Genomic DNA, 72,089 nt, shown 5'->3' with positions numbered 1-72,089 from the left:
CGTCAGATTTTATTCATTTTGGTCGGAACCAAGGGCTGTGGAGTCAGAGTTTCGCTAGTTTTCACCTTAATGGAGTCGGAGTCTGAAAATTTTTTTAGCACTCATCGCAGTCGTGAAAAAATACTGACTTGAGTCGGAGTTTGTGAAAATGCTCCCGCGTCCAACTTCTTTAATATGAAAACGAGTGCTTTAAAAAGTCTCTCAAAATTACTAATAATAAATATAATAGGATATATATGTACCAACAACCGCTGTTATTTGTAACGATGTTGATAAAATTGGACATTCCTTGCAAATCGCTATTGAGTTACATAGAGGAAGAAAATTGCAGGATGCATCATCGAGGCTCAAATTACTGATGCAGTCACAAATTAGTGAAATTTTTGGAATTATACCATGATACTGCGAAACACTAAATGCATTTTCTGGCTTTGTAAGTGACAACATCACTTGTCAAATTTAGGTTGGCCTAAATATCAACTCAACCGCTTGGGCCGCACAAATCTTTAAGAAAGAGTGCAACTACAGTCCAATAGTCCATGAATACTTGACCAAGTTCATTTAGACATATTCTATTTGACTACTCCCTAAATTTCATTTCTAACTACCGTTTATTAGTAGTCCTAGTGTAGACATATTTGATTGGACTACTCCAATAGTGATATGAGTATCGTTTGTGGCAGAGCCTGAGGTTATTTATGTTCATCGCTCACTGCTAGACTATCGCGGTGTGTATTTATGTTTATCGCTCGACGCTAGACTACCGTCGCGTGTATTTAGCACTATTGATAATAACTTGCATCCGAGAAATAAATAACATTCATTATACGTTTCAGTGGTTTTCAACCGCCGGTCCGCGACGACGTTCCTGCCGGTCCGCCAGGTATATTACAATTTTATACCTTGATTTCAAGATGCAATGTTGAAGGCGACAAGTAGCCTACAGAATGGAGAGGCCTACGAGCTGACTCATCGCTAAACAGCGCAGTTTGCGCGATCATTCGTTTTCGATCATTCATTTTGTGCAGGACCGTAACTGGGGCACCCCAAAACGCCCAATTGGAGATGGGGCTGAGCTTGAAAAGGGTCAAAAATTATTTTTTCAAATGAACATGATTCATAGAGTATTTTTTTTGTTTTCCAACAATTTTCAATTTCTTTTCGCGCTTTGCACGATTTAGTGTCAATAAATGCCTCGCTTATAGGTGCTCTTTTCCGAGAAATACGCATGATATATAGAAATAGGAATTTGGGCGTCAGCCATTACCGCGCCAGGACGTACCAACACATAATGAAGTTTAGGCTAACATGGGCTTCCGAAAGTTGTGCAGCGAGAAAACCGATTCAGTCATGAATGATCGAAAATTAACGCTATTGGCGCGATTAAGATACATAAACTCTCTGCTTGCACCAAGTAGAATGAATGTGCTCACAAGTACAGGTGAAAACATTCACCCAACTGTAGGGTCTGGAGGCGAAGCCCCTGCAAGTTTGGCTTATCGCCCTGTGGGGGCTCAAAACCAACGTTTTTTTGGGGTGGGCTGACGTCCGACGAAGTAAGTTTTCGGCCCGGATTTGGGCATGGCCGGTATATAGCTGCTGTAAGGTGTTTTCTTGTGGCACGCATTGTGTTCTTAGTTGCCAGAGTAGCCTGCGTCTGGTGGTAGTGGGCAATGAGCAAGGTAGCACGACAAGGTGCTTGGTTCTACTCAGAAACGCTTCTTCTCTGGATATTATCAAAGACAAAAATATTAATCGTGTTGGCGCGATCGGTTAAACCCACGGCCTTCGGCATGAAAGACTGTAAATGACTTTCGGCCGTAGCACGTTTATCTGGAGAAGGCAATTTTACCTCGACTTAGCAGACTCACCACCTTTAAACTACATTGATGCCACCATGAAGATACTTGATTACGATCAAAACCCTCTAAATGTCACTCTCTATCATCATCTAGTTGCAACAAACGGTTGCATACTTTACATTTTGGCCTCATTTCAATTATAAAAGTTCACCGGTCCGCCAGACATTTTTTGAAATTTTACCGGTCCGCGAGGTGAAAAAGGTTGAGAACCACCGCGTTAGATGATACTTTCCTCAGATATTCTATTATGTATAGGCTATTTAGAACTAATGCGACTTGATAATATTAATGCGTACACTTTCAAGAAATAAGGACGTTGGTAACATTCAGATTATGCGTATGATTTTTTGTATATTTCAGACTAGCCTTAGACCAGCGGTTCTCAACCATTTTGGACATGCGCCCCCCTTGGCGATGGTCAGAAAAATTGTGCCCCCCCCCCTGCACTTATCGTGATGTCAAAAAGAGCACATCATCTAATACAGAGGAAGGCAACCTTTTTGCTAATCACAGCCGTATTTCGATTACTTATGTAGCTGAAGGCCGCATTCCAGGGCATAGCCGTAATGAACTAACTGAACGCAAAATAACTGTGTTAATCTGTCCAGTCCATATCCATTCCCGGTGAACTCTGGACCATTCTACTTTTCACAACGGCCTATTTTACGCACCGAAATCGCGAGTGTCAATGGTGGGAATAGTTTCTGGGACTGCATATTGTCGCGACGAACGCGAAAATTTTTCAGAATCACGTAATTAATAGTAGCAGTATCACATATTACTTTCAAACATTTATCCTTTCTCAGCCCATGTGATCAGATTCACCGGTAGGGTTCATGGAGGGAGTGTTTTCGAAAATTTAGGGCAAGTTATAAAAGATGATGCATCTTCAGGTGGGCCAATTGTTATTAGTCACTTTGTTGCATGCTGTTATTTCTTGACCCCCCATCAGGATTGTCGATTGTAACGGTTGTGGAAATAGCGGAAATATATTAAAATCGCCCAAATGTACCATAAACAAATTTCTTTCGTGAGGAGCACACGATCATATTTAGAAGCGCGCTACTATATTAAAATCGAAAAATGAAGCTATCTTGAATTGCGCGATGCGCGAAGAAAATTTCAAGATTAATTAAAATCTCTCAAAAATTTGCGAGTGAATTCGTAATTTCAATTTGCATGTCGATGGCTTCCAACACATACTAATTGAATTAGGTGTCGACGGCCGCATTAATTACCGTCTACGGCCGCAGGTTGCCCATCCCTGATCTAATAGTATACATATGGTACGTTATACGCCAAGTTTTAATCAGCATTCTAGTTGTTGAGTCTTTAACATTTCTGACAAATTTCCCCAGACTTGTTTGAAAATAGCAAAAAATATTAAACAGGACATCAATTTATTTCAAGGTAGGTTGTACTGAGACTAATCCTAATGCTGGTAGTGACTACAGAGACCACGGCGTCGTTCTGTACTGTCATGCTAAATTTGATCAGTTTTGTAATTGAATTAAATTGTGTTGATTTAGGGTAACCCAACTGAGGGTGAAACCAGGCAACCCATATTGCACCCAAGTCTAACTTAGGCAGTGCAGTTCGCCAGCTATTAACAACAGCTAGCCTACCCAGCGCACCGAGCTTTAGGCTACTGCCAAAGCTTTGAAGCAATGAATGAATTACACATGGGAATTGCTCCAAATCTTCAAATAATATCAAAAATTTGCTTAAATGAAGTTGAAATCAGCCTATACTCCGTTGAGAGCTGCTGCTTCACTTTGAATTTGGCGAGCTTTCTTGGATACGAAATAAATTTCATCTTCAACAATAGTCTTCTCAGAATGGTTGTGAAACACATGTTTAGTCAGAATTCATTCAGACTTTGTCAATTTCTCGCGCCTCCCTGAGAGCCACCCGCGCCCCTCAGGTTGAGAACCACTGCATTAGACTATCAACTATGCACGATTTTATATGTATTTAGTAGGGATGGTGTGAACCTCTGAAAGGTTCAGGTTCGTGTGAACGCGAACCTTTTTGAAAGGTTCTGTGTGAACACGAACGTGAACCTCGTGACGTCACGTGACGTCATATTGCCAATTCCAACCCAATCTTCCAATGAAGTGATAGCCTATATTAATGTACGTGATACCTAGCGAAGACTCGGTCCACACAATGCCACAATGCTGAAGTACATATCGGCGTTTTAAACGTCGCTAAATGTATCAACAGCGGTAATCAAAGGATATAATTATTGCGTAAAATCAATACATTCCGTCGCTTTGCCAACAATTACGACGAAGACTTACCAGGGAATATAAAACCTTACGCCTTAACGGTCTTAGCCAGACCGGACAATGTGTTCGGAGTCTGAGTATTGCTACATTGATATTGAGCAGAGTGTACAACGGGTTTCAATACTCGCTACCGATACCACAAACAACAACAAGTTATGCAGCAGTAGCAAGCACCTTAATCGCAGGGATTTGGTTTTAATGATACAGTAGAGCAGGGGTGGGCAAACTACGGCCCGCGGGCCGCATGCGGCCCTCCACACCGTTCTGTGCGGCCCGCGAGAGTCTAAAGAAACTCATTAAAAATATTGATTAAATGCGTATTAAAAATCGCATTATTGCAGGGACTTGATTAAACTTTTTCTTAGTATATGATAATTCTAAGGCAGTGGATATCAAACTGGGGGCGTACCCCCTTGGGGGCGTGAAAGCATCTGAAGGGTGGCGCGAAACTGAGCTCAACTGAAAATTTTTTTCGCGCTAGGCGCGATTAACATCTCATTCATAATTATTGCTCTATATTTAGTCTAAATTTCATATTAAAAATTCATCCAACTCATCCACAGTCGTAACCTTCCATGCCATCAAACTACCAGTTAGGATTGCTAGCATCCTGGTTTCGTTTTGTGATATGACGATATAAGGGGAGCGCGGAATCTTTTACCATCATAAGAGGGGGGTCTTAAAAAGTTTGAGAACCATTGTTCTATTGTAAATACTTCCTATATTATTTTTATGTTTAATTTCTGGCGGTACAGCCCAATCTCAAGTCCCACGCAGTTTGAAAGGTTGCAGCTTCTAAACGTCACAGAAATCCTAATCGAGATTGACATAATTCAGATTACGAGTGTGATTTCAGATCGACCACTCCAGTTTTAATTATCTCAGTGATGTGCTTATAAAAAACGATTCGCGCGTGTCTTAGGTAGATTCGTTCTCTGTATGCGTAAAATTATGGTATTCATGTTTTATCCACACATATGGTAGAAGCGTGTTTGAAGCTAAAATCGTTATGAATGCTGTCAGCATTGTATGTCCTCGAACTGAACCAAAAGTGGAATTAGTCAATCTATGAACAGATCGCTGCTCACAGATATAAATTTCAATCCTGATCTAAGAATCAGGACAACCGTCTTCCATCTCTATAGTTTTAACAAATTGGTTATTGAGGTCGACCAGCCTATGAAATCTCGTCACTGTTTCTGACGCGTGTACGATATCATCAAAGCAATGTTTTGATTGTTTTAAATAAGCATATATATTATCCCCATGTCCTTACTATATAATCAAATACCAATACTGCATTTTGGTTTATAATCCTAATTTTATATAGTGCGGCCCGCGATTGGATTCAAATGTTGAATGCGGCCCGCGAGCTCAAAAGTTTGCCCACCCCTGCAGTAGAGATATGAAGTCAAGATTGACCCCGTACGCCCGTTCGATTTTTTACATCAGAAGACGATATCAATGTCATTGATTGGTTGAATAAGCATCATTCGCTGACTACGTATATCGCTCGTGATTCTGTGTGATTGCGGGTCAACCTCACAGCAAATAGTCACTAAATATTCACAAACGGAAAGCAGGTTATTCCAAGAAAATTTTTGCAACAAAGCAACTAAAACTTTTAAGGTTGTCAAGGTGCATGGTGCATGCTCGTTAAGCGTTGATTTTTTATGCTGCCAGCACCATGCATGGAGTGGCCCGCAGTTGAAATGCAATAAATTTGAGCCAAAGATTTTATAATGGAGTAAAAATTACAATTTACCAAAAGGTTCACAGTGCAGAACCTACCAAGGTTCTGTTGTGAACACGAACCTCTAAATTTCCGAGGTTCACACACAGAACGCGAACGTGAACCTCACGTTCACACCATCCCTAGTATTTAGCATTATGTATTGATAATAACTTTTATGATGTTTTATGATGTCATCACACAGGGCTCAGGCGACTATCTTGAAGTAGGTTGTGGGTTCTATTCCCATAACATAACGATTCAGTGCTAACCTTTTTCATGTAGGCCTACTTTAGCTGACACTTTACTCAGTCTCATGATACTTTCCTCAGATATTATATTATGTGTATTTAGGACTAATGCGACTTGATAATATTATTGCGTTGATGTTGTTCCATACCGAGTTGGAAGATAGTACACTTAATTTTAGTAAAGCAGCTAGATAATTACTTCTATTAAACTCTTACACTTCTGCTAACTTCTATTTTACACTACAGATTTTGTAGAGTAGATAGAGAACTACCTTTTCCAATGTATAATAAATACTAATTTTATTAAAAATACAGTATATACTAATTTTACTAAACCGCATCGGATTTTATAGAGTAGAAAGAAACTACTTTTTTCAAATGTATTAAATACTTTTTAACTATGGATTTTGTAAAATTAATGCTAAACTTAGTAAATTGTCGAACACTTCTACGCTGAATTTTGTAAAGTAGATAGAAAACTAGTCTTTTCGAATGTACTAAAGACTTTTACATTGTGGATTTTGTACAGTATATACTAATTTTACAACACTCGGATTTTACAGAGTAGAAAAAACTACCGTACTTTTTGCAACGTATTAAAGACTTTTGACACTATGGATTTTGTAAAATGACTGCTAAACTTTTTAAACCGTCGAAGTCTTTACGGCGAATTTGGTAAAGTAGATAGAAAACTACTCTTTTCCGATGTACTCAAGACCCTCTAGATTTTGTACAGTATATACTAATTTTACTACACCGCTTCGGATTTTAAAGAGTAAAACGGTACTGCTCTGTAATGATTTTGATGTTGTTCCATACCGATTTGAAAGATAGTACACCTAATTTTCGTAAAGTAGGTAGATAACTACTTCTACTAAACTTCCACACTGAATCTTTTTAAGTAGATAGAAACGAAAAACTAATCGATAAATTCACGAAGCTTCGATGCGCTATATTTAAGTTTTTAAAAATTATTCACACGTAAGATAAGCGAATAGTGTGCAAATTTCGATGTTGTACAAATACCACAAACTTTGCCTGCTTTCAGTGTTGGCAACTAAATGCATAACAGAATTTACACAAAAGTCGCTACCCTGAAAATTTTGTAAAGTAGATATTTAGCGGTGTACTAAAGACTTCCATACTCTGGACTTTGTACAGTATATACTAATTTTACGAAACCGCATCGGATGTTAGTAGAGTAGAAAGAAACTACTTTTTCCAATGTTATAAAGACTTTTTACACTGTGGATTTTGTAAAATTAATGCTAAACTTATTAAACTGTCGAACACTTTTACGCTGAATTTTGTAAAGTAGATAGAAAACTACTCTTCGAAAAGTTTACCGATTTTGTGAAATGAATGCCAATCTTATCTAACTATCGAACAATTTTACGCTGTATTTTGTAAAGCAGATAGAAAAATACTCTTTTCCGATGTACTAAAGATTTTTACACTATGAATTTTGTGTGGTATACATCAATTTTACTTCACAGCCGAACACCTTACATCGAATTTTGTATAGTAGATAGAAACTACTTTTTCCAAATAAACTACTTTTTCCAAAGTATTAAAGACTTTACACTGCCGATTTTGTAAAATGAATGCTAAACTTATCTAACTATCGAGCAATTTTACGCTGTATTTTGTAAAGCAGATAGAAAAATACTCTTTTCCGATGTACTAAAGACTTTTACACTCTGGATTTTGTACAGTAGATACTAATGTTACGAAACTGCATCGGATTTTATAGAGTAGAAAGAAACCACTTTTTCCGATCTATTACAGACTTTCACAGTATGGATTTTATATAGTATGTACTAATTTTACTGAAGAGCCGAGCACTTTTACATCGAGCGATGTATTAAAGAGTTTTACAGCATGGATTTTGAAAAAATGAATACTAAGCATATCAAACCGTCGAAGTGGACTTCACCTCGGAATCAAAATCGCACAAGTAGGCTACAACACACGCGCATTATCGTTGAACAACTATCGTATGATCAGGACGAGGTACAAGTAAAACGGACCTCAAGGGTGGAAAAGCATCTCTCCGGCTATCCGACAGTCGTAGAGCATATCCAAATTTAAGTCGAAATAAAAGAATTTTTACTGAGTGAATCCTGTGCTTCTCAACCGGTGGGTCGCGAAGCTATTTCAGGTGGGTCGCGAAGAGTGCAGGTGCATTCTCCTCCTCCTCCAAATTAAATTGTTTTGCGCCCATAAGCGCCACAAGCCACCTTGCCGTGCTCACAATATGTCGTGAGCCAGATTTTCGTCACAGTCATATTGATTAGATCAGGGGTGGGCAACCTGCGGCCGTAGAAGGAGATTTGCGCGGCCGTGACACGTAATTTAATTAGTATGTGTTGCCGGCCGTCGACAGGCAAATTTGATTTTTGATTAATTTAATTTTTAAATAATCTTGAAATTTTCCTCGCGCTGCGCGCGATTTAATGCTAGCGACCTTTGCAATCTGAGCAACACAGTACAGACGCGAACAGCAGATAAAAATGATGCGCCCCATATACCAACTTGGAATAGTGTGCTTCTCACGAAAGAAATTTGTTTCTTGTACTTTTAGGCCAGTGATTTCCAACCGCGGCTCTCAGAGTCACACGCGGCTCCAAGGTAGCCTTTTTACGGCTCTGATTGACCTCTAAATATGCCACAAAAGTATAATAGACGACAGTTGGTGTTTGTTTCTATGAATAGCTATAGGCGATTTCTGTATATGAATGCTAAAATGAGGGATATTTGTAATGTCTAAAACCGCCCAGGGCCACTTATGAAAACTGGGAAAGAGAATTCTTGCAGACTGGCGTCAAACGCATGGATGGATAGTTGGATACCCGTCAGACAAGGATGAATCTTGAGTTCTGATGGTCATATACCTTTATATATCGTGTCTGTGAAGAGTAAATTTCGACACAATTTTACTAACATCAAAATAAAGGCTCATAGACAAGTAGAAATTGCAATAAGTCCAACATTGCTCAGCGTATAATTCCACGCAAACGTGTGCATAAAGTGCAGGAATGCAAGAAGAGCTATCACATCACGAGATAATAGTACTCGCCAATTTGCTTGAATCAATGCTATAATAACCGATATAGGATTTATAGAAGTCCATGTGCAATATGTGCATGCTTTTGAATGCGGCTCCATTCAAATCATGCGGCTCCATTCGTACTCAGAAGTTTGAAATGCGGTCCCGACATCCAAAAAGGTTGGAACCACTGGTTCAGGCGATTCTGATATATTTCCGCTGTATATTACCGACAATCTTGATGGGAGGTCAAGAAATAATAGCATGCAGCAAAGTGACTAATAACAATTGGCTCACCCGAAGAAGCATCCGCGTGATTTTACGGCAGTGTGTCTTCTGAGTCGAGGTAAATATGCCTTGCTCAGAGAAACGTGCTACTGCCGAGAGTCTTTTACAGTCTTTCGCGCCGATGGCCGTGAATTTAACCGACCACGCCAACTCGAATAATATTCTTCTCTTCGACAATATCGAGATAAGAACCGTTTCGGAGTAAACCGAAGCCCCTTGTCGTGCTACCCTGCTCATTGCCCACTACCATCAGACGCAGGCTACTCTGGCTACTACGGAAACAATGCGCCGCACGAAAAGATCTGACAACAGCTATACCTGGCCATCCAAAAATCAGAACCCAGCCCATAAAAAGCCTTGGTCTTGAGCCCCCAGACCCCAGAGTTGGCTGATTGTTTTCACCAGTGCTTATGAGCACGTTCGTTCTGCTCAGTGTAGGCAGAGAGCTTGAGTAGCCTAAACGCGCTAGATGCGAAAATTTTCAATAATTCATGACTGAATCGGCAAATAATATTGGTCATTGCATATATATTGCTATAAATTTTGATCCTCTCAGAATTATGAGATTTTCCGGTAAATCTGAGTGAGGTGTTGTCTTGGATAATTTCAGGCACGTAATTAATAATTAAACCAATTCTGGAGGGGCTGTTGCAAGAATTACCTCGTTCCTTGCGTATTTCTACAAATCATGCGTACTTCTTGGAGAAGTGCCCTCAATAATCAAGACATTTCGTGTCACTAAATCGACACGGATAAAATGACACGTTTTGAACTTCAAGTCAAATCGAACATATTTCCGGACCTAATGTTGCCTCATGAATTTCTGAATCAGTTACAAATTTGATGTTTCATTTATTTTATCAAGTGAGAGCCTTCAACCTATTGATTCTTGAAATTAAGTTAAAAAAATCGTTATACACCTGGTGGATCGGCACCAGTCCGCGGAACGGCGGTCGAGAACCACTGCCCTAGCCGACATATCAACCTCGCCTATCTACACTTCATTCATCTTCATCACGTTCGGCATCCCCGTATCTCAGTGGTTCTCAACCCGCGAACCCCCTGACGTTTTAGTTCAAATTTAGCTCAATTATTGTACATTCGTCATCTGTTTTGTGCAAATGATACTGTAGGCTAGTGATAACCAGCATCAAAACGACTTTTCTTAAAAAAAAAAAAACATCATACTATTTATGTAGAAATTGGGTTGACTCTTATTATTTCAAAGCGAATTTCGCAACTGCATTTCTTGAAATATGTGGTCGTTTCTCGAAAATCGACGCTTTCGATTTGATATGAACGTCTACTGAAAATTCATTTCTACAGAGATAGGTGGCAGCAAATGTAGTAATAACGCGTAACGCTTTCGACGACACATTTGGGTATGATCGCAACAATTATGGCACCAAAATTGACAAACTATTTTTAATGGACATGTAACGTCAAGACTGGTCATTTCTATCAAGCAGCTCATCTTGAAGTTGTCATCGAAACTGTTTATGTATATCACAGGAGAAAATGGATTTTTGTAAACATCTCGCAGTCACCGTGATTGACCTTACTAACCCAACTTTTTATTTTATCCACGATCCCCAACAAAATATCTTCAAACAGCAAAATATGTGTATAAGTAGGATATTGGTAATTTAGCACTTAAATTGAGTCCACACAATAGGGTATTTCATCTCAGGCGGCCATTCTGTTGATGTGAGCTCTGGACTTTTACTATAGTAATGAAGCGAAACTGCCACGCGATTTTCCCAATTGAAAAAATTCAAATTAGGTTATCAACTATTTTGTAAATTTAGAGGCTCCGTGAGAACCACTGCCCTATCTATTCAGTACACCGCATTGTGTGTCTTGTGTATGTCGCATTGTACATTGTGTGCAGACATGGGGTGATTACTTCATGCATGTAATCGATTGCGATTACGATCACTTCTCAATCACGCGATTACGATTACAGCAAAATCAGGAAGCAGTCGATTACGATTACATAAGAAAAGTAATCACGATTACATTTATTTGGCTTCTTAGAACTAATCTTAGCAAATATATTGGAAGATAATATAAAGATTGCGACGAAAGGGCCTAATAAGATTACAAATTTTTTATAAATGATACGTCATTTGCTTGTTACGTCACAATGGGCAAATTGCCTATCTCTATACGGACAATTTTTCGCATCCAACGATTTACACTCTTGCCGGGTCCGTAACTGCCGCACCCCAAATATCCCAATAGGGTTAGAAGTGAGCTCAAAGGGGACTCAAAAGTATTTCGTAAATCAGCATAAATTATAGAGTATTTTCGAGAGATTTAATTAACTTGAAAATTTTCTTCGAGCTTCGAGATTAAATGTCTCTAGTTTGCTTGAATGCATACCTCTCCCCCTCAAGAAAAAAAAACATGTACATTTATAGGAATAGGCTTTCGGGTGTAGGTCATTGCCGCGCAACGAGACACCATAAGACATATGCAGTTCCGGCCAACATGCAGCTCCACGAAGTGTGCTACCAAAGAATGATCTTGACCGAAATCTTTGGGTGTGTGTCCATTCCATTGTCAATAGCCGCGCTGGGTGGGCGTGACGAATAGTCCTGTCCTTCCAATCTGAGTCCCACAATACAAATGCCACTCGGAGCACTCACAGAGGAATGAAGACATGACAATTTGTATGTATATGCATCTCACGAAAGTTTTGCTTTTAGTCTGCTACGTTTTGGCGACTACAATATCTTTTGATTATATAACAGACGGGAGGTCACGAATTAACAACATACAATAAAGTAATCATTGCAGCAGTACAGCATATCACATGTTATAATGATGAATTACGCGCCCTTAGCTCTACAGGTGAATCTCACCATCCAGGGCTGAAAGAGAATTAAAAACGAATGGCAATATAGTGAAATTACCAATGTTATTGACGAAATTCAATCATCAACTCGAAAATTGACCACCATGTGGTGGCCCAAGACCAACGTTAAGAGTTAGGGGGGTGGGGGGAATTGTTGTTTCTGTCCGGATTTTCGCTGCAACCGCGCTAACATGGTGTATCAGCGGATGGCTATGGCGGCATGTTCAAATGTCGAGTAAAGAATTGCGATTGGCGCCCGTTTCAAGTAGACTCATATGAGAATAAGATAGAGTAAACATAAAATTCTGCTTTCCACTTAATACAGATATCGCAAACTGCTGTTACGAGAAACGGCTCGGTCATGATATATATCAGCAGCTGTTGATTTTTAATGTTTTGTTTGACGAGTACAAAATGTCAAATCTTTGTCCGGTGTACTTACGTACGTATATAGGCCTACTGCATGATCGTCAAGCAGCAGCGGTCAAAATGCGTTTAACTATAAGCATTACCAAACATCAATAAATAGTTAGTATGTGAAACTAGGCAGAGGGGTGATTATTATCCTGCTGCGAGGTAGTGGCGTCTGGAGTGTATTGCTAACCGGATATACAGCATGGTGGGTGTTCTTACAATCACACTATAATGTACATCAGCGGTGTCAAACATATACGGCCCGCGGGCCGCATCCAGTCCTCGAAGCAATTTTGAAGAAATGAAAAAAAGACTTGTATTTATTCAGCACATATCCAAAAATGCTTAGATTTTTAGGAAGAAATATTTCCATCAATTAATCCCTCACAACACTGCAATTGTCGAGTATGTTCATGGGCCACATTATAACCACCCGACAACGGTGTTATTGTTTCACTCTAGTCACCATTAGGAACCAAGTTGCTGGCACTAACATCCAATTTCACAAAGGCAAAATAAGCACACTGAGGTCAGAGGTTCGGGAAAAAATGGACCAAAAGTAATTCTTTAGAGAAGCGAAAACACCAATTCGAAACCGTTATACGCAGTTTACATGGAGAATAATATAGTCACAAAATATAATTCAAATATTTGATGCCACACTGCTGCATCCGTTTTGCCTCAAAAGGTCCCTGGCCTCCATAGAAACATGAATCGCGATTTAATCCTGATGAACCAAATTTTAACGCCCGCGTTTACAGTTGAATCTCTTGTATTCCTCTCAACGCATACCGTGGGATAATGCCATATTACCAGTATAACAAAGGAAACATAGAAATATGCAAACTTATATCGTCGCTAAAGCCGCTGTTTCAGGGGCGTATAACTGTATTCAACCGGCTAATCATCCTAGTTTTGTTAATTCCATCGTTTGCCAATAAAGGTGTTGCTAGAATGGAACCACTTGATGGCAGTAATATAATATCACGGGTATAGGCTTGGTAATACGGTTTTAAGTGGAAAAGAAGGGCATGGATATTGAGGTAACGTTTTAGAATTATTTGACTAATCCGGCCCGCGGCGCAAGTTTAGTTTGACACCCCTAATGTACATCGAATATGTATTTACTAAGTGTGAATACTTCTTGCGCAATGACGAGCAAAGCGAATATACTTTTGACGTAATAATGAGCAGCGGCGTTTGAAAATAAAACGTTTGTGCTATCACTAACCTGGTATAATATCTCTCCTTGTTCGCGAGTGTTAGGTTTTATGTCATAGTTCAAATTGTTTAAATAAAAACTAATCGTTTTTTCACAAAGAAATCGATCTGACATGTGAAGTAGTCGATGACAATTACTTCGGAATTTTTCCAAATGTAACCGATTGCGATTACGATCACTTGAAAATGCTGTAATCGTCGTAATCGATTACGATTACTTATCGCGATTACCCCATGTCTGATTGTGTGTGTGTGTGTCTTGTGCAGATGAAAAATTAAACTGACGATTGAATGATTTCCATCGCTTAAGCCCAAGTGAGTGTCTGATTTCAAAGACTACTCCAAGTCGTTTCGACATTTCCTATCTTCTCATTGTAGGGGAGATGTGGTATCCATGGATCACTGGGACCGAAAATACTTAAAAAATTCTCCATGATAATTCCATGATTACACTCCGTGAATTTGTCTACAGGTAGATGCTGACAAGATCTTTCCTCACACGCCAAAAAATTCGACCTGCATGAGTTATGGGGTGTGTGACGAATGATTTACGTTTTAGGGGGTCTAAAGTAAATTTGGATCGACATTTGCATTTTTCTATATCACCTTTCAGACTAACAAACCCGCCATAATTTTTGATGTGAAGTATAGGGCTTGTATCAGGGTATATAACGGCACATATCTTTTGAATCAATAGCATACTCGAGTGGACTCATTTCAAGTCAATTACAATATTTATGGGGTGGGGGACCTATGGCACCATAGCCAAATCAAGCAATATATATGGACCAACTAATCACTTAACAACAGAAACTCACCTACATATATATAGGCTGTAAATCATAGTTACCGGTGGTGTTTTATCGCTATAACGAGGTATTTGAAAGTCAAAATGTCGATTTGCGGGTAATATGTATGTGGCATTAATTTTGTAAGTTTAGGCGTAAATCAAAACATGATTTTATCTCGACATTTGAGTTGATATAATCTATTTTATTCTTGAAGCTCGTGACGAAACATTCTTCATTGGCTTGCAGAAGCTTAGCTTATAGTACACAACAAAACAAGTTGATAAATTGGAGTTTTTGAGCGTATGTCCCATAGGTCCCATGGTCGTGTGCCTTTGGACCCACCGGGTAGGGACCGGTGACACGTTCGAGCAACACATTTTAAACGTTTATAAATATTTTTTGAAAAGGCGGATATTCATGTAAATGTCCGCAATAGGTAGAGATTGTATCGAAGTGTTGAGACAGCAAAAGATCTGCTATTCTCGGCTGAAGATTTGACGGCCAGAGATCCTTTTGCAATTTTTGATCCATCGGTACCACATCTCCCCTATATTGCAGTCTTGTGGTGCTTTGAAATAGTGAAATTATTATTAAACTGATAGTGATGCCGATAGACTGTCTTTCTTTTTGAAGGTTTATCCTTGCTGTTCTGATTCGCCCGTCGCTGGGTCTTCCGCTCATGCACTTTTTGTAGTCCCCATAAGAAAAGTGACGCAGCGGAGGAGGAACCCAGATAAAACTTCGACTACTTCAAGTCCTGTTGAACCAGATAATAACGGCTTTGAGCCCGAAACAATGGCGACCAACCAATAGTCAAAGTGAATAAAACCCAAGTACTTTTTACCAATATCAAGCAGCCTATAGGCCTACTGCACGAATACATTGGGGTCAATTTAGTCTACGTTATTAGCAACGGGGTATCATTTAATGCAAAAAGGTTAAAAACCGCTGCTTCACACGTATGTAACGACCTATGTATCGCTATAATAAAACAGTGTTTGCCCAAGTCTCTTCATACGCAATCTCGTGGGTACCTATCTGTAATTGCATTACACTATATCCACACGTCCGCTTGTTTTGTGAAAGGCGCTTCTACTGCTTGTATCTGGCTTACCCTATTAGGTTAATTTCATTTCGCTGTTATTCATCAAGACCAATAACACTTACAAACCGAATATATTATCGACACGAAAGGCTCACAAGTATAGAACAAATAAGCGGTTGGTTCTACATTGACAAGTTAAAAGTCAAAGTCTGAGATGCACTGATATGCGACAGTCATGAAGCACCAGATAATCAATACGGTAAATGACATTTGCTTAATTTCGCAGATAACGAGTTGGGGAGACTGGCGCGCAAAACCGATACAGGCATATTGACGAAGCCGTCACGAGCGTCGCACCATACCCGATCAGTAGAGAAGCCGAGAATGAGATGTAAAAGTCCAGTGTCGTCTCCAGAGCAGACCCAAGCAATGGTATAATGAAGTCGCCGATGGCGATGACAGTGATCCATAGTCCAGACAAGGCATCCGTTATTGAATCGTCCTTTGAAGACTCATGCTTACTAGTAACATATTGTAGTTCGTCGAAAGCTGGTATGAATGCACACGATATGCTGACAGCATATCCAAGTGCTGCTGAATACACCCAAAAGTCAGTCTGCATGGGTGTGAAAAGGAGGGGGAACGAAAAACTTCCGACTAATCCGGACAAAAACACTAATCTGCGAAGCCACTTTCTTTTACTGATAACGAAACCCACAATCGCAGCTACTACAGTATATCCCACGCCTAGCACAAATAGTAATTGACCGACGCTGGTCGCAGAGAATCCTTTCTCTTTCAAATATATCGTTATTGTTGCGTCGCACAAGAAAAATGATCCGCCAATAGTACACGCCGCACCGATAATAAGAATAGCTCTTGGTTCACCCAGTATGCGAGAAAGATGAGAATTATCGGTTTCAATGTGATTGGTGTCATTACTAGGCGATTTTAACGCTACAGATCCTAATGTAGAAAACAGCGCAGCGGCGCCGGATACAGCCATCGGTACGAGCGTATTACCAGACCAATCGTACAGAAACCCACCTAAATACGGACCAACGAAACCCCCAGCGCCATACGCGGCTTCGAATAACCCAAACACGATAGATAAGAAGTCTGGAAATTCTTGACACACTATAGTCAGGCCGGCTACGCTAAAAGCTGCCTGAAATATACCGCTCAACGCCCGCAGCGATGCTCCGACAATCACAACCGTCCATTTGTCATCAATGTATCCAATCGAGCCGAACAATATTTGAGTTACCGCGAAAGCAACCTGTCCGAACACGACTAACGTTTTACAGCCGATTCTGGATTGGTATTTTCCAAATATCATCGAAGCTATTGCCATAGTAATCATGTTGATTTGGAGAATAACCGTGGAGAAAACTACGTTGCTCCCTTTAGTTATAGCTACTCTCGCGAAGAACGGGCTTGCGGAGCTGGTGCACAAGTAACTTATAAAATTGACCACTGTAATGTAGATTAAGGTAGCCTTTTGACGGGCGCTTGTGTCTCTCCAGATAGTCTTGGCATATTCGCCATTGAGTTGCTTTGCTGGGTCAAAATCTTTGGAGGTATCGTCTGTGCTGCTGAAGTCGACGTCCTCGGATACAGTATGACTTTTTTCTACGATATCAAGGTACTTATTTCTATCACGCGACCCACTGAAGACGCTTGTATCCGTCAGCAGTGGCGTGTCGTCTCTAGTGACCATCGTGTCTAAATATCCAATTACTAAGACATGAATATAGAAAAGTCTGCTGATTTCTGTTTTAACCTAAATCATTTCGTACTGCTATACATCAACCGTGAATTCTTGCCTTAGTGTTGGAGGTTAATCTAGGCTCCTCCTCTCTAAGTGATACACCTTAACGGTGTCTTATGAGAGCATGGAGCGAATGTAGGCTGTGCTACAGGTCGGTATATCAGGAACAACAGTTATATGCCTGTAATAGCAGTGAAGTCTGGCAGCATATGCTTCAGAACCAAATGCTGATCTGCTTGATTTTCCCTGAAACGTGTACAAATTGACATACAGCCTTTGATGAGATGCACGAAGTGCGGAGGTAATAAATCAATTGCGTTGTTTTGAATGCAAAATATTCTTGATCGTATCCGGTTTGCAATAACTGGTGATGGCGATGGAATTAATCATATTGTAGGCCAGTGATTCCCAACCGCGGCTCGTAAGGTAGCCTTCTTGCGGCTCTGGTGACCTCCAAATGTGCCACAAAAATATAATAGACGACACTTGTTAGTTTCTATGAATAGTTATTGTCAATTTCTGTATATGAATGAATGCTAAAACGAGGGATATTAGTTATGTCTAAAGTCGTCCAAGGCAGCTTCTGCAAACCGGCAAACAGAATTCTTGCAGACTAGCGTCAAACGCATGGATGAATACCCGTCAGACAATGATATATCTTGAGTTCTGCTGGTCATAAATCTTTCGTCTCCGTGAAGAGTAAATTTCGACACGATTTTACTAACATCAAAATAGCGGCTCATAGTCAAGTATAAATTGCAATAAGTCCGATATTACTCAGCGTATAATCCACCGCAAACTTATGTATTAAGTCCTGGAATGTATGAAGACTGAAGAGTTATCACGTAACGTCATATAGTATGTTGTAGTAATGATATGCATTTTCGTTTATTTAAATGTATAACACTCGCCAATCTGCGTCTATCAATGCTAAAATTACCGATATAGAATCTATAGATGTCTATGTGCTAGTGCGGAGCGCATCAACTAATTCTCTGGTCCTACTCCGATCTCGTTTTTAAAGCTCTGGTCCGAATCCGGTCCGGCTCCTAGGCCGGATTCTACAATTGGCCGTGATTCGGTCTTAAACACTACGATAATACTTGGCTACTCACGAGATAGTATTGAATATTAATTGAAACAATGTAAACAGGAAATTAAAAACTCAAAGATCAAACCCAACCCTTATCTTCAGTAATTAGGGCAAGTTTTTGCAATTTTTGCAACTTTTTTTTACAGCGTCGGGAAGCTTCGTAAATACTCATAATGTATGTAATATGATGTTTTGAGCTGTTTGGTGGAGTTTTATATTGCAACTTTTTTCTATATTTTTCATGCAACTTTTTTCTGCAACTTTTATCAAGTATTGCGCAAAATATGCTATAAAACTACAGGAACGACTAAATTAATGGATTTCAAGTGACAATGCGGCCCACCATAGGCGCCGGAGGCAGGTATACTGGGTATGCCGTGATTACCTAGCAAATTTTTCGGGTATGCGGCATACCTACTATTCCGTTGGGCATGTAACTCCCTGAACTAACTTCTAAATTGTGGGATTCGGAAATAAGCAAACAAAGCGATACGGAAATAAGCAAAGTATTTTTTCGACATGTCGACAATGTTGACAATGTGAGCAAATTAGCAACACATTGATCAAACACGAGTAATTAGAAGACGCGACGCGACACGACAAGACCGAGAGCTCGATACCACCAAAGATGTCGATTTCTACACGCGCGAAATATTGCGATTGTCATCTCCTGCTCTGTAGAAATATGATATCTGACTCGCCGGTCGGAACCATCACGTCTACTGCGATTGTGATGTCATACTGGATCAAGACTGAGGACGCGGACGAAGTTGATTAAAATACATACAGCATACTGGTTGCGGACAGACTCAAGCGACGTAATTGATTTTGATTTGCGATAATACTAAAAAGAAACGAAAAGAAGATGTGTTGCATATCAAAAGTTCTGACGCATCTCAAATTGGTATCACTATTGGTGTCTACCAGTGTTGGGATCAAGTCACTACCTTCGAGTCAAGTCAAGTCAATCAATTTTCAAAGGTGACTCGAGTCAAGTCAATCACTCAATTTTTGGAGGTTAATCAAGTCAAGTCTAGTCAAGTCACATTTCAAGTCAAGTTGCCTTTTAGAAGAATGAGGTGGTCATTGAATCTTAACCGATGACCGAATATAGAGATAAATATACACGCAAGAAGGCGCTGTATCGCTCTCATATACCTAGAAATACCAGTCAAAATAGAGAATAGAGAAACGAATTGATAAGATGCAATACATTACGCATTTACAAATTGATATGATACAATTCGAGCCTGTGAAAATGGTTGAGGACTATATAAACTATCTTGGAAATCAAATTCAATAAAACAAGAGGTTTGGTTAAAGTAATAACAGAGAACAGAATTAGACATTTTTCTATAAAATTAATATACTACACCAATTTACGACAGCGTAAGCTGTAAGCTTCGATCACTTCGTTAGCGGTCAATTTATTTATGAGAGAACAATGGAGGCTCATTAAAACACACCATCAATTAATGATTGGTCGTTCTCACGGGTTACACCAGCGTTTCGCGAACAATCCGACCATATGCAAAATACATTTATTTTTATCAACATCGATTGCTTGATGACTTGAAATTGACTCGTGAATTTTGCTTCGAGTCATGAGTCAATCCACATTTCTGATACGCCGAGTCAAGTCAAGTCAAGTCCTTTTAGCAAAGTGACTCGAGTCAAGTCAAGTCATACGAAAAAGGTGACTCGAGTCATCCAAACACTGCACTCTACACAACCGATTCCTGTTAACATACTTGGGCATTTGTGTAAATAGTTATTGTAGCTTTAGTTTGTGACGATAGCTAGCCGTCGCCGAAGATGCGTATAGCTTGTTCCAGGGACGGAGTGATTGAAATCTCCTTATTGTCTACGTGAGTCTTGGGCTACCGATACCTTTTCAGTGAAGTTACTCTGCGAGACGTCGGTAACTTGCAAAGATTAACTTTACGAATTTTAGATACTGTTCAAAAAAAATTGTATTATATCAATATCATACAATAGAATTTATTGAAATGTACACAAAAATGCCCAAAGAAGCGAAATCGTCACTTTCCAAGGTGCAAGCCTACGTTGCACGCTAAAATGCGGAATTCATGGTCAGTGCTCGCGGAGAACAATTTTGCACACTGTGCTCCACAACTGTCTCACACGACAGGAAATTTTCAGTGGACAAGCATCGTCAGAGTAGAAAGCATTTCAAGGCTCTGTCATCAACATCGCAACAACGTCAGCAGCTGCTAAAAACATCAGCAACGAGTTTCGATTGGAATGATTATGTTGGCAAAGTGACAGCTGCTTTCATTTCAGCAGATATTCCCCACTACAAACCAATCCTGACCTACAAGCTCTATTTAAATTTGTTGGACGAAAAGCTTCATCTGAGTCAGCATGCCGAAAGCGAATTGATACCAGAGTTGGATAAAAACAATTACATTATTTCAGTTCAATTAAAATTACAAATACTTCCTTGCATATTTCAATTACATTACAATTACAATTACTCAATGCTTGAAATATCGAATTACAATTACAATTACAATTACTGTTAAACATGTAATTGGGTTGGTAGAGAGGTGCCCTTTGGCAACCGTAGCGACGTAATTAGCATCAATCTCAAGCTAGTCATGTTTCATTCATGATACGTAGAATACCTTTTTTTTAAAAAACTCGAACGTTTTCGAACTATTCCTAATCATGAGTACTGAAAACTACAAACACAGACATTTTCAAGCGACTATTAACAACAAAAAGTTTAAGCGACTGGCAACGACTATCAGCGAATACGCTACAATACAGGCACTGAAATGTAATCAAACGAATGCACAAAGCTGAGTAAGGCAAATGGAATGTAATTGGTAAGGCGTCAGCGATAAGGATGATAACGATAAGGTGTGTAAAATTTAAATAAAGGAAAAAGGATAAAAGCTCCTGATAACTACGAATTACAAAATTTTGGTTCGCATTTACATTTTCACCTGCTCAAAAACTGTTACATTGCATTTGATGAACATTAGGGTGCGGAAAGTTTCTGGCCCCGCAGTAAATTTGGCTAAGATTGGGATAACATATCTAAAAATGCGTGATCAAAGTTTGATGAAGCCTTGGTTGAAAACTTCAATTTCTTTTTGCAATTGTTGCAGCAAGTCTTATAGTACTGGTCAGATATTAAGAAAAACTCTGGCCGTGGTGTAGGAAATGGTTCAGCACAGGTTTCGAATAAGTTTATTTGCTGTTTATCCATTTTTGAAATATGAAGATTTAGTTTATCCCACTGGTTTTCAAACTTTTTTAGACACGCCCCCCTTTATGACAGTGAGTGTAAGAGAAACAGCTGTGTCAAAAGATGCAATACTTAATGGTCATACAGATATTGAAAATCTGCTTGTACTTCACGGCTATCTGCTACCAAATAGTAATGTTGTTTACTACTTTGGCGTTGTCCTCGACGTCAAGCTACCATAACGGACCCCCCCGCCATTTCAAGAAGACCGTGCATGGCATTTCGTCATATCGCCTGTATAGGCGGTGCGCCGTATCCTACGTCTTCGATATCTTGTGATTCTATTACATGTCAGTGTTGGGATCAAGTCATTACCTTCGAGTCACGAGTCATCTCGAGTCATTGCACATTTTGACTCGAGTCAAGTCAAGTCAATCGATTTTCGAAGGTGACTCGAGTCAAGTCAAGTCACTCGTTTTGTGGAGTTGACTCGAGTCAAGTCAAGTCAAGTCAAGTCACGAGTCAAGTCATAATTCAAGGCAAATTGAATTTTTGAAGTATCAGTGACGATTCAAAGTCATTACATTTTGCTAGCTGTGTGAAAGACAGAATAATTGGCCATTTATCTTGAATCAAATAACTAATATACACTTAAATATGCCGACAAGAAGGCGTTTTATCACTCACGCACACGTAGAACTGCAAATAAAATACATGAGTTACTGTATAACAACATGCAACAGTCTGTTATTAGCATACAATAGGCTCGAAGCCTCGAGAAGTTTACCAAATTGATATGGTACAATACACTACTACATCCGTGAGAAAATAAACGCACAAACTATACTCGCTCGATTTAAATCACACAAGAGGGTTGGTAAAGGGGATCACTGCGGAATTTAGGCACTGGGCCGTCTAAGAAATAGAGATACGTTGTTATGAGGTTAATCTATTGCTACTCCTACTAACAACGTAAGCTGTGATCATTACGTTTGTGGTCAATTTATTTGTGGTGTAACAATAGGGGATGAGTGAAAGGTACAATCAGTGAATGACTGGTTACTCTCGCAGTCGCAAGTGACACAGCAGGCGTATCGCGCACAATACTCAACACAACATTCACAAAATTCAGTGATTTAATCGATACCGTGTACTTGATGACTCGAAATTAACTCGTAAATTTTGCTCCGAGTCACGAGTCAATTCGTAGTTTTGAAGCGCCGAGTCAAGTCAAGTCAAGTCAATTTTGCAAAGTGACTCGAGTCAAGTCAAGTCATACGAAAAAGTAGACTCGAGTCAAGTCATGACTCGAGTCATCCCAACACTGTTACATGTTGGTATATTATTAAATGTCATTGAGGATATTTGATATCATCATTTTAAGTGTTTATATATATCTGTATGTATATAGTCATTTGCAAGTTACATGTTAGTGTGATTCAAACAAGAATATGGCTGAATCAATCAATCTATAATATTTAAAAGCTCACTGGTAAATAATCTGACGAATATTGGTAAATGCTGCTATTCGATCTATTTTTAGAACAGGCTTGCGGGTTACTCATCTGGTTCTCGCGGGCTACCTGGGGCCCGCGGACACCGCGTTGGTGACCCCCGGACTATATGAATCACCACAGACCGCTGGTCAATAAACCGTGGCGAAAGAAAGAGCGAGACATTTCGGTCGAATCCTTGTTGACAAGTTCTAGCGCCGAACTCTTCCGTACTTCTGATCTGAATACCATCGTGTAAATGCGACCCGCAAAATGCAATGTAAGTACCAGTATTGCTGGTAGAATTCATTCGTCAAGTAAAATGAGTTTACACGCCTCGCGAGACTAGAACATAACTATACACTGAATGATCTCGGTGCCTAGCAGAGTTGGATCAATTGTAATTTGTAATTGAGCTGAATGTAATTATTACATTTTTTCATGTAATTGTATTTGTAATTGTAATTGAAGCATTTTTGTTTTGTGTAATTGTAATTGTAATTGTAATTTGATCAAAATTTTGCTCAGTTACAATCTCAATTACATTTTCATGGAAACCTGACAATCACATCCTAAAATAATAATTTAATCAATCATTTATTCGTCGCACCAGTGAAAATCCGGTACGAACCAGGATGAGGACGAGGGGCCTTAAGGCCTTATAGTAAACGGTCACCATATGTAATAATTAGCCTATTTACATCGGTGTTCTATGCGTGCTGCGTTATAACTAGATAATTCAGTCACGGTAAACTGTTTCCCATACTTCAGTAGCAACAGAAAACTTTGTGAAGTACAATATAGGCTAAACCATTGGTTCTCAAACTGGGGGCGTGCCCCCTTGGGCGGCGTGAAAGCATCTGAACGGGGCGCGACGCTCCAGTGAACTGAAATCTTTTCCGCGCCTCACCTCCGCTGCTCGGTGTATAGTCTGAATTTCGTATTGGAGAATTCTCTTATCAACAGTCATAACCTTCCATACCATCTAACTATATGTAAGGATTGCTAACTTTATGGTTTCATTGTGTGCTATGACGATAAGGGGGGCGCGAAATATTCACTGTTATAACGGGGGCGTGTCTAAAAAGTTACAGAACCAGTGGGCTAAACTAAATCTTAATATTTCAAAAATGGATGAACAGCAAATAAACTCTTCTGAAACCTGTGCTGAACCATTTCCTACGCCACGGTCAAAGTTTTTTTTAATCTTTGACCAGTACCGAGGCTTGTTGCATCAATAGCAAAAAAAAATCAAGTTTCCAACCAAGGCTTCATCAAGCTTTATCACGCATTTGTAGAGATGTTATCCCAATCTTACCTCTAATCTCGGCCAAATTTACTTGGGCCAGAAACTTTTCGCACCCTAATGTTTATCAAATCCAATCTAACAGTTTCCGAGCAAGTGAAAATGGAAATGCAAACCAAAATATTGTAATTCTTAGTTATCAGGTGGTTCTTTCCTTTTGCATTTATTTTAATTTTACGCACCTTATCGGTATCATCTTTATCGCTGACGCCTTACCAATTACATTTCATTATCCTAACTCAGCTCTGAGTAGCCTAATCGTTTGATTACATTTCATTGACTGTCCTGTAGCCTATTTCCTGTTAGTCGCTCAAATCTTTGGTTCTTAACAGTCGCTTGAAACATTTTTCTGTGCATGTAGTTTTCAGTACTCATGATTAGGAATAGTTCTACATATCAGGAATGAAACATGAACAGCTTGAGATTGTTGCTAATTACGTCGCTACGGTTGTCAAAGAACACCTCTTTACTGAATCAATTACCTGTTTAAAAGTAATTGTAATTGTAATTATAATTGTAATTAATTACATATTTAACAGTAATTGTAATTGTAATTGTAATTTGATATTTTTAGCATTGAGTAATTGTAATGTAATTGAAACATGCAAGGAAGTAATTGTAATTGTAATTGTAATTAATTAAAATATTGTTATTGATCCAACTCTGGTGCCTAGTGAGATCGGTCCTGCTCTTTACGTTTTTTAAGTTCAATTCATTGCCAATTTCGAAATATCAGCATTCAAGTGGCCAAGGCGATGGTTCAGAAACCGCCTGCAGTTTTTTAGCCGGAAAAGATGGCTACCCCTCTATCACCACAATGGAATTTGAGTTTCTCAGAACTTTAGATCAGTAGCAGGTGCTGTTGCTTTATTGTTCGCCACAGGAAGTATTCGAGGTTGCTTTTTAGACAAAATTACACTGTAGGCCTACATATAGCGGTATCCTATATGCCTGAACAGTGAATAATCGTTCCATTACGATACATTGAGTCATTAGTTAGGTCATGGGTCCTTTATCTGCTACTGGATATATTCTCGCCGTCCCCAAGATATGTGGTCGGGCCGAGTCTAGATTGTTAATGCTCCTAGACTCGTGGTCCTGAAATTGTGTTACGCGTACCACTAGTGGTATGCGAGAGCTTTGTAGGAGGTACGCCGTGTAATGAAAAATATGTTTGTGGTACGCGGCAATGAAAACGTTTGAAAACACTGTCCCTAATGATAAAATCGATGGTCGCCTGACTCATTTATGTGCAGCTCTAATTGAAAAGCTGTCTATTTTTCTGAACTAACACAGAGAAAGTTGAATTACACTAAGTCGCAGTATCGCCCTTATGCAGCTTGCTTAAAATTGCCTTCAACAGGTATGACATTAAACTAAAGGGTTATTCCTTTGTTGCTCCGCTACTCCGCTTTTATTGATCGTCTCGGCCATCCGTTCCGGAAATCTACATAACGGTTTGAAAAGCACAGCTAGCGAGATTGATATTGATGAGGATTCTCGAAGTCGCGCGCCCTTGTTTCTTAGTCAATTTGCGAAGTTTCTAGATACAGCCTACCAGTCCGGTCCTACAATTATTACTAGTATCAAGTCGTGCAGTCGAATTTAATGGTACGATTATTCATGTATAACTGAAGCAAACGCAATAGCAGTGAATATAGCCATATCAATAGAAATCCGTGTTTGCCTAATTTGCAAGCAGTTGCAATTTGGTAGTGATGAGCTTTGTCACCAGTCTGCTCAGTGGGCATTAATTTCATTGCAATATAGAAGGTTGTCGTTCATGGTTAATCGATGAGAATCAGAATATGTGCCACTAAGAATCCGGCGCTGCATCAACATTCGACAATGTGATTGAAGGTCGTGGATGTATCATGTGAGTTTGATCTAATTAGCATAAATAAGTTCTGCGAAACAGATATGCACCACTCTTTTTTTCACAGGTTTATTATTTTGTGCGTGCGGCACAGTTGTTTTGTGCGCGCAGGCAGTGCTGACAGTGCGCAAACGATTGTGTGCTCAGCCGGGAGGAAATAGTGCATATTATATGGCAATTACTGTATCTTCCTTGGAAGGGCCCCAATATAATACACAGCGCACACATATTTACTTGAATACTGACATGAATGCCTTTAATGAAATAGACCACAAAGCTCTGAAAAATGGCAAAAGCAAACTGGGAACTCCACCGTCAATGGTATTGGTACTCCACCTCGCCCGCATATGGTGTAAGTCGGTAATGTGATTACCAAAAAGAGTCGTATTTTATTGTTTTAGCTGTGTTTGTTGATGGTAGGGTTACCATATTTTGGATTAGGGAAAGGAGGACACTTTTTCGAAATTTTCAAACTTAGAATACCGGAGGAAAATCCTGAAAAATGGTCTATTTACCCCATTGTGAGGAAATATGGTAACCCTAGTTAATAGCAGCTGCCAAGACTGCGAGAAAGATTCTTGTGGTCGGCGAACTGCAAGGTATGTTTCGGGATTTACACAGAAGTGGCCACAACAGAAGCTCATATCACGGTTCTCAGACGCGCCAGCGTTTGTAGATATCAATATCCGTCCCTTGTGCCTTGTTGCAGATACGTTACCGTCAGCAGAAATCAATATCTGCTCACCTCCGGCATTTGGTTGCATATGTGTTTCCGTTTGCGAAATTAGATCCTGTTTATTTCCTGGATCTGGTTGCATGTGAAACGGAGCGTGATTCATTAGCCACCGTTATCTGATTGAATCTGTAAATGCCCGCATTCTGTCTGATTAAGGTTGACTGATAATTTTTCCCGCATATTCAGTCATCATTAGCGCATGGACCTACCAATATACGCCCACCGTAATAATATCTGCCAATTTTGGTCATTATAACACCGTAGATCTTCTCATTTGTATGACGTTTACCAATCATATATCATAGAGCGGTTATTTCATTTGTTCCAGACCAAGTGCATTGTAAACCAGTGATGAGAGGAATGTGCTTTTCGAGACTCCGAAACCCTTCCGACAACTTTGGTCTCTGAGGCAAACTCCCTCCGACTCCGAAGAGCTCAATCCCAGACTTCGAGATACTCCGAAGAATCTCGTCAAGTATCCAAAACATCCATGTCGGTAGAGTTAAGGCTATTCAATAACATTGTCGAAGAATCCCAAATGTACAGCGCCGCTAAGAATAGTTATGCACTATAGTTGTATCTCTGAAACAGAACGAAAGAAAAATAAATCTAAGATTGTACTAGCAAGCATCAGGAAGGAACTAGTAAGGGTAGCACACAGAGAGAACACCGTTACCTTGAAGCAGTGCAAATGAAGTTCATCTCCCTTAGGATGTATTGCATCTAAGACCGAAGGCAAATGCCAAAAAAAAAAGATTATTAGAACAGCAATTCAAATCACTGAGATTATTATAACAGCAATACAAATCCCAGAAGTTATTATAACCAGGGCACGGTATGGTATGGTATGGTATGGAAGTATGGTATGGTATGGATCGATATTTTGGTATGGAATATGGAACAATGCAAGTATGGTATGGTATGGAAGATTTTAATCTATGGTATGGAACGACATTTCCATACTTCCATACTTTGGTATTTTATACATTTTAATATCGTGATCTGTGCAAGCTTCATGAAGCGTACGTTGTTCGCTGTTCGCGGAATACGATCATTTTGTTATGTGGAACAAACACACGCAACGGTTTTATATAAGCAATTGAAATGACATGATTTTGTGATGTAATAATTACAACAGTAATGTTGCTCCGATATTCTACTGAGTCTAGACACGACGTCTCCGAACATATTCTATCATGTGACGCAATAATTGGTAATGTTGACTACTCCAACTACCTCGTTCCTTGAGTGACGACAGCTTACAAGCAATCATGATGCAAACGAACTAATTGTTCAATGTGATTGATAATTACATTTCCTCTGAAATATTGTCAGCACATTTACACTATTCACATACCGAGATATCTTATTGGTCATATTTCAAACGCTCTCGCAGTAAGATTATGGATCAGGGGGTGGAGTAGATATAGTTTGAAATTCTCGCCACGCTAACCCCAACTAAATACTGTACTAATAACCACGCAGATCGCTGCAGTATTAATCGCCTGCGGCTGGGATATTTTATGGGTGCGCCTATATCATAAATTATTTTGCGAATATTTACTTCAAACTTGCATGTGCCTCATGCCAATGTACCGGATTTGCGATGATATTCTTATGGAGCAGGGGCGGGCAACGTCTCCAGTCGGCGGGCCGGATATAGGAAAATTAAGTACTCGGCGGGCCGGACTGCTGAATCGATACATTATTCACCCTTAAGGAATAAATCGTATTTAATGAATGTATTTTAACGACAGCAATGTCACTTCAGAGGCATTTCTCGCCGATAATGACGAATACAATGTGGATTTGAGAGCCGTATTGACATAGGCGCCGCCAATGTCTGCTTCTCTGGGATCAACTAACTCATGGTGCAACCCTTGATTAAGATTTCAAAGCGTTTGATAAGCCCGGTACCCAAAATTTATAAAGAATCAATTCATTAGGGTTGAGTACATCATAAATGCCGATAGTGCTATAGTCTTCTCGCTTCGACGATCTTACGCGCAAGCTCCACTCTTGCACTCTGTGCAGTGCGCTCACGTATATAATAACATACAGTCCCTAAAATTTGACGTCAAGGCAGGTAGTGGGGAATCTCGACAGACTGGGGTCGCGGGCCACATTATCATGTAAGACGGGAAACTGTCCGCGGGCCGGACACAATATCGTCGCGGGCCACAGACGGTATGCTGCCCGTCCCTTTTATGGGCGGTCCTAGATAACAATCTGCTGACCATCTCATTTTGCTCGCGGAAGCTGTGTAGTAAACGTAGACTACACAGCACCTCACCACTACAGACTCTGTAAAACTATTACCAGGAATTAGATTCGCATCATGGCTAGTTTAAGCAATAATGACATCCGAAATATCAATACCGGTAATACAGGTGCTAGAAAAGGTAATATACTTATTATATTAAAGTATTTGAAAGTATGGAATATGTATCAAGTATGGTATGGAAAATTGCAAGTATGGTATGGAGAGAGGAAGGCAAGTATGGAGTATGGACAATCCTTGTTCCATACCATACCATACCATGCCCTGATTATAACAACAATGGCAAACCATGGACATTATGGAACTACTATACAAATCACAAAAATCATTAGAATAGTAATGACAATCACAGATTACCAGCAATACAAAGCACCGCTCTGTAGATTATTGAACAACAATGCAAATCACAGACATTATTAGAGCAGCAACTATAGAAATTAAACATGGAACGGCAACGACCGATTTTGCAGCGTCGTTCCGCTTCGCTGAGGCTGGAGTGAAGAATTGTTTTGCGTAAGCGACTGCAGAATTTCTGGCAACCCTGAAGCTATCTTCCCGAGCACAGAAATTATTGAATCTGGTCTTGATCGAAAGCTACTGTTGCACCGATTCCGAAAATATAAATTAAAATATTGATCAGGCACTGATCCACCTAGAATCTGTCCTCCAAGTCTGAAATATCGGCATTGTTCAGAACAATCGGGTAACCGCAACACAATGGCCATAACAATGGCCCTATGCGGTATAAAATTAAAATGACTCGAGTCGAGTCGGTTTCAACGTTAAATTCAGAGAATAACTTGTAATTTGGAACGGTTGGTAAAGTCATGGACGCAATGAACTATCAAACTGTCATTGAATACTAATATATCAGAAGGTCGTATAGCGGGCGTTGCGTAGCGGGTTTTGTTATCTAAGCAAGTCGGTATGGCAAGCATTGGCATTATGTTGCCTCCTTGGTATATAGTTAGATGGGCTACATCTTGCATCTCTATCCATGTTGTTATCGTCAATTAAAGGTGGCGATTAACAAAGGGGTACGCTCGACAATCGTAACACCAATGGATTGTTTGGCGATTGGACACTTCTTCATTATGACACAGTAATTTTATGTTGTCATCTATCTGCTATCCGCTAACTGCAAAATTGTAACGCAACAGTTTTCACGATGTCATGATGCACTTGTCTCCTTGCATTGTGTCTGTATCTCAATACTCTGACAATTTATGCCAAGTACAACAACAATTTTATTCAAATATTCAAAAATGTGATTTTTTTCGTGCCAGGCGTGAATATTACGATAGTACATCACATTTTCACGATGTGTGTGGAATGCAGTCTACAAGGTCCGGTCAGATAAGGCATAATTGGAAATACATTAAATACCCCTATGACATTGGACAACAACAACAAAAAAATTCATCATGGTAGGTGAGAACGATCTTAAGGTAAATCTGGGGCGCTGAGCTCGAAAATGGCATTGGTTTCTGCAGATTGGCTATATTTTGATGATATCACCAAATCTGGACGTTTTTACTTTTATTTTTTTATTTTATTCAAACTAGGTTATATTTTATCCTAATAGCATATTTTAAATGTTTTAGTAGGTCCGTCTGTACTGAAACCATGGGAATGTGAGAAATGTAAAACGCAATTAGATCGGCGGAACGAAACTGTGCTGCATAAATCTATTCTTTTCCACATATCGAACTCAAAAATACTCCATTTATTCATATTTTCATCAGATTCTCCTATTGTATTGTAATTTGTGACAATAAGCTTCCAATACCGATAGATGAGCTTGAAGCGAACAACAAATAGCAGTAATTCGGTAATAACAAACCAATTATAACTGAGCCTTCAAAAAGGCGACAATTTGTAATAACAGCCGAAATAAACAAGCAAAAAATATTTTTGTTTAACAAGGAGTAGGCCTATTCAAATCATCTCGGTGAAATAAATCAATATAGGATTGTGCATTAGTGAATTTCTTAGATGCAACTCCTGTTATTATCTCAAATTCGCTTGAAGTCATCTGCAGGAAAGTCCTCTCGTACGATTTTGATGAGGACGGATTCGCAATATCTAGCAGGCAGTATTCAGGCATAATGTGAGCATCCCAACTTATCTTGATTTCTCTTCCATGTAATAGATATATAGGAGAAACCTACCACCTCGTTCCTCACTCATATTTCCCAGGTTTTCGGGGAAGCGATGATACTGAACTTTTATGCTCATTGCTCATGCTTATCCGTGATCCAAGAACGTCCGTAAACATCGCCCAATTCCAGGTCATCACCATAGTTTCTTTTGTTCGTCTCAACCCAACTCAATACCTCCGTTGTTTACCTGATCTTGAGTAAAGGCGTTGGTTCACTCTGTATTCGTAATAATGTCGAGGAGTAGGCGTTAATGCAATTTCTACAGCATATACTATTGCCATATTCATCTTCCACTACATCCTATGTCGTAGCTAGGGCTGGGCAAAATCGAGTACCTGAGTGATTCGATTCTGAATCACGTAAAATGCTTCGAGTCGAGTCGAGTAATCGAGTATCACTCATTATGACGTCATAGCAGAATATTATTTGTCAAAGTTCAAATATGTACCTTTTAAGCGACCACAAAGAATATAATGCCTGTTATCCATCATATTAAGGATACTTTGGTTTTTATTTCGACCATACCGATTTCATTGCACTTGGTGACAATATTGTGGGATGATCATGACTTCGGAAATGTGCTATTTCCAGTAACGTTCGTAGTTTTGTACTTCATGTTTCGTATGCTACGATACGGCGAATCAAGGTTTCAAGGCTTCAACAGTGAAATTAGCATAAACTCGTTGATCGTTGATAAACTCCTCGTTGATAAATCAACTTTCAGTGGTGAGGAGCGTATAATTTCAGTACTCGAAAAAATCGTCTTTTACTACTCGACTCGAATCATTAAAATTAATACTCGATTCAGATTCGAGTACTCGAATCATTGTGCCCAGCCCTAGTCGTAGCATCATTTGAAATGAGATCTGACAGGGACGTAAAAGTGCAACTAGAGTTTCAGGGAAGTGGGTAAATGGCTATGGCAGAGTCAATGTTGAGTGAGTGTTATGACTTCTTGTATTAGTTCCAACCATACATCTCATTCATGTAAAAATATCAACCATCATGGTAGCTCTTTGGCTTGCACAAAACTGCGAGGATTATAAATTGCATAATTTAGACTTTACCGCGAGTCCATACATGCGCGAAGTTTCAGCATAATGCTGGCGGACCGTTTGCGGTGCCTGGCGTTTATCTCGATCTCCCAACGTCATACTAAAGTATTCCTTGTAAGTGCACTTGGTGACATTTCACATATTGAATCGCTTTATGCTCAAATTGTTCTCGTAACATATGCAGCAAAACAAATGTAGGTCATTACGACACGTTCTATGTCTTAGCTAGCCTACATCACTCATTTTTTAACATACTTAAAACACCCATGAATTGAAATTTCTGAAAATGATAGCAAGGAACAGTATCCAATGTTAAAAAGCGTCGGAAAGCGTGTTAAATTTGAGCCCACTAATCATCGGTGATGAAATAAGTGTCATTTGACTCTTTCTGTAACTCAAATGAGGGGGGTAATCGACGTAATCAGTCGGAATAATAGTCTCTAAATGATAATTGTCATGAGAAAACTAAATATTGCTTTAGCTTTACCAGTGCGCTACAACGCTCATGCTAGTACTAGATGGGAGGTGATATAAACATAAACTGATCCAAGCCCATATTCACCTCATGAAGCGCGAGATAAACTATAATACCCGCAAACATACTATTTGTCATGGCATAGCCTATGTAAGAAGTGGCAATATCTCAAAAATTAGAGCCAATTCGGCAAAAGTAATGCCATTTTCGGACTAGCGCCCCTGATTTACCCCTGAATCGATCTCACATATCATGGTTTTTGAAAAAAAAAAATTTTGTTGCCCTGTGTTATTAATGCTGCGGACCACGGCGCGTCATCAAAAACTAGGAAATTGGCCTGCAAGCATATTCGAGTTTGAGACCTCTGATGTATACGATATTGCACATCCGGTCAACCTGTTATGAAGCATAAACGGGTGTATTTATCGTGATAGCTATCCATCGGTTCATTTTACTGCGGATCTGGTACACCCCTGTACACCTCATCCGAGTGGTAGGCTACACCCTTTAAAAATTATGGTACACCCGTGGTGTACGATACACCCGGTTGAAGAGCCCTGTTGTACTCGACAATAGCGAGAGAAAAAGCCTTTCGGATTCTGACCAAATACCTTGTCGTACTACTTTGTTCATGACCCACTAACCACTGCCCATCACCAGAAAACGCATGAATACATGAAAACAAACGCATGAATACCTTTGGCTTCGATTGGCGAGATAGCGTAGTGGTATAATCCGCTGCTACAACACCAATGGGTTGATGAGTTCGATTCCGACCGAGGTCGACTCAAAACTTCCTACCTAAGTGTTTGAGGTTCATCTAGGCTCCTCCTTCCCATCTCGTCCGCGTAGGCGGTGTCTTACAAAAGCCTAGAAGTGAGGCGTGCTACAAGTCGGCAGTTACGGAATCAAAATTACGGAATATCGGCCTGGTGTAAGTGACCATTGTAGTCGAACAACACTATGAATACCACAAACAACCTTTGGATTAGCGAATTATCACGTACACTGCGCGAGTCACCTCGGAGCTGTAGCTCGCATGTCGTCACAGGAGACGACTCGAATACATTTAACCAAGCCTTAAATCAGATCACACTGCTGCCAACTGCGAAACTGGCGAAGTTCCAAGTAGTTCAAAATTTAATCAAATGAAAAAGCTTTCAACACACTTTGCAATTGGTGTATGAAATGTTAATATATTTGGCGAGCCTGTGGTTGAAAACTACTGACCCACACTACAATGATAACGATTATTTTACATAATATCGATATGCCAAATTTTCATTACTGATCTGCTTGTATAGCACGTCACACTTCGTTCTACGCTTCTGTAAGACACCACTTACGATTATCAAGTAGCGATGAATTAGAGCATCTAGATAAGCTATCAGCACTTAGGTAGTCGTTTTTAAATCAGCGATTTTCTGCTGTTCGATAGAGCCCCGCCACGAAATTTTGTGAGATCAGCGAAGCGTTAAGCGTTTCTGGTTATTTTTAATTACTTTTTGTAACAGAACCGGCTAAAGAATTTAGGTTGTGTTGGTTTTGCCAGTTCGAATGAAAAATGAATTGAATATCACCACTGTCTTGAGTCCCGGGCAATCATTCTTCGGAATATTATGGCGAGCGCTAGAAAAGCAGTTTGTGTATTTTGGTGTTCCTAATTTTCATCGATACGATATTTTGAGTGCAAAAGTATATTCGAAACCATATTGATATATTCAATGTTAATTATATTTAAACAGGATAACCTATATATAAGAAATGCAATTTCCAACAGTGGAGCAAGCAGTCGAATATTTTTCATCTGCCAAAAATGGGCGTAGGGTGAGTAATAGAATTTTACTATGCAACACTATTTAATATGGACTTCACTTATCGTTGTAACTTTTCAGGCAATGACCACCATTGTTGATGAGTTACAATAATGATAATTAAGTACTTGCAATGCAGTCGCGTTCGATGTATGACCGATTGTTCTTAATAGGGTGTAGACCTATTTTATTCTCGGGGGTCTCATATTTTCAAATTTTCACGCTGATTTTATAGGGGACGACTCTCCGATTAACTCCAGTTGTATGGCAATTATGGTATGCCGTTATGAATACTCACATCTCAGTAATAGCCAGATTGATAAATAAGATGCCAATTAACTGCCAAATTGAAAATTTATCAGAGAGCCATATAATATCCTCAAACGATCCATAGGTTGCAGGCCCTTGTCGTATATGGGATCTATTTGATCATAGGTATATATACTGAAGGATGAGCGAGTGCAACAGAAAGTGGAGACATCAGGTGTATACTGCACGGCAGGGGCTCTTGAAGTATGGGTCGTGATCCAGACATAGGTCACAAAGAGTATGATTTTGGGCTGCAACAGAGCGATTTTTTAATGTGTAGGCTATGTAATTTCTGTTGAACAACAGAATTCCTGAAGAGAGTTTGTACATTGCCGAGGTCACTGTGCTGGGTGCTATAGCCAAAAAGCGGGACACGTAGAAAAGGTGTTACAACAATATGGCTTGATCATGAAAATGTGCCGACACAAATTGGTTTGAATTCATGATAAGATTTGTCCGGCATTGGTTCTATTGAAAACGCCATCGGAGACCGTTGGAATGCGTTACTGTACGGGTGTGCAACGAGCGGGTGTAGGAGTATGATACATACATATTTCGAGGCCAACCCCTTCCGCGCCGGGACACGTGAAGACATGAAGTTTTGACCAACACATGACTGGGCAAAGTGCGGTGCCAAAAAGACCGGCGGCGATAAAACTTCAGCCAACAGTGACTGTCGCTGCATGGCCAAAATCTTCGATAGTGATTGGTCTGAGTGGACAATATAGTATAAATGCAGTACAGATGCGACCCCCAGAGGACAGGAATGCACCCCATTTCGAAGTCGCGTGAGTCCGACATGTTTAATAGAGCTGCGTCACGTACAACTGTTGTCTGCGCGTTCTCGGTCATACACACCCGTAAAATATAACAATACTAATATTTAAAATGTAATATTTTTGTTCTTCGAGGCTTGGTGCGCGAGTTGTCCTTAGAACTCAGATTTTTTTGGTAGCGGTTTCAAAAATGTATGAACCACTGCTGTAGGCTAGAGCATACAAAGCTTTTGAAGTAATGTGATAATTTGTAGCTTAAAAAAATTGATTTTGCACAGCAATAGAATGATAATGATCCACCCAAAACAACGCCGCAGTGATATCTAAATATTAAATTGGTGTAGCGGCCGCACGGCACGGTCGCCATTGCTTTCAAATAAACTGTTCTTCTGGTGAATCTTTCATGTATTTCAATTCGACCTGTTCCCAGAATATCGACGACTCCTTTTGGATATGCGATCTTGGCGATGCCAAGAAAAAACTGGATATGTGGAACGACCTGATGCCCAGGGTGACTCCGTTTTTCGCCATAAAGAGTGCACCTCATAGGCCTCTTATTAAATTACTCACCGACTGTGGTGCAGGTGTGGACTGCGCGAGTCAGGTAACATATCAAGGTTTGGCTGTACAAGTGTATATTTGGATCCAATTTTGGCGCGTGAAATAAATATTACGCCATGGCCTATTTACGACTGGGCGGTTTTTGTGTCGCGATTATCAGAACTGTAGCGTTTTCTGCAGGAGAGCGCGCTTGTTTCATATCTACTTGCTGATGAAACAGGTGGCTGCATCAGGTCATAACCACGCCAAACTAGGCTACCTATAACTGCATATGATGCCATAATTATTTGGTGTACGGAAGGTGAGAGTGCACAAAAAGTTCACATATGCAAATAATGATCACTGTACAGTAGGGATGGTGTGAACGTGAGGTTCACGTTCGCGTTCTGTGTGTGAACCTCAGATATTTAGAGGTTCACGTTCACAAACGAACCTTGATAGGTTCTGCACTGTGAACCTTTTTCATATATTACAATTTTCACTTAATTATGGCATCTTTGATTGAAATTTATTGCATTTCAACTGCGGGCCCGGTATATGCATGGCGCTGGCAGCATAAAAATCAACACTAAACGAGCATGTACCTTGACAATCTCAAACATTTTACTTGCTTTGTTACAATTGTTTCCTCGAAATATCGAGCTTTCCGTTTGCGAATATTTGGTGACTCATCTTTGCTGTGAGCTTCACCCGCAATCACACAACATACAGAGCGAAACACTACATGTAGGTAGTCAGCGAATGACTCTTATCCAACCAATCAATGAAATTGATATCGTTGTCTGATGTAAAAAAATCTAGCAGGCGTACGGGGTCAATCTCGATTTCATATGTTTATTGTATCATAAAAACCAACTCCATGGATTGGGGTGTTGGCTACTGCTGTATAACTTGTTAAAGGGGTAATATCGGTAGCAAGTAGGGAAACCCGTTTTACACTCTGCTCAATATCAACTCAGCTATACCCGGGACTCCGAATACATTGTCCGAACTGCCCTTGACCGTCAAGGCGCAAGCTTATATTCCCATGCAAGTTCTCATCGAAATTGTGGCAAAGGGACGCAAGATATTGATTTTCTGGGATGTTTATATCAATTGATTGCCCCAGTTGATACATCTGTAAACCTTTAAAACATCAATAGGTATTTCAGCATTGTGGTATAATGTGGCCCGAATCGTCGCTAGGTATTGCAAGGCTATCACTTCACTGAAATGTAGGGTTGGAATTAGCAATATGACGTCACGAGGTTCACGTTCGCGTTCACACATAACCTTTCAAAAAGGTTCGCGTTCACACGAACCCGAACCTTTCAGAGGTTCACACCATCCCTACTGTACAGTACAAATGGTTGCCCGACATATGAGCATGCGACACAATGGAAAACGACAGTTCAGCATGGAACACATCAGCATGCGTCACTTCAGCATGTCACTGTATAACCCAAAAACTTACCCTTACCCGAAGCATAGCCTAACCTAACCTAACCTAAAGCCTAACCCTAACTCACCCTTAACCCGTAATTTAACCCACATGCTCATGTGTCGCATGCGAAATTGTCGCATGCCGAAGTCTCGCATGCTGTAATGTCGCATGCTCATATGTCCACGGACCAGTACAAATATCAAATTTAGGCGTATAGTCAAGTCCCAAGTCAAATCATGCCCTCACAGTTATGTGAGAGGATTCATTGCGTAACGACAGATATTACACTCTTCGATATTTATGACATGCTTTAGTCCCTGTTACGGAAGAATATAGGCATGAACAGAAATGAAATAAAACTATACTGGGAATTTGTGGGAGATAGGATGCATCGTGAATACCTTTCCCCTGTCTGACATCAGAAGTTCGGCTTTGCAGACGTGCGTTAGTTCCTAGATTCTGAAACGAAATATTTGAAATATTTTTCTATTCATAGCCTGCACCCACGGTTGTGCTTTTACACTAATGTTTACTGGTCATGCCAATATGGTGAGGATACTAACTTCAGCTCAGAAAGAAATGTATGCCAATACCTATATCTAGACGTAAGGTTGTTTGTCTCTATGCTGTTCACTCTATATGAGATTTTCACACCCCCACATTGGCACTTGACGTCATAGGCTCGCATTTATTCCTCCTTAAATCGCATATTTAATGTCACACGCTTTGATACCTCTTACTTTACGTGCAGGACGAAATGGACATAGTGTTGGATATGGGATTAAGTCCCGATCGAATCGTATATTCGAATACTTCGAAGCAAATTTCACATCTTCTGCACGCCAAAGAGTTGGGTGTAAAACTAGCCACTTTCGACTCGCGCGAGGAATTGGAAAAAATGAAAGAATTCTTTCCGGAATCCGAGTATGGATGAGTCGTGACAATAACGACATGCAAATACTATTACAAAATCACGCTCTGTGTACAGGCTTCTACTACGAATCAAAACCGACTCCAAAGAATCGTATTCCGACCTGAGTGAGAGGTTTGGAGCCACCATTGACGATAGTTTCGGGCTGCTCGATTTAGCAAGCGATTTGGCAATGAACGTCATGGGAGTGAGGTAATCAATCTTCCGGCTTCGAGTATTCGCCAATTACAGACACGAGATACACAGAGATGTTCAAGTAGTCATTGACGATACTCAAGGACAAATAATAGTGATTCACCAAATTTATACTCAATTTTAAAAGAAGGAATTGTCAGGAGATGCGATGACTACTTATATAGAAGTATGAAGTAGATGGTATGAAAATTACCCCAGTAAGCAGAAAAGAACGATTCCGTCTGTGTTCCTGCAGTTGTTATTTTAAGGAAGTCGCAGTCGTTCGAATTCAACCGCAGTTATCACCAATTTCAGCTTTCACGTTGGTAGTGGATGCGAAAATCCTGCTGCGTTCACCACAGCGCTGAGTGATGCCAGAAGACTTTTCGACTACGCCGCCACCATTGGATTGAGGCTCGAAACGCTAGATATTGGTGGTGGATTTCACGGAACCCGTAATAAATCACCGAGTGTGGAGAAGGTAAGAGATCTGTCAGCGAGTGAGTAACTAAGGCTTATCTTCGCTGAACGATTTGTGTTTAGTTTGCTTCCGTTATCAACGAAAGTTTGAAAGGATTGTTTCCAACTTCTGAATACCCTAATCTTCGAGTAATATCAGAGCCTGGAAGATACTTTGCAACCGGAACATTTTCGCTGGTCTCAACTATAATTGCTAAAAGAAGTGAGTAGGTGATCAAAACATAATTCATTTGTTTGTTAAGCAGAGGTTGTCAGCAACGAACTATACTTTTTGGGATTATACTCCAGTGGAATTTGTATAATTACACTATACTTACTGAAGTGAGTGTGCTTTTAGTGCAGCAGCTTATAAACAGTTTTGGCTTGCGGCACACTAGAAAAATCATAAAGCACTGCGAAAAAAAATGGTATGATATTGACTGTATTTTTCGATTTCTGACATTCAAATTGCCAGCCGGAGCTGGATAGATTTGGATTACGAAATTTGGGGAAACGACCAGCTCTGCCAGTGACTGAAAAAAACATCTAAGATAGGGTTGCCATATTTTCGTGAAGCAAATTCCGGACACTCTTTAGCGCCCACTAGCGGATTTCAAAATGAGATATAACACATTGACGTCAATAAGACGTCACACTAGCAAAGCATTGCCCATCGACTGTATACACTCTACACTACAGGAATGAAGTGGAACATAGGTCATGAATTGGCCCATCTGAAATTTGAGCTCTGGTGATTGATACTTGCTAGGGTTTGCAATAGATTCCTCAATGGGCCGGGTGAAATCATCTGGCGGGCCGTGTCTGGCCTGTCAGGATTGTGTTTAACAGCCCTGCTATACAGTTTGGTCGGTGCGGCTATCTGTTTATGTGTTTTAATCAGGTCCGAAACAACATTACCCCCCCCCCCCCCTTCCGCCCAAAAAGCACTGATCTTGGGCCACCACAGCGTAGTCGATGTAACTTGTTGGGCACTTACGATATGCATTTGGCTGCTAAATTTTATGTATGAATTCTTTCAATAATATTGATTCTTCCATATATTAGACTACTATAAATTGCACCAGCAGGTTGCACATCCGGTGATTTCCAGCCTTTTATGCTCGCGACCTCATTTCCCACTTGAAAATGTTTCGTGGCAAAGCTCAAAACTTGATAAACTGATTACTAAAAAAAATTCAGCTTGCCCAAACTTACTCACGGCCTAGGAAGCTGATTACGTTCAACATCATCGCGATCTCCAGATAAAGGCGGACGACCCCAAGATTTGGAACCACTCTCTGTGATTGACGCATCCAATCGGCCTCAACCAACTCTAGGAATATACCGTCAGCATATAATTGCGATTACAATCAGACTTATTTCAGTAAATGATGGCTATTTATATTTATTTTGATTGCATTTTCTGGCGAGGGTGGGTCCTGGAGCCCATACTAATATCATTATACGTTGCATTAACTCGCGCGCGGCGCGAAGAACAATTTTGAATAGCATAAATCTGCTTGAATATAATATTGTTTATGTTGATTTACGAAAAACTTTTAATCCTGCTTCAAGCCTTCAAAATTCCGGACATTTAGGCATATTTTAGAAATTCCTCCCGGACGCAGATTTTTCAGTGAAATTCCGGACATGTCCGGGAAATTCCGGACGTATGGCAACCCTAATCTAAGATTACAACAGTTTGTAAATTTTTATGGATGTACGGTATACATCAGTGGTTCCCAACCTTCTTGTCTTCATTCCCCACTTCAGATTTATTCCGAGCCTTCATTCCCCACAAGGACCGTAACAGCACTTCGTCAGCCCCGCCAAAAAACGTTGATCTTGGGCCCCCACAGGGGTGATAAACCTAACTTTTGGGGGGCTTAGCACCCAGAACCCCCTCATCCCCGCTGAGCCTGTACGCTTTTTTCCCACTACTTATCAGCTACATTGGGTATGTGTTTAGTGCGTCGCCTTATTTAGACTAAACGTGCGAAGCGCGAAAAACTTATATAGTTCGTGTTTGAATCGGTAAATATGATCGAGAATTGCATATATTTTGTTATCAATTTTTTATCCCCTCTCTGCTCACCTAATCAGATTTACCGGTAGAGCTGAGTGAGGTGTGCTGGAAAAGGTAGGACCCCTAAATAAAAATTAAACATTTTCCGGCGGACCCGTTGGTATATTGACTTCATTACATTATACTATTTCGTGACCTCTTCTGCTATGTCAAAAGATATGGAAATCGCCCAAACTAAAAAGCACACACGATTTCAAATTGGTATTGCTTTACTGGCAAATAATTTTTTCCTGTGGAATGGCATTTGCCCTGTGGGGTTCAGATCGCCAGGACAGGAACATTCGGCGCCAGCCATTTAGCCGCATATGGACAATTAAACACATATGTATGTTGTAGGCCTATATAGATCGAGGTTTTCGGTTACCACAAGGTCATTCCTTCTCGGCCAGCAAGGTCTTCTCGCTGCTGATCGTTCTGACACACTTCTCAGAGTTGCATGTTACATGGCCTTGGTGTGTTGTGGCGCAGTAATGGCCGACGCCGAAGTCTCCAGTTCTATAAATTCTACGTATTTTCGTGGGGGAAGGGTACCGAATAATCAGATATTCGGCGATATTAAATCGCGCACCCAGCGCGAAAAATTTGTGATAAAATGGCATAAATTTTCAAAAAAATACTTAAATTTATGTTGATTCACGAAATAATTTTTGGCCTCTTCGAGCTCGCCCATCCCCCAATTGGGGGTTGGAGTGCGGCAGTTACGGTCCCTGCTCCCTACTACCGTGAAATTTTGTTATCACAGAGCAGCTATCTGCTGGTTTGACTACACAAGACACACAACCACACCAGTAGGCTACGCAAGACAATCGCCTTTAAAGGGGCACTGCACTCAAAAAATGATGTGGTCTCAAATTGAAGGGCAAAATGAAAAAAAAATTTTGACCGCAGCCGTTTTCTTCAGAACGCCACCGTAATGGAGCTGCAATTTATTGAAATTTCCAGAAACACATCCGGCTGCAGCTGTCGCGGCTCCGGGTCATTTCTTAACCCGTTACTTGGCACGATGACTTCATGGTCGCACTTGCTCGACGCGATTAGGCAGTCACGCAGAGGACGAGCTTAAGATAGTTGTGAAATTTTATGAAGAGCATGCGATGCGCCATTCCCTTTGACTTCACAAGATGTAACGGCACAACTTCTCGATGTCATTGCAGCTTGCACTCATGTCAATGTATATTCTCAATACTGTTATGGAGACTCTGGGTAGAGCAAGACAATACCGTAGACCAGTGCTTTTCAACCTTTGTGAGCTCCATTCACACTTTTTTTGAAAAACAATTTAATTCGCACCAGTCAGCTGGAATTTATTACACAAAAAGAAAAGCTTATCACTTTTGTATTTGTGGAGCTTCCTGTAGGTACAGAGCTTCATTATTTCACATTCAGCGTATCGTATTGTTGAATAATCAAATACTAAAATCACTGCAGTAGAAAAATCACAGATATCGCACTTCCGCTGTTCTCAAGGTGTTCATTGCCTTTTCTGGGGGTATCGTGCAGTGATTTCTTTCGAAGCTCAAAGGGCGAACCCACGAACAATAGGGTTGTTCAGATTTGGGCATTTTTTGGAAACTTGTTTTGCGTAGTTCCAAATGATAGTTTAGTACATAAAACACTTCTATAAGCGATTTTGGTGATTTTCATCACGATTTTAACGCAGAGCGAATGTTTGTAGTTGTATAATTGTGTTTTATCTGACTCCAGAAAGGTTGCGTTTACAATTCGCTGCGTGTTTCTTCTTTCGTTCGACGGACCGGCGTAACCACGCCGTACGGCCTTGTTGGCTGACGCACCACGAAGCCTGTCTATTGCACACGTATTCGATGGATCACACTGACGAATATATTTTGTTTCTGTCTCCACGACTTGTAACTTTATTGCCAATCACGTACGGCCCAAAATGCGATATTTCCACCCAACCAGCGAAATACTTATGAATGTCTATCGACTTCCGAATCATCGAAATAACCATGAATGTATATCGACCTCCGAACCAGCTACTAATCATGAGTGTATATCGACTTCCGAACCAGCTAATAATCACCAATGAAATGCATCAATGTCTCTACGTGGTATTACACACGTATATCTCGAATAGCCACGAGAGATTACGTGTGCCAAACATCGTACGATTTATACTTTGTTATCTACGTTCACACGACAAAATATACGACTAACGAAGGTCTTATCGGGTTTACCAACTCCTTATTGACTATTATTAAAATGGCATTATACCAATATATTTCGTTAAAACGATCTTCCTTGCCCGCAAAGCCCCCATAGATCCATGGGCCAATCCTCCTTACTACTGAAGATTCAGCCCCGCCGGTTTGTAGCTTTTGTGAAGTTTGCGGTAAAAAACGGCTGAACAGAGGTGGGAAATAGGAGGTTGAAATATCTATTTGACGATTGAACATACCTCAGTCCTATACATGCCAAAGGTATCCCACCTTCAGGTATTTGGTACAGGTAGCCGGGTCGTATGTACGAACGAATACCGTCATTTTCATCTGGTTTTTACTTCGTAAATGTTAATGAAAGACATATGGTATATGAATGTAATGTCACCTTTATAGCAGCTCCAATCCACCTACTCTATATCAGGTTTTGCAGTATTCGATACGTATGACAGAAAGATCCCGCCCCCCTCCCCCGACCACAAAAACTCAGGGCTGTCCTGTTCAAGACATTGTCATAGCGAATACGGCCAGAATACCTAGCTACAAGCTCACGACACTTGGCTTCTTCTTAAAAGATCATGACAATTAAGTCATGGCGCCAAAATGAGGGACCTGATCCTCAACTACCAATGTCATTCTGTCAAAAAATGTCCATGGTCTTCCTACAGAAACAATAATCTCAATACATATTAGTCATTGTCGTCACCCAATATGGTATGTTCTTACGAATGAGTTCACATAAAAAGCAAATACCTGGCACAGACTATGTTTATGAAACTTGATGAATTTATTGTACGGAAATTTGCATTATCAGACTTGAAAAGCAGGATAAGCCAAAACACAAATCCGCACATAGTACGCCGACCATTTACGTGACTTGAGACAATTGTGAAAGATGAAACGGAAGTTAATATCATTGAAGAACATGTTGAAAATTAGGTAAGCATAAAAACAAAAAGTGGATAACGACAGGCTCTAGTCTCAGGCGGGCTTATAAGGATTTCAGTATGGATTTATTGAAGTTGTGATACTTCTGACGGTGTTGCTCAACAACTTGCAACAGACTTTCCTCTTGGAGTTTATCGTCTGTGATGATCGAAGCAAAGTCGGCGTGAGTTAAACTCCTCGTTCAGCAGCGTCATTGAAGACTTTGACCTTACTTACAAAATGGCTCATTTCATTGTATGATTCATACTGAGGTCATTGTTCCACAGGCTGATTCAACCATTCTCCAGAACACTCAAATTAGTTGAACAAATGCCATGACTGAGGGCCCACTAAATCAGCCAAAGTCCTTTCTGATGAGAGAATGGGTGGCCTGTGTCGATAAGATTGCGGTTTTTCAACTTTCAGTTGGCGGCTTGCAATGCTTTTTCTGGTATCGTAACTTTATTTTTCTGAGGATAGGGCATAAAGCACAGTTTCGTCCACAATGTACCATGGATGCTTCTCCGACTCATTAAGAGCAGATTCAGCAACATCTTTATCCGTAGTACAGTAACCGCCTATCTCCTGAATGAACCGCAAGTAGTTTCCCGGCGCGTCACCCCAATGCTGCAGTCCAGTCAAGCAGGAACATAGAATAAGCTTAGAAACAAGTTCATGCGCTCCAGTTGAGTAACGCAACTTGACGAGTATATTGCATCTGATCAGCCCACCTGAACATATTCTGAGAATATTCAATAGTCCCCATCAGAGTTGGATCAATTGTAATTTGTAATGTAATTGAATGTAATTAATTACATATTTCAATGTAATTGTAATGTAATTGTAATTGAAACATTTTTATTTTGTGTAATTGTAATTGTAATTTGACAAAAATTTTGCTCAATTACAATTTCAATTACATTAAATTGCTATTGAGACCTGACAAGCACAACATAAAATAATTTTTTTTACCGCTTTGCTGGCCTCGGCTGTCATTGTATACAATTATTAGATTACTAACCAACTGATGGATTCGCAACACGTGACTCACGATTGAATACGCCGAGAAGCGAACTGCTGAGCCGGCTAAAAGCAGCAGAATTGATAGTCCCATAGCTAACGATCCAAGCGTCGAAATTTGATATGTATGGTCCTAATCGAAAGCTAGTCTCGCACTGATTCCGCAATAAAAGTACATTTCCAGGCAATGGTACCATCCCAAAATAGTCGTGAAAGTCAGGGAATCGGCATTGTTCTGAACAATCGCTGGGAGTAATTGGTCATTGTTGTGGTCATGCTGCTGCGGCGCTCACACTTTTCAGAACAGTCGGCCTTAAACGGCGATTTTGGAGCAGTTACATTGCCCTGACGAGATTTTAATTTGTATTTTCGGAATTAGTGCATCAATAGCTTACGATAAAGACCAGATGCATCAAATTTGGACGTCTGAATCGCCAGCTCTAGGACTATAAAGTTTGCTGCTTTTAGCCGGCTCTGCAGTACGTTTGTCGGTGCATTCATCCGTTACTCACATCTTGCGCATCTATCCGTGGGTTGGCAATCTACAATACGATTTCAGATCACGATGATGCATCGTTACCTCGTCTGTCTAACTAACCAGACCACTGGATATTATATAACGTCTTATCTGACAAAGCACGGTTTTGTTTTCACCCCTCATCCTAATTCCTACGTCCCTCGATAAAAATAATATTATTTCTTTAATTATATACTATATACGCAAATCCAACCCGTGCATGATTATAATACTTTTTTCAACGACATACTGCATACTGGAATAGTTCGAAAACGTTTTTCTTTTATTAATTACCGGGTATTTGCGTATCATGAATGAAACATGAATACTTGAATTATTGTTAATTACGACGCTACGGTTGTCAAGGAGCACGGTTGAATTTATCATTATTCAATTACATGTTCAACAGTTGTAACAACAATTGTAATTGTAATTGTAATGTAATTGAGGCATGCAAGGAGTAATTGTAATTGTAATTTGATATTTTTACCATGGAGTAATTGTAATTGTAATGTAATTGAAACATGCATGAAAGTAATTGTAATTGTAATTGTAATTGAACTGAAATAATGTAATTGATCCAACTCTGGTCCCCATCCACCTGACATGTGATGCATTTGCTTGATAGGTATTCTTGCCATATTCCATATTTGACTACCTCCTCGGCGGTTTGAAGAAGACAATCCTGAGTTTTCGTAGTTTTAGGACATTCCTCTTTCAGATACAGCAAATACTGCAGAACCTGGCGTAGAGTAGGTAACTTGGAGAGAATAATACACTCAGATGAATATCCGACCAAATAATGACCAGACTTGGATATTGTTATTGGTGGGTCCAGCACAATCTTTTCCAACGTTTCAGACATTCTTCTTCAACCAAATTCTAGTCTACCATCAAATTAGATAACTCGGTATCTTACAGTAACACTAAAATTGAGGCAAAGATTACTGACACAACATAATTACATACCTTTCAGTAACATTTACTAGCTTAACACAAGCTGAAAATATCCGCGCATCGGTTCTCGACTCAAAACACAGTTGTGCTTCTTCGGTATACAATTCATAACAAACGTGCAACCAATACATGTTTCCCATGAACGCGATAGATTGGTTGTACATGGTAAAACGAAGATACATCTGGCATTTATAGGACTGCATTTCAGTACAGTATGAAAACAGATATATTTCCCGTCCCTACATAGCCGTCTTGAACTGATAACTTCACAAAAGCTCCAAACCAGTGACACGGTCAACACTACTACTAAAGATATGACGTAAACACCATGGTGAATGATCAGTAGTAAGGAGAATTGACCCGAGGGGCTTTGCGGGCAAGGAAGATCGCGATGAAGATGACCAAAATCGCTTGTAAAAGTGTTTTTATGTACTAAACAAGTGGTTCTCAACCTTTTTTTAGACACGCTCCCCGTTTTGATGGTGAAAAATTTCGCGCCCCCCTTATCGTCATATCACAAAATCCCACTGGGATGCTAGCAACCTCAACAGATTGTTTGGTGGTATGGAAGGTTATGGATGTTTATGAGAGAATAAAAAATATAAAATTTGGTCTATATAGAGAGAAACATGCGTGCAATAGAGGTAAATCGCGCGAAGCGCGAAATATTTTTTCAGGTGACCGCTTCTTCGCGCCCCCTTTAGATGTTTCACGCCCATCAAGGGGGGCGCGCCCCGCAGGTTGAGAACCCCTGTACTAAACCATCATTTTGAACTTTGCAAAACAAGTTGGGTAATTCCATGTCTGATCAACCCAAAAAAATTATTTCGTCACCACATAGTGCTTGAAATTTGGCTCAAAACATCATGAAGTATGGCTCACTAAATCGCGATTTATTTGAAATGAATTACTTGAGTAATTTTAAAGTTATTGCATGATGAAAAACATGCTTTTCATGCCCATTCAACCGTGAAATTGTAGGGCTGTTTTCAAGTATATTTGGAATTGTCTGTAAATGGGCTACTTTGACCTTAGAATGTTGTTCACTTTGTTATGTTGTATCAATTGATCTATTCTATCATTCAAGTTTGAAATTAATGATTTTTGGTGCACGGCCCAGAATTTAGCTCAAGTTGAAAGACGGTGCCTCTGGAAATCACTCAAGCATGACAATATTTCAGGAGTCTCCCTTCAATTTCTGTCTAATTGAAAAAAGTTATGAAGGGTGGCAAATGAAAGCTGTTGTAACACAGATTCCTTAGAAAACAATTTTTTATGTAATATTTACTTACAAAGTTTTGAAAACAGGGTATATTTCAGGTCATGAAAATATAGTGATTTTCCTAAAATAAGATGTTCGATATTCTGGTTGCTGTGTTACCTTGAGACAAACTCCAGCATGTTACTCATTTTCTAGAAATTCTTAGTTCCAACAGCTTTCATATGACACCGTTTACAAAATTTTTGAAGCAGACAGAAATGTGAGAGAGACCCCTGAAATATTCTTGTTACGCTTCAGTGGTTTCTGGGGTTAATGAGTTATATTTTGGGATGTCAACCAAAAATCAGTAATTTTTGTCCTGTATGATAGAATAGATCAATTTATACTACATAACAAATTGAACTACTCTATAATTGTCAAAATAGCTTATTTACAGAAAATTTCAAATCAGCCTAAAAAATTACTTGATTTTCGCGGTTGGATGAGCATAAAAAGCTTGTTTTCTATCATGCAATAACTTGAAAACTACTTATGTAATTCATTTAAAATAAATTGATATTTACTTAGATGTACTTCATGGTGTTTTGAGCCAAATTTCAGAAAAATCTGAAACTTAAGAGATACCCAATCCCTCTTTTGATTATTTTAAAATTGAATTACCCCATGGATTCAGAAGTATTTATGTAAAGTTAATTTAGAGGTACTATCCGTCAAATATTAGTTAGCAAAACATGTCAGCCATGTTCCTCTCCAAACAAGCTTTCATATGACATGTTACTTTCCAATTTTCATGTAGACAGAATTACGCTAGACATAATTGAAGTTCATGTTACGCATGAACGATTTTGAAAAATGTCAGTTTATGAGGTGGGTTTTAACCCTTGACCCCATTTGATTAAGTGACAATTTTCCCTTCAATAGCAAGAGTTTCTTCTATTCCATCATCAGACACCATAATTCACTCTGAAGTACTTGACTATGCTGGTTTATAAACGTTACTGTAACAGGTAATGTAAAACTGATTGAACTTCACGGTTGGGTGAGGACAAAATGGCCATTTTTTAAAATGCGATAACTTTGTGATGGGTTGACCAATTTTGACAAAATTAAGTTTGCTGCAGTCAGAACTGAGTACCAGATTTACCCCTCCATTTTCATTGCAATCTGAGGACCCAGTGGTGACAGGAACGGTTGATTTGACATGGACTTACCCAGTTTCCAAAAAATGTCCAAATCTGAACAACCCTACTGAACAATATTCACTCGAAACAATATCACTTTTCCACTAAATCGACGTGTTATGTCATCGCTATATGAATGTGTGCCGAAATTCCAATACTTTGCATTCAAATCAACTGTGACATCGCCCACTATTATTTACAAGGTATATAGGGTTATCATATTTTGGATTCGGGAAAGGAGGACACTTATTGAAAATTTTCAGAAAGAGAATAGTGGATCAAGTAGAATCCTGAAAAAATGGTAAATTTTTCAGACTTCATGGTCGGTTGACTAAAAAAAGGCCAACTTTCCAGCTCAACTCCGAAAATACAGTTTTTCTTTCAGACTCAACATTGGTTGACTATTTGGTTGAAATTCTTCTCATTCGCACAAGTACGAACCGTCACACAGGTTGAACAGCACTTTATGCTGTAGTCGTTTTTCGGGATAACAGTAATTTCTTATCCACAACACGAATACCACCAGTCAGGGTTCCCCATGAACATGACAAAACTCATGACATTCAAAATTGGTGTAGGGTTCGGGTACCGTAGGAAAATTCATCATCCCTAACCAAAATCCAACGGTACGCAAAACTAACCTGAACCCACAACTCCGCAGCTGACCCTAAAACATATATATTCATTATATTGTAATTTTACTAATCCCAAAACCATAATTTTACGATACCCTCAAACCCTCATCTTATGATTCTCCAACCTGAATGCGAAACCAATTATGACCGCTCTGAATTTCGAAATGTTTAGAGGGCACACTGATTGGTGATGGTAATGTTTTTTATACATAACATAATAGGACATGATCTATTCCTGCCCTCAAGAAATAGAATACACTAGGCCCGATTAAGAGTAAAATGTCCTGACTGAACATCGTCCGTGGAACGCGGTATCTACACCACCTTGGCGTGTAAGACATATTTCCTTAATAACATCGTCTGACAACTCTCTGAAGTTCGTCTTCTGCGTGACTGCCTAATCGCGTCGAGCAAGTGCGACGATGAAGTCATCGTGCTATGTAACGGGTTAACCAATGACCCGGAGCCGCGACAGCTGCAGCCGGATGTGTTTCTGGAAATTTCAATAAATTGCAGCTCCATTACGGTGGCGTTCTGAAGAAAACGGCTGCGGCCAAAATTTTTTTTCATTTTGCCCTTCAATTTGAGACCACATCATTTTTTGAGTGCAGTGCCCCTTTAACTGCAACATAAAACGTATTGTGACCCGATACCAGTAACGCTCAAAATTTCGCGAGAGCGGTATTTCACGTCAAATTAGTCGTGCTGGATGCGTTTGGGACGCCATGATTGGCCATCAAGAGTTAAAAATGAGGTTTTGTGAGCAACACGCAATATAATTTTTAACACATACATTCCAGAGCAGTTAACTGGTAACGGTAATTGCGCATGTGTCTGCGTGAATATGTAGACTGTCCTGTATATAATTTTGAACAAATGCGTCTATTCCCCACCGTTTGGGAACCACTGGTATACATTGTACAGCTGTAGACGACATGCAATGCTCAGATGTTCTTTCTATTCAAGAATATTTTGATGTGATAAGATCACCACGATGCGTCCATATCTATGGTGAATTGAGCTGCATTAAGCAGCAAAGTCCTGACTTTTGCGCATTGTCAATGTTATACATGACCAGCAGGTCATCTTCCATCCTGACTTTTTTGACTGATCTTTTGAGATTATAGGATTTCGTGATATTTTGATCGATACGGTCTATTCTATCCTAATGTAGTGTCGCTCGATAGTAGATGATGGATGAACGATGGTACATTTAGATGTTTCCCGTAATGAGGATTACAGCTTGATTTACACAACAAATGAGGGAATCTGCAGCAGTTTCATGCCAGTTGTTGGATGTCCGATTCCGGATATACAAGACATCTCCATACTCGACGGGGTACGATTTTGTTTTTGTATGAATGCGTAATCCGGCGCTATTTCATTTGACGAAATGTTATTCTGGTAGGACTCAGGAAGAAAATATATCAAATCTCGCATGTATGGCCCGATATGCTCCAACGTCGACGTGCTTATGACACGACTGTTACCGGAGATGGAAGTTGGAGATAGAATAATATGGAAAAGTATATTACTCAATATATATTGCTCTTGTGTATAGTTTGGATCGTGATGCTGGTGAAAAACAAAGTGTTGATCCAACAGCTAAATATGCCATATCATTCTCGCAATCTCCATAAGTGATTGTAACGTAAATTCTTTAATTTATTCTTACCCTGCACGGTGGATTTCGTGAAGTTACTGAACACTATGGTGGTCTAGCTACTCTAAGCAAGACCTCGAAAAGCAAGTTAGGAATTGTAGTTCACCTTGGAAGCAATATGAATTTTCTTCTATGCTAAATATTTGGTCCCATTCCTCATTTACAGTCCACCATAAGGTTTACTATTGTAGTAAAAAAAACTATGTTTCGTCACAGATACGGGAGCCTACTCGTTCAGTTGTGGAGGAAGGTTCAATGGATTTGGGGCAACGGTATTTTATGATATCGCAACTTCTGACATCACACCGACTCGATCGGACACTCCGACGTCTTTGTAAATTCAATTGTATATTCGGAACACAAAAGCGTAATAGATTAATTTTCTATTTCCCAAATGGATCACATGTATCGAAATTCGCTTTATGATTCAGTAGAGTAGACGGAGAATGTATGCCTGTTGTGAATTATATTTAAGAGTGTGTTCAGAGTTGAGACAGCCTCTTGGATGGTTACAATGATATTAGATCAGAGGTCTCAAACTCAAATGTGCTACCAGGCCAATTTCCTAGTTTTTGATGACGCCGCGGGCCGCAGAATCAATAATAGCGATATTCAATGTATAATTACCAGTTAGGCCTTATTTGACGGGAGCTTGCAGACAGGCATTCCACAAACATCGTGAAAGTGTAATTTATTATTGTATTATTCACGCTTGACTCGAAAAAAATCACATTTCCAAATATTTCAATAAAATTGTTTTTGTGTCGCGCATAATTTGTTAAAATAATTAGTTATAGACATCATGCAAAAGGATGCATCATGCCATCGTCAAACTGTCGGGTTATAATATTGCAGCTACTGGACCTTTGACGTGCCATAATTTTATGTAAAATATTTTAAAATCTACGGAAGATTGATCTGATATCAGAACATTTGAGCGGTGTAGCCTAATCCGGGTTTTGATATAGTCGTGATCAGTAGGCTATTGATACTGTCATTGCCAAAGTCAAATTAAATCAGCGTTCGACTTTGTGGCAATGCCGTAACAAAGAAAAGGTCAGCCATGTCCTCTTTCACCCTGGAATCAATAGTTACATAGAACAGTTCATGGGAATAAAGCGCTTGCTATGTCTTCTAAATTTTCAATTTATGTTGTTCAGGATGCTTACCGTAATCAAGCTGCATGCATTTCCGGACTTTAGCAAGTATATATGTAATCTAGGGCAGTGTTTCAAATGCCAACACTGACATTGCGCATTTTACTAATATCATCGGGCACTTTTGTTTCAGTCCATAAGTCTTGGCTATATTTGTGAGTTGTTGTGACAACCATACAGAACGTTCATGTTATAATATAATTGTATTGTGCTGAACTGTGCCTGATGATTGATTTGAGTCAAAGGTGCAGTAGCCATTTTTGAGATTGAGATTTTTCAACAATTATTCCGAATCACGGACGCGAATCTCATAGCCAAAGACAGGACATTCCGTACGAAACTATTCACAGTCTATGTTCGTCCAAAAGTTGACTTCCATCGTGATGTTAGGAATCTGCACTTCTCCAAAAATTTATATTGGGGCCCATGGCCAATCCTACGCTGAGCGTCTCGAAACTCCTCATATCCAATCTCGATAGCATAGACCAGGGGTGGCAAACCGTTTTGCTAGTTACGAATGTAGCTTACGGCAGCATTCCAGGGCAAATGCGTATGAACTAACCTACTAACTGAACGCCAAATACACATGTTAAACTGTCCACGTCCATTTCCGGTGAGCTCTGGACTAATCTACTTTTTCATATCGGCTTCCTGTACGAACCGAAATCACGAGTTGGCGTATTATAAACAATTTCTGGGGATCGTTATTGTTGCACAAAGCACGAAAATGTTTTCGGATCCGCGAATAAATTTCGTCAATAATATTAGTAGTTTCACATGGTAATATCAAATATTTATCCTTTCTCAGCCCACGTGATCAAATTCACAGGTAAAGTCGATGGAGAGTGTGTTTTCGAGAATTTAGGGCAAGTTATAAATAAGGATGCATCTTCAGGTGGGCCAATTGTTATTAATCATGTCATTACTTGTATGCTGTTATTTCTTGATCTCCCATTAGGGTTGTCGGTATAGTGGAAAGATATTGGAATCAACCAAACGTACCAGAAAAAAATTTCTTCCGTGAGGAGCACACGATGCCATGTTGGTATCTCTATATGGGGTGCATCAAAAGAGCGCTACTATATTAAAATCGAAAAATGAAGTCGCAATGAAAGACGCAAAGCGCTAAGAAAATGTCTTCGTTATTTAAAATCTCTCTAAAATCCGGGAGTCAATTCGCAAATTAAACTTGCATGTCGACGGCCGCACGACTTTTCTTCTGCGGCCGCTGGTTGGCCACTACTGGCTTAGATGGTTACGTGAGGATTTTACTTTGGTTTATAACAGGGGTTGCAACCAGCTGTCGACAGTGAAAATTGTGTTAGTAGAATTGACTGACTTTAAATCTAGTCAAGTAAGTAGCTGTGAAGTAGTTGAGAAAACAATGGTAATTCGTTCGCATGGACTGTCAAAAGCTGCAAATGAACCTATGCGGGAGGTGTAGAGAGCTTGACTCATATTGATGCACCCCAGGAGGTGTCAATTATTGACAGAGTAAGCAGTCGTCCACATCATGGGACGTAAATGATAGTATTGATATGGAGATGTGATACTAATCCTTTGTTTACTCGAACACCCCGTTTTAGAGAATATCATGGAGTGGCGTCGTCCCCGATATTATATGGCCCCTATAGTTCAGACTTCAGTCGAAGAGCAATACAGAGAAGTTGTGACGGATGCGGCTTTAACACTTTGCGCCATTAGTATACGTTAATTAAAAATATGGGAGATCGTAAAAATGCCATAGTGTCTAGCTTCATTTTCGGAAAATATAAGACATTACTACACTTGCTTTTATACTTCAACATATATGTTCTCAAGACAAAAGAACTGACACTATAATTAGAACTCAACTTATAATACTCGTAATTGAAAGAAAAATATAAATACTACTTCTAAAAATCGGAAAATATATTTCATGTCTTTTGTCCAGAAAGTTTCGTGGTCTGCTAAAACAGGTCTAACGTTTAAAAAAAGTCAAAGTCCACTTTCCAGATGAGGACACGTCGTGGGCTGCTAGGTAAAATAGATAATTGCTAGATTGTGAAACTGTATTTTCAAACGTTATGGGGGCCATAGTTACTGTGATGAAATATTTGATACAGGCGACAACGCGGTGTGAACGAAACCACGCATCCCGAATTTAAATTATATTCGGCGATACTTTCGTTAAAACATATTTGTCACACCATATTTACTGTGCGCGAAGCGCAACGAAGATTTTGGGTATTACCTGGCTTTTCTGAAAATTAAATGTTGGTACTACGTGAAAACAGCCCCGAAATTCCTCAGGCTAGCTTTCTTACTGGGGGATGAAACTACTTCTACTTGACATACTAAAATAGCGAAAAGAAAGTAAGTAGTTCACAAAATATTACGAAGTAGAAGTAGAAGTAGCAAGTAAAGATGTACTTGAGTAAGTACCAGAAGTAGAGGAAAACTACTTGAGTTCTTCGAAAAAGTAGAAGTACTTCGTTACTGACCACCTCTTGACTCGTGTGCTGGAGCGAACAATTCTCTTCTACATAATATACCAACAATACAATGTTTATTGTTTGCAAACTTTTACGTTTTACGAAAGAGCAGTGTGCTGTCTCAAAATTCAGTGACCGATTAAGTCTGCAGGAAAAATGTATAAAGATAGATAATGTAGGGTACTAAATTAGGTACGGGGCTGCTAATCACAATCTTTAAACGAGTAGTGGTATATAATGATGATAACTGCTACCGACTAAAAATAGTTGCACCCACATATAAATTTATGGGTCGAAAGAGGTCCTGATCGAAAGAAGATAGAGAACCACTGGATTCAAGTTCACCGAAAACTCAGTTATTCTGTTCTAAAAAAAACAGGTTTAATCATTATATAGATTATTTCAATACCAATATTTTATCTGGTGCTTTTGTACGCTGACCGTAGTGACACTAAGGAAGCCAGATATTGATTAATTTATGAAGATGAGAAAAATACATACCGAATAAATCTGACGTGATAGAGAAATTCTGAGGACAGAATCGGATTCAGCAACCTAAAATTAGCCTGAATCAATCATTAAAATTTTTAAAGCATTTTTTAAAAAAAATTGTAGACCAGTGTAATTTTATGTGTCGAAAAGAGCTTCTGATTGAACGAAGATAGAGAATCACTGGATTAAAGTTCGCCGAAAACTAACTCATTCTGTACTACAACAACACGGGTTTCATGATAGATGATTTCAATAACAATATTTGATCTTTTGCTGTTGCATGCTTACCATAGTGTTACTAACAAAAGCCGAAATTTGGTTAATTTATGAAAATGAGAAAAATTCATACAGAAAAATTCGACGTGATAGAAAAATTCGGAGCACAGAATTGGATTCAGTGACCTCAAATTAGCTTAAATCAATCATTAATTTTTTTGGTGCAAAACTTTTTTCGAGATTTGTAGACCAGTGTAATATTCTTAAACTGACTAAGCCACCAAGTCGAAGAGTAATATTTCAGTAAAATAGACATCTTTTTCGAAGCATTTCGATCTGACACTCGTCAGGGGCAATCCTCCGCGAATGGAGAATTTCAAAATCAGGCGTCTATATAGCTACATTGCATACAACCAATTATGACGTCATACAAACAAACAACATGAAATAAGGCAAACCGCGAGCGCAGCTAGTGGCCAATTTTTAGATTTAATAAAAATTCCTTCTGTTGACACCAGCGCGGTCGATGGATTTTGATAATCGTCGATTACAGTGCAGACAGATGGAAATGAGTGCGACCTCTACCTAATATCGAGAATCATTCGTCGCGATAGTTTTTAGCGCAAATTGCATTCTCAGTCAAATGCTTGTCGATGGCGAAGTTCATAGCCATGGCCTGATTGTGTTCTAGTAATCGTAGATCAGTTTCGGCTGCATCTTCGCGAGAGTCTAACGTGCGCGATCTAATAACGCTCAGAACGTGTTGTTTGATGTGTTCTTGCAAGAGCTGAGTTGTTCTTCACACGTACCGACAATTACAGTGGCACTGGAAATCATAGACTATATTGCTTTGTTGAGAAGCAGGAAGAACATCTTTGCGCGTTGCAGGAAGCAATTGTTTGGTGGTAAACACAACATTAGTTTTTACGTTATCGTATCAGCGATTTACAGCAGAAATCAATTCTTTTATCCAAACGGGAAGAGATGGGGCCCAGTCACGGTAAATGTATAACGTATGTATACATTCTCCTCCGTTCGTGCTTTGTGATTGGCTGGGATTGAAATTACTGAGTTTTCTGCCCACAGAACTCTTGATGATATGTTCGGGGTACCCGTTATCGATTAGAATTTTGCGGATATATTCTAGCTCCGCGTTTAAATTTACATCCGAGAATATCACCAACGCTCTGTGCACCAACGTGCCAATCAAATTTAATTTACGACGGTTCGGGCTAAACGAATTCCAGCGTAAATATTGTCCTGTAAATGTTGGCTTCCGATAAACCGAAGTGACAAAGTCAATACCTCGTTTTTCCACTAGAACGTCTATGAATGGTAACGAGTTAGCACGCTCTTTTTCGATCATGAATTTTAAGACGAGTGTAGAGAATACAAGTTATCAAGAAAGCCAACGCTTTGGTAATAATGCAAGTCGTGACGGGAAAAATATTGTAAACTTATCGGACTACAAGCTCACGTCCACTGAAGAGTTTGTGCTGTCTCCAGACACGAGGTGATTAGTTTAGATTGCGATTACGATTACTTCTGAATCACGTCATTACGATTACGATTACAGCAAAATCAGGAAGTAGTCGATTACGATTACGATTAAATTGGAAAAGTAATCACGATTACTCACGATTACATTCAATTTGCTTCTTAGAACTAATCTTAGAAGATATATTGGCAGACAATATAACGATTGCGATAAAAAGGCGTAATGAGACGACAACTTTCTTAATTGATCATACGTCATTAGCTTGTTACGTCATAATGTACCCAAATGCCCAACTTTATAGGGGACAATTTACACCAACCAAATTACATTATAGCCATGTTTGTAACTGCCGCACCCCAAATTCCCCAATAGGGTGGGGAGCGAGCTCGAAGGGAACTCAAAATGTTTCATAGATTCAACATAAATTACAGGGTATTTTCGAGAGATTTATTTAACTTGAAAATTTTCTTCGAGCTTTGCGATTTAATGTCTCTAGATATCTTGATTTTGAAATGCAAACGTCTCTCTCTCTCTCAAGAAAAAAGCATACCTAATTTATAGGAATAGGCATTTCGGTGCCGGTCATTACCGCACCACGTCACACCAAAAGACATGCAGTTTCGACCAGCGATGAGCATTGGACGGACTCGGATAGCGTTCGGACCGGAATTTGCACAATTTTGAGACAGACGGATCGGATTCGGATTCTGTTGCTGATTATATTTCGGATATTTCCGGATAGTTGTAACTTCTGCTTCGGATTTTTTGGATAGTTCGGACCAGACGTAACTTTTGATTTCAAATCAAAAGAAAAAATCGTCAGATCTACAGCCAAGAACGGACAGAGAACACGTTCTGATAGTACTGGTATCACTCTAAAGTTGTTTTGTACAAGGTCCAAGCAAATATAAATCAGCTAACACTATCCTTAGCCTTTGTAAAGACTGTACTCAGCTCAGCTGTACTATTAGTATTCTTCGGAAAAGTTATTCGATTCGGATTCTGGACGGCATTATTCGGATTCGCATGGATAGTTTGATGAGATTGTTCGGATTCGGACGGATAGTTCTTCAAATACTCGATCTTATCGAGAGGCTCACAAATATAGACGGGACCACAAATAGAAATATGCCGTTGGTTCTACATCGACAAGTTAAAAGTCACTGTCGGAAATGCACTGATATGCGACAACCATGAAGCATCAGATAACCAACAAGGTAAATGACAATTGCTTAATTTCGCAGATAGCCAGTTGATGCGACTGGTGCGCAAAACCGATACAGGCATATTAAGGAAGCCGTCACGAGCGTCGAACCATACCCGATCTGTGCAGAAGCCGAGAACGAAATGTACAATTCCAGTGTCGTCTCGAGAGCCGACCCAATCAATGGTATAATGAAGTCACCCAAGGCGATGACAGTGTTCCAGAGTCCAGACAAGGCACCAGTCATTGAATCGTCTTTTGAAGAATCATCCATATTAATAACATATATTAGTTGGTCGAAATCTGGTATGAATGAAGACGATATGCTAATGGCATATCCAAATGCTGCTAAATATACCAGAAAGTAGGTCTGTATGGTTTTGAAAAGGAGGGGGAACGAAAAACTTCCAACTAGTCCGGATAAAAACACTAATCTTCGAAGCCACTTTTTTTAGTCGTAACGTAACCCCAAATCGAAGCTATTACAGTATACCCCACGCCTACCACAAATAGTAATTGACCGACACTGGTCGCAGAGAATCCTTTCTCTTTTAAATAGATCGTTATTGTTGCGTCGCACACGAAAGACGATCCGGCAACAGTACAGGCCGCACCGATATTGAGAATGGCTCTTGGTTCACTCAGTATGCGAGAAAGGTGTGAATTATCAGTTTCCATTTGATTAGTATCATTACCAGGCGATTGTAACGCTACAAATCCTAATGTAGAAGACATCAGCGCTGCACCGCCGACTACAGCCATAGGTACGAGAGTATTACCATACCAATCGTATAGAAACCCGCCGAAATACGGACCAACAAAGGCACCGACTCCGTAAGCTGCTTCAAATAATCCAAACACGATCGATCTAAAGTTCGAAAATTTTTGACACACTGTAGTCCGGCCGGCCACGTTAAAAGCTGCCTGAAATATACCACTTAACGCCCGTAACGATGTTACTACAATCACAACCGTCCATTTCTCATCAATATATCCAATCGATCCGAACGATATTTGAGTTAGCGGGGAAGCAATCTGTCCGAACACGACTAACGTTTTACAGCCGATTCTGGATCGGTATTTTCCGAATATCACAGATGCTATTGCCAGTGTAATCATGGTAATTTGGAGAATAATGGTGGAGAAGACAACGTTGCTCCCTTTAGATATAGCTACCCTCGCGAAGAACTGGCTCGCTGAGGTGGTGCACAAGAAACCTATGAAATTTACGACTGTAATGTAGATTAAGACAACCTTTTGACGGGCGCTTGTGTCTCTCCAGATACTCTTGGTATATTCACCATTGCGTTGCTTGACTGGGTCAGAATCTTTTGAGGTATCATCTGTGTTGTTGAAGTCGAAGTCTCGGATACAGAATGACTTTTTTCGTCGATATCAAAGTACTTATTTTTATCACGCGACCCGCTGAAGACGCTTGCATCCGTAAGCAAAGGTGTGTAGACTCTAGTGACCATCGTGTCTAAATATCCAATTTCCAAAACATGAATATAGAAAAGATGGGTGTATCTGCTGATTTCTGTTTTAAACTAAATCATTTCGTACTGCTATACATCAGCTATGAATTCTTGCCTAAGTGTTGGATGTTTACCTAGGCTCCTCCTCTCCAAGTGATACACCTCAACGGTGTCTTACGAGAGCATAACGTCCTAAACACCATGAATGCAAAAACATGAACAACTACAGCTATCCAGCAACCAGAGGTGGTCAAAGTAGTCAAGAAAGCTACTTAAGTAGAAGTTGAAGTATCGACGCAAAAATCTACTCAAGTACAAGTAGAAGTAGAAATTTTGAAAGCAACCTAAAACTACTTGAAGTAGAAGTAGAATTTGCTGGATTTAAATCTACACAAGTAAGTAAGTAGTTTTGTAAACGGTCATAATACGTTCGCATGGACTTTCAAAAGCTCCTCGGAGGACATTTTCAAAAACCTGAAAAAGGAGGATGAATCCTCCTAAAGGAGGACTTATGGTAACCCTATGTTAACACTTTGCGCGATTCGTATACGATGATAAAAAATATGGCGTAACGTAAAAAATGCCATATAGTGTAATTGTATCTTCCGAAAATAGAGGGCGATGCTACACACTTGCTTTTAAACTTAAACATTTATGTTCTCCAGACAAAGAACTGAAACTAATTAGAACTCTTAGTAATGATACTGCGAATTGAACGAGAAATACCGATACTAATTCAGAAAAGCGGAAAATGTATTTCATGTCTTTTATCGCGACAATTTTAACGGTGGTCTGCTAAAACACGTCTAACGCTAAAAAAAGTCAGAGCCCACTTTTCCAGATTTGGGCTGCTAGAATACGATATGATGGGTAAATGCTAGATTGCGAAGCGGTAGTTTCAAAAGTCATGATGGGCCATATTTACTGTGATGAAATATGACATATGGGCGACAATGCGGCGCGAAGGGAACCACGCAACCTACTACCTAAATAATATTCCCTTTCGTGAAAACATATTTGCTACTCCATATCTACTTTGTGTGAATCGCGACGGAAATTCTGGGTTTGACTTAAATTTTCTTAAAACTGAAAGTTAGAACTCCATGAAAACAGCCCGAGAATTCCCCAGTTTCTCTTTCTAATTGGAGGGTTACACTACTTCTACTTGACAAACGGTAAATAGCGAAAAGCAAGTAAGTAGATCACAAAATATTATGAAGTAGAAGTAGCGAAAATTTTATCTACTTGAGTAAGTACCAGAAGTAGAGGAAAACTACTTAAGTACTTCGAAAAAGTAGAAGTACTTCGTTACCGGTCACCTCTGCCAACAACAGTGATTTGCTTGTAACAACAGTGCAATCTGGCAGCATATGCTTCAGAACCGATTGCCGATCTGCTTGATTTTCCCTGAAACGTGTACAGTACACATCGAAATACATCCTTTGATGAGATGCACGAGGATGCATTGTTGGCGATAATTGATCGGAGTAATTCGAAACAAATGTATCGTGTGACAATGTAGACGCCGGAAAGCAAAAAACTGTCACGAAGTGCACAGGTAATAAATCAATTGCGTTTGTTTGAATACAAAAGATTCTTGAATCGTATCCGCGTGGCACAAACTGGTGATGGCGATGGAATTAATCATAATGTAGGGTGTAGGCCAGGGATTCCCAACCGCGACTCTCAGAGCCGCATGTGGCTCCAAGGTAGCCCTTCTGCGGCTCTGATTTACCTCTAAATCTGCCACAAAAATACAACAGACGACACGATTTTACTAACATCAAAATAACGGCTCATAGTCAAGTTTAAATTGCAATGTCTGCGTATATAATCCCCCGCAACTTATGCATTAAGTGCTGGAATGTATGAAGACTGAAGAGCTATCACGTAACGACATAATAGTATGTTAGTAATGATATGCATTTTCGTTTATTTCAATGTATAGCACTCGCCAATCTGCGTCCATCAATGCTCAAATAACCGATATAGAATCTATAGACGTCTATGTGCAATTGTGCAGGCTTTTGAATTAGCTGGGTGGTGAGTTCTAGAGGTAGGCTCGATACCTTTAAATTTTTGTTGTAAGTACCCTACTTCAGTGTTTGCTTGCAGATCCATACGTACTCTGAAGCTTGAAATGTTGCTCCGTTATCCAAAAAGACTAGGAACCGCTGTTGTAGGCCTACATTGAGAGGCGAGCAGTGTTTTTCAAAATTTGCGTGTCATCTCGCATTTATCAAACTCAGCATAGCCCCCTGTGGCTGCGTATAGCTTGAGTATGCACTGTTACCATACCAATAGAATGCAGCCCTACATTATCAGATGAAAATAATCTGGTTTTCAATGTGATGCAATAACTATAGGGGTGGGGAAAACCGAGTAGGCCTACCTGAGTGATTCGATTCTGAATCGGGTATTAGGCGTTGTTCAGTCGAGTATTCGAGCATCACTCATCATGACGCCATAACTATAATGGAGGTGAATAAATGTTGAAATATGTACATTTTATGTGACCAAAATATGTTTAACACCTGTGCCTCGACTTTCCTTTCGCAATATATTTTTGAACAAATAATATATAGAAATTCCTTCATTTTGCACGTTAAAATGTTTCAAAATAAGTTATTCATGAGCATATAAGAGAATGGAAATACACATATTTATTGGTGTCATATTCATTGAAGGTGTCACAATTTTCTTTTATCATCCTGGCGACAGGTAAGGCACTGCCTCACTTGCCTACCGTGACCGTAAGTCACTGGTCATTAGGGTTGTCCAAAATTTGGAAAATTTCAAAAATGCTGCGTTGTAATGTCTCATTCTATATATTACTGATAAAATACAAAAATGAGCCTGCAAGAAGCCCACAGAAAAGCCGTTAGTAGTTAGTATGATCAGTCGCGATTCGCCATTGGTTCTTATGGGTGTGGTGGTGACTTGTATTGAAAACTCGTGGTGGTGTGTCGTACTTTTAGACTAGGGTTGCCATACGTCCGGACTTTCCCGGACATGTCCGGAATTTCACTGTTCAAGCTAGCGTCCGGGAGGAATTTCTAAAATATGCCAAATGTCCGGAATTTTGAAGACTTGGCGTAGTCTCATAATTTTTTCGTAAATCAAGATAAAAACTTTATTTTTGGGACTATTTATGCTGATACATGATATTTTTCTTCGCGCTGCGCGCGATTTACTATCACATTTATTGATTTTAATATGGCGACTAGGACTACCACCCTCGCAATAACTGCAATAAAATATAAATAAAACATCCTTCATTTACTGGAATAAGCCTAATTGTAATCGCAATTATAGGAGAACGGTATATTCCTAGAGATCGTTAAGGCCGTGTAAATGCTTTATTCAAAGATAGTGGTTCCAAACGTGGGGGTCGTTTGCCTTTATTCTGGGGTTTGCGAATATGCTGAACGTAATCAGCTTCCAACATAGCCCGTGAGTAAGTCCGGGCAAAGGTGCCACGGAACATTTTCAAATTGGAGATGGAGTCGCGACCATAAAAGGTTGGAAACCATTGGATCTGGGGTGTTTATAAAGCTCCGTGGTGCGCACCGGCATAAGGCTGATGAAAAATCTTATCATAGGACATGAACATGACTTAACGATGTACAATTACGCTCCCTGTGTTTTCGAACTCATCATCCTCCACCAGCTCTACCGCTAACTCTGATCATGTGGGTCGAGAGTATAGTATCTATATAGTAATATATGGAACAACCAATATTATTGACCGGATTCATTCAAAAAAATTTAGCGACCAGAAGCATATAGAAACCAGATTCACATAGCAAGCACCCCCCGCCTTAGAAGTTGCATCGATTACCCCATAGTGTGGGCTCAAAATCATTGTTTATTTGGGCGGGAAGATGCTGAAAACAAGTGCTTTTGGTCCCGGTTACACAACACACAGCCACATACTCCTGAACCAGACCGTCACCACCTCTGGTCTATGAGCAAAACTTTACTAGTGTGACGTCATAGCACATTTTCAAATCCACTAGTGGGCGCTGAAGAGCGTCCGGAATTTGTGTCGCAGAAATATGGTAACCCTAATTTAGACCCCTCATGTGGCGATGATTCGTATTGAAATACGAGTGTTGTGAGTCGTACTTTCAAGCAATGATATATATACAATGATTGGAAACTCCAGTGAGCTCTGCGTTTGAGCGCGTCGCGAGTCATGCTTCACTACAGGAATGAAATCGATGTAAACAAACGGCTCGCCAGCAATCTTCCTTCAGGAACTGGCGTTAATGTAGTGAAAAGTTTTTTATCGAGACCTGTTTTGCACGTGAAATGTGTGCATACTGTACAGGTTTTGGCCAATACCAGTAGCATGGCTTAATATTCAGACGAAACTGATGTAGCCTACCAGTGTGCCTACGTGATGAACACTATGATCGGAGGTGGTCTCGCAGTATCAGATAAAGGTGGATACTTCATAGTACGAGCTAGAGTTGGGATCAGGTCACTATCTTCAAGTCATTGCAAATTTTTAATCAAGTCACGAAGTCATTTCTAATTTTTTCAAGTCAATTCAGGCAGGTTCTAAAACGGACTCTGAAGTCAGGCCTTCTGAATTTGTGAAAGTAGGCAAAACCTACTTGAGGATATCGCAAAAAGCATCACGCTTTTGAAGTAATAATAGTCATTATTCCTTTGTTACGGAGATTCATCTTGTGATCCGAATGCTCATATATACAAGTGAATAAAAATATTTTTGTTTGATACATATCAGGAGTAATCGTCAACAGCTTGTAGATACAGTATACAATTGACTAACAGATGTATACAAAGTAAAGTCTAACTCATTTCTTCATACTACTCGAGTACTTTTCAGACCGTTCATTTTCTGCTTCAACAAGTAGATTTCAATATCCAATTGACTAAGAAACGTCTGCAAAACCTGGTCTTAACCTACTTTTTCAAACTACGGTACTTCATGAGTACAATTTACCATGATATGATGGTATATCTTATAAGTGTATGTGTGCGCAAGAGCGACCCACAATAGGTAGAAAGTTCCTGCCACTGTCCATGTCAGGTTTGATAGACTTGTGCACAGCCAATGATCTATAAATGATTGTTCACAGCATATACTTTGTATAGTCATTAAATTGTGATGTTGTCCATGTCCAGTCCAGTTTGTCAACTCTTACAGTCATAGTTGACTTGCAAGATGGTGACTTCGAAGAATGGGACGGGATAGAGACTATCGAACAATCCCCTTCACTCAACAAATCTCCATCTCCACATCACCATCTATTCCCTCAACGGTCGAGGTGATCATGGAAGAAGTTGATCGAATCCGAGCATCATAACAATGTGTCATCGCATGGGTATTACAGAAGCAGGATTTTGAACAGCTTAAATACCTCACCTCTTCATGGACTCCTAAATGCTCTGATAGCCTACTAGTCGTGTCTAAATTTCAATGAGGATACCAACACCATAATATCATTGAAAATTTTATACAGGGTATGGATATTTCATTTACTGTAACACTTAAAAACTGCATAAACAACTTTTGTTATCCTATCATGTCAGACTTGTCATCTAAATTCAGAATAACAAGAACCAAAATCCTAGTCAACGGAAAGCATTTAAGTCAAGCGAATATGTAGCAAAAAGGGATTTTCTTGTTTATGCAAATTACAATATCAGATATACCTATGTTTAAGCCAGGGCCGGCCAACCCGTGGCCCGCGGGCAACATGTGGCCCGCGAGAAGGTTTTGAGCTGCATGCGAGGTAATTTCCGAAATTTCTAATATAATGGATTGCACCGATTTTAAGCTTGCAAGGCCAACCAAAATTTGATTAGTCTGGCCGCAATACTTGAGATGTGATGACTAGAATATCAGTTCCGACGCATTGACAGATCCATCAGTCATTCACATATTGGTATATCTTCGTACACTACAATAAAGCAGAATAATTTGCGATAGATTTATCAAAGGTAAAAATTTCTACAAGCTTAGCGCAATATGTTGCCACTCGATTTCTTGGTTTTAATATTGTTGCCCTTTTGTGAAAATGGAAGAACACCTAATGTATCAGCTTGAGTCTAACTATATTCGCGATTACGAGACAAAGTGTCGTTCAACATATGCGACCTTGCGTTTGCGCTCGCAGTAAGACCGTTGACCATGTAACCTAGGCAGGAAATGATTGGCGCATGTTGGTGACAGCTTTCGATATCGATATGTCCATGCGCCGAATAGCCCAGTCCTTGCAAACTTAGCCCAGCGATATACAGCAGGCCCGCAATACAGTCAAGTGACAATATTATTGATCTACGAACTTCAAAAAATTTTCGCGCTTGGCGCGGTTAGTGGCCTGCACAAAAGTTCGTCAATCAAATGTGGCCCTTAGGCCAAAAAGGTTGGCCAGCCCTGGTTTAAGCCATTCGATAAATGTACTGTCTGCATCTATTTTTGTTGTAATTTGTGAAACTGTGCTGTGCTATTATGAACAATCGAATAACTGTGCCTAGTAGTTGATAACGTCAATGTTTCTTGTCATGTAACAAAAATATATATTCTCAAATGTTATTTTTTCGAGCTTTCTTATCCTCTCTTAATGACAATAACAGGACAGCAGTTGGATGGTAGAGCAGCGATCTCACATGACGTTGAACATCGGAGGGCATTCAAGCATCAAGTACCATGGCATTTGAACACTAGTATGTTTCAAGCCTCTTTAGAAATCAATTATTCTTTGAAAATTACCATATCGCAGGTGCGGCCAGATTTCCTGATCAGGATAAAAATGATTCCAATAACGGATCAAGACTCAATCTCTTGGTGATAATGAGGTAGTCTGCTCGATGGATTGGCAAAAATGTCCGTATCAAATTTATCATTGTTGTTGTTTTCTTGTCTCTTTGATAAGCTTCCCTGCTCACGAATTTCGTTGCTGTTTCTGCGGAATAAGAATATCTCCAGTTTTGCAGTAGCGGCATATCTTTTTCCAGCTAGTACAAGTGAAGCAATATTATCTGGAATGCAATATGGCTTTAAATGGCAGTTGTAGCTGAACTTGGTTGTCATATTCACAAGGCACACGAAATTATCCACAGGTTGCATTGTCGTGTCCATCTCTTCACCTCTCGTACTCGAATAATATGTATAGTCTTTCAGCAAGACTATTTATCTCTGCATCATTCGATTCAATGAGTATCAATCCAATCCGGCACCATTCGTCAAAGTATTATTCATTTTGACTACAATCTTTGGAAATATCTCAATGTCTGAAGCAAAGTGGAACATGACATGGTTGCTTCTCATGGACGGCCTGGCGTGCCGAAATCCTACAAGATAATGATTTGCACTTTTATTAAGATCCCTGAATCCTTTTCAATTTCCTCGCGGCTTTGGGTTGCTTTGCGGCTGTTTCAATACACGAACAATCTTTTCTTGAAAGTTAGAATGGACTATAATTTAAAAAAAATGTTAACGATCCTGTAAAAAATTTATGCATTAGACATTTACAGAATGGGAATTTGTTATGTCACAGTTTTGCCAGTCAACTACAATTGAAATCAAGTTATTTATTCAATCCGTCAAGTATTTTCAGTACTGCCGCATATGCAATATATATGAGCAATGTGCATATTCAAGAGAGATTTTGCATTGGATGATTGTGGAGTTACATTGCTGGAAAAATAACCTGGGTAGCAGCACATACAATGCAAGTTGATGCTCATGCTCAGGTCATAAAGCGTGATGCAAATGGCGAAAAGTTATGAAGGTTATACATAAAAAACCATAGACGTACATACTATACAATGTTACAAAATCATTTCCTAACCTTTCAATGAATAAGACACCATAGAATGTTGCTCGCAAATGCATAAATCATCTATTTTGTACAATCCTTCCAGCTATCAATCTTAACGAGTACTCCATGGTAATTTTCAAGGTTTACAGGCAATTCATGGGGAACACCTCACAACGGGTAGTTCATATCAAAGAAGTGTCAAAACGTTTACCAGGTATATTTTGAATAAATGGGCATTGGTAGATGTTTTCAGACACCCCGGTGTGAAAGATTCAACTATTGAGAGAAGTACGACATATCACGCCAGGTCGATGTGAACAATACTAACTATGGAGTGATTATCCTAAATGTCATTATAGTGCAGTGGTTCCCAACCTTTTTCGACTCATCGCCCCCTTATCAAGCTCAACGCCGATCATCGCCCCCCAAATTTTGTGAGCCGAAAAACCGGTATACAAACAGTAATCACCAGCGGGTTGACTAAAAAAAAAAGGTCAACTTTTCTGTTCCATGTCGAATTTTCCACTTTTGCAACTGAATTTTCGTGGGATGACTGAAAATAAAAAAAAAGGTTATTTTTCTGACTTGACTCCAACATAGCCGTCATTGCCCCCCTATCGCCCCCTTCGCTATTTTCGCCCACCCCCATCGCCTCCTTTGTCCATTTTCGCCCCCCTAGACCGCCAAATCGCCCACGTTGGGAACCACTGTTCTAGTGCATTGTTTTGCCGATGGTATATTCTTTGGAACAATGCCGATTCTCATCATTGATGTGGATTCAACGGCCTGATCCGGTAAAAAGTTATATATGTTAGCATTTTAGCAATCAGTACAATGATAGCTTTCGGTTAGTTCCGATTTTATATTATGAAGGTACAATCGCTATATTGGTACAATAGTTGCCAGTTAACTCGGCCCTTGGTGAATTCGGCCTCACAATATTACAATATATACTATCTAAAACAACTTAGTTGCTCACACAATTATCGTAATCAACCCTTCTCTTTTAAAAAATCAGGTGACGTAAATGCTGGCAGAAAAATTTCAAATCCTCTTTCAACAATCCTTCCAGGTTCTGCACATCTATATTGACGCTCACCCACAGTATCTATAAATTCTTTAGGCTGTGTCGTACATGCATGGTTGCAACTGATGCTAAAATGCCTCGCAGCTAGTCTGTACTTTGATAAATGTGCATTGTTAAAAGTTGTATTACATCCTATTATGCAGCACTGCCTCCCTATGCTCAAGAAACCAACAAAAACTAAACCGATTGGGGAAAATCAGTGAATTAGTATGCCAGCAAGGCCGATCGCAGCACCCCACCACAGTCGACATACGCAATCCCGTTTCTGTACTCAAGCATATCCCGCGACGGACTGATTTCGCCGGGAAACTATCTTATAGCGTTAAGGGGCGTGGCAGTTTCCAATCATTGTATATATATCATTGTTTCAAGTATAGGCTGCGTTGGCATGTCGTACTTCGGATGGTGTTGAATACGTATCAAGTATATTGATCACGTGATTAATCCTTACTTAATGTTTATATCACAGATTAATATATATGACCGTTTCGAGGTACTCCTAACGTTTACGGTGAGTGTAACACCAATATATCGTTATTCTTAAGGCTGCGGTGCCATGTCGTACTTTCAGCAAAAAGGTGTGAAATAGTTTGCTAAATCTCTCGTGGTTTGGTGTTACAGAGGTAGGAATCACGCGCAAGTAATATTTCGGTGATTAGTTTGTCACAGAGCCGCCGTGGACGGCGATTTGAATACGAACAGTAACCACGCACTTAAACTATAGCACTTGAAAAAGGTATGAAATAATTGTAAAATCCTACAACCGCTGACAAGATAATGTCCCAGACATAGCCATTTTCGTGACTTGGTGTTACATGCATACCAATCGCTCACAATGTAATATTTTGGTAATCAGTATGTCGCAGAACTGGATTTAACTGGTAAGATTTAATAAGTAACGAATCACAGAACCGTCGCAGACGGTGATTCGAATACCGACAAATTCTCACTTATTTCCGCTCTAACCCTAATCCTTTGCGAAGTTAACGCTTATTCAAAAAGGTGTGAAATAATTGTAAAATTCTACGTCGCTGACAGGATAATGCATCAGACCTAGCGATCCAGTTATAGTACGGTGTCGGAATCCATTCGCGAGATGTTCTATAGGTAAATTGAGATAATCCGAAACGAAATATTTTGACTTTGGTGTAGTGTGAATTGAAATAGGATTGACAAACATGACTACCAACTTTCACCCAGTCACATTTCGAGATTATACGCACATTGCTTTGAAACAAGTAATGAAACAATACAACTCTATTTGCGATCCGGCTTTACTTTTGTCAAAGAGAGTTTCAGAAATACTATCACTATGACGTCTCGACATTTTACCATCTTACCATACTCAAAAGAATTATTCACAACATTAACAAGTGTCAAGTTTTCGCTTACTTGATTATATCACTACAACTTGCAAACTTGAATTAATTCATCCTGGTTGTATTCATATGACCGATAATTTTTATTCAACTGTAAAAGTCGTTACTGATCTATAACACAAAGTAATTACTACTCGGTGCAGACGACGAAATCTGAATACTCAGTCAATGATAGCAATTCGCGCAAGTGAATCCACATGTTATATTGTAAGACATCGGGATGTGAGGAAATCTTCACGGGCGTTGCTATTACCACATTGACTTACTACCTTATCCGACTTACTCAAAGTAAAGTAGATACGATTCCAGTAATATACACAATCATTACAACTGCAAACTATATTAATCAATCTCGGTCGTATTCACATATCACATATCTGTGTTTTTTATTCCTTCAGCAAAATGTAGTCGTTGCTAGCGCGTGCGTACGGCATTGCCTTGTTTCGTGAGTAATTTGTGTATTTCTATTTAATTACTGCTCGATGTAATCATCATTATCAGTCGCGTTTTCTTTCTCTATATATTCGATTGATAGACCTGATTTTGTTGGTTACTTTGCTGTGAGGACGGTTGAAGATTTGCGGTCAAGCATTGTTATAAATCCTACGTTTACTCTGCCCTTGCCTACTTTGTGTCATTATATATTCAATCATTGTAGTGAAGGACTTTCTTTGATTTATACCGGCGTTACCGACCGTCAAGATTAGACAGGCTTCTGCGCCTATAGTCGCCACACGAACATTTCGCGTGCCGCGCAGAAACAGTCGTATTATTTTGATGATAACGTGCACACTGCACACGCAAGAAACATTACCGCGATTTTATAATTGATCACCGGACTTAAGGTACCAAAAACATTACCGAGATTTCATAAACTGGCCATATTACTCAACACATCAATATCAGAACGCAAGTCCAATACCAAAACAAAAGTACTTTTTTAGTTTAATAAAAACAAATCACTCGTCTTCAACTCGTGTTTTTAAGATTCGTATTCAGAAATTCATTACGAACGAGTTGTAACGAACTTACGACAGAGTTGTAAAGCAAACATTTTAGAAACAGCATTATCATCATCTCGATTCGTGAATCTACCAAACACAATCACGATCGATGTATTCAAATATATCACTGACGTATTAAACTCTAGTAGAGTTGTCAGCCTAAAAGTACACGCACAGTCGCACACTCGATTCTCATTTTA

The 72,089-nt window shown here is 39.7% G+C and overlaps 1 protein-coding gene across 1 annotated transcript; it reads left to right on the top strand.

Moving 5' to 3' along the window:
* The first annotated feature begins 34,981 nt into the window (after positions 1 to 34,981).
* Positions 34,982 to 53,477, top strand: LOC145444672 (ornithine decarboxylase-like). The gene is made up of 9 exons (XM_080322690.1): positions 34,982 to 35,096; positions 36,599 to 36,772; positions 38,904 to 39,076; positions 39,141 to 39,275; positions 39,573 to 39,738; positions 39,801 to 39,939; positions 51,659 to 51,780; positions 51,850 to 51,967; positions 52,321 to 53,477. The coding sequence occupies exons 1-9, from the start codon at positions 35,034 to 35,036 to the stop codon at positions 52,440 to 52,442; spliced, it is 1,212 nt and encodes a 403-aa protein (XP_080178816.1). The 5' UTR covers positions 34,982 to 35,033; the 3' UTR covers positions 52,443 to 53,477.
* The last annotated feature ends 18,612 nt before the right edge of the window (positions 53,478 to 72,089 follow it).

Source organism: Botryllus schlosseri, chromosome 8 (assembly GCF_051294905.1).
Source record: "Botryllus schlosseri isolate E-star chromosome 8, Bs_hap1, whole genome shotgun sequence".
NCBI lineage: Eukaryota > Metazoa > Chordata > Ascidiacea > Stolidobranchia > Styelidae > Botryllus > Botryllus schlosseri.
The sequence above is the reverse complement of the archived record's forward strand: the minus strand, read 5'-3'. Positions and strand labels throughout refer to the sequence as shown.

Excerpts from the sequence above, each read along its gene's own strand:
- LOC145444672 (XM_080322690.1), top strand. The coding sequence starts at position 35,034 with ATGCAATTTCCAACAGTGGAGCAAGCAGTCGAATATTTTTCATCTGCC. Across the intron at positions 39,739-39,800 it reads AATCACCGAGTGTGGAGAAG|TTTGCTTCCGTTATCAACGA; the intron begins GTAAGAGATCTG and ends ATTTGTGTTTAG. Across the intron at positions 51,781-51,849 it reads ACATCTCCATACTCGACGGG|GACTCAGGAAGAAAATATAT; the intron begins GTACGATTTTGT and ends TTATTCTGGTAG.